At 41.1% G+C, this 72089-nt stretch overlaps 2 protein-coding genes, 1 long non-coding RNA gene, 1 other non-coding gene and 2 pseudogenes across 4 annotated transcripts; 2 read left to right on the top strand and 4 right to left on the bottom strand.

Moving 5' to 3' along the window:
- Positions 1 to 9906: 9906 nt before the first annotated feature.
- Positions 9907 to 11633, bottom strand: LOC148907886 (uncharacterized). Its single transcript, XM_089035167.1, has 2 exons — positions 11619 to 11633; positions 9907 to 11112 (listed from the first exon to the last, which is right to left on the bottom strand). The coding sequence occupies exons 1-2, from the start codon at positions 11631 to 11633 to the stop codon at positions 9907 to 9909; spliced, it is 1221 nt and encodes a 406-aa protein (XP_088891293.1).
- Positions 11634 to 43288: 31655 nt separating this feature from the next.
- Positions 43289 to 44036, top strand: LOC148907885 (uncharacterized; annotated as a pseudogene).
- A 385-nt stretch (positions 44037 to 44421) lies between these two features.
- LOC148907884 (5S ribosomal RNA) lies at positions 44422 to 44540 on the bottom strand (annotated as a pseudogene).
- A 693-nt stretch (positions 44541 to 45233) lies between these two features.
- LOC148907883 (uncharacterized) lies at positions 45234 to 48555 on the bottom strand. The gene is made up of 2 exons (XM_089035763.1): positions 47662 to 48555; positions 45234 to 46901 (listed from the first exon to the last, which is right to left on the bottom strand). The coding sequence occupies exons 1-2, from the start codon at positions 48553 to 48555 to the stop codon at positions 45579 to 45581; spliced, it is 2217 nt and encodes a 738-aa protein (XP_088891889.1). The 3' UTR covers positions 45234 to 45578.
- A 4296-nt stretch (positions 48556 to 52851) lies between these two features.
- Positions 52852 to 52970, bottom strand: LOC148907882 (5S ribosomal RNA). Its single transcript, XR_016120966.1, has one exon. It is a non-coding gene; the product is annotated as a 5S ribosomal RNA (ribosomal RNA).
- A 653-nt stretch (positions 52971 to 53623) lies between these two features.
- On the top strand, positions 53624 to 65245 carry LOC148907881 (uncharacterized). Its single transcript, XR_016120869.1, has 3 exons — positions 53624 to 53715; positions 63124 to 63273; positions 64740 to 65245. It is a non-coding gene; the product is annotated as an uncharacterized LOC148907881 (long non-coding RNA).
- Positions 65246 to 72089: the final 6844 nt, after the last annotated feature.

Raw genomic sequence — 72089 nt, 5'->3', positions numbered from 1 at the left:
TGAACTTCATTGGGGGTATTTACGGTAAAGCTGGGCCTGGGAATGTACTTGGGCACCGGAAGATAAACCTGCCAGAGGGTTTGTTTTCTTAGCCAGTTCTTAGCCGTTTCTTCTGATACCCTGGCCGCGGTCGCGAGTTTCTTAATAGCTGACGCTCCTCTCCAATAGCCTTCAGGCCCATAGTAAATCCTTTTAAGTTTGTCCTCTACGCGGCCCATTATATGAATTCCAAAACAAGATTGATCTTTCGCCCGTTGAAATCCGCCGTCTTTCGGTCCACTTTAATGGTGATGTTTATGCTTTCTACCAAATTAGACAAGTCATAGCTTAAAGAAATGGGAGTGTATTCTACTGGGTCAAATGGATTACCCTTGGGTAGAAACTTGGACATAAGAGAAGACTTTTCTCCATTGTTGTAACTATTGACCAAGTCGCAATAGACTTCGTAAGAGGATGCGACTTTCCATTTTACATCATATGTACTGCCGCTATTTATCGTGGTACTAGTAAGGCCCAGGAGTTCTACCAATGAACTGTCCTTCAAATTAGCGCTCCCACTATTTTTCTTGAATTTCATTTCATGGGGTAATCCTGTGGTAAGAGTATATCCATGCTTTGCTAGCTCCTTAGCCAGTGTTATGGGGGTGTAATGGGAATCTGGTATTTTTGGTTTGATGCCGGAAGTTCCGATGACAAAGCCATTAATTAAATTATACCAAGAATTGTACAAAGAGCAACTAACCAACCTTACCTTATGGGCTTTGATGGGGGGATTCAGATAAGTAGTAAAGTTATTCTTGTCGCTTTCCAAAAAGACGATCATTATATTAGATACGCCAAGGCTACGCCTCCCGCCAGCCCTGCGACTCCTACGAAGACCAACTCACTATCTTTTTGTTTCTTAGAAGGCTGGTAGTAATTCTTAAACTGTGGCTTTCTCATTCTAAAGTCGGGGTGTGCTTGCGCATAAAGTTTGAAGGCGTAGTCTGTATTTTCGAAGTTCTTGTCTGCCTGCATCTTGTCTTGGTAATTCTTGTCCAACCAATCCCTGTAAGCTTGTCTTTTTTCATTCCAAGCTGCCACGTCTCGCTGATATTTCTCCAGCGCTAAATCATGCCTTTTCCTCTCAGCGGCCAAATCTCCGCTGCGATCACCTCTAACTAATCTATCCAAATATTGACCACCATAATTAGCTCCAGTGAATGCTAAAGCTGCAATAACTCCACCTACGACCACGCTAGCCATTATATATTAGAAAATCACAGGGATTTTCATGAGTTACGTCGTAGGTAGGTACTTTTCCTTCTGTAGGTAATTTCTTAGCATGATAGCCCCGCATACGGCAGCGGTCATCTTAGCAAAGTTACTCAGGTTTTTGCTTGGGTCCTCAGTAAGGTCCTCCTTTAGGACTTTCTTACCTACCCAGCCAATACCGGCGATGATGGAGGTTGTGATAGCAGCTTCTTGGACGGCGTCAATTAATTTGGTTGACATTATATTACAAAGCGAGAAGGTTACTCCATTTCAGGGATTTTGCTTCTAGGCTCCTGCACGGGTGCGTGATATGTTGGCGGCTCCCACTTTACTTTTGGCTTCGTAGCCCGCCATTGTAAGTAGAGGCTGCCTGCTGCTATAGCAACTCCTAACGCGCCAATGACGTACCCAGGATTAATAAAGGATTCCTCTTCTTTCTCTTCCACCTTTTCCTCTTTTTTTGCCTTGTTCTTCCTGTTCATCTCCGCGAGCTTCTTCCCCGCGGCAACTCTGCCTGGAGATTTAGCCTTGGTAATCTTGGTATCTTCTACGGGAGCCTTTTCTGGTTGTTCTTCGGTGCCACTCATCTCATATTAAGGGACTTGAAGGACTTGACAAGTAACTTGATGACGACTTGACAATGACTTAATAATGACCTGACTAAGTACTTACGAATGACTTGACTAAGTACTTACGAATGACTTGACTAAGTACTTACGAATGACTTAACTAGGCACTTGAGGCGACTTGATCAGGTACCTCAGTAAGGGCTGCCTGGAAGACCTTTTCGACTTCTCTATCCTTCTTGAAGTCCTTCCAAGAGGCCCCAAAGGTGCCCGCAAGTTCCTTCAAGTCGACATGCTGAGCTACGTGAAGTGCCGCAGAGGCGACTGCCATTAACTTACCGCACTTCAAAGACAACCACCCACAGGTTATCTTAAGTTCTTGGGCGATGACATAGTCCTCGCTAATGTCCTTCCGTAGTTGCTCCACGTCGTCTATGGGCAGCGCAAGTCCAAGCAATTTAGTCGCAAGTCGGATAGCGGAGTCTGCTACGGCGTCCGTGGTCTTACTTGCAAGGGCGGCCTCGTACCTCTTATGGAACTTCTTAACCTCCTCTTCTGACAACTTGTTAACGTGCTCATGGGTAAGTTCCTTGCCTATCCTTTCTTTACACTTCCCCGAAGACACAAGGATGTTGAGTTGTTCGTTGAGGTTACTTTCATCTAACTGCGTGGGGACTTCATCTAAGAGCTGCTCAATATCCATATACATTAACGTCATAAGGAAACCTTAAGGAGAAGATCATCTTGGAATGTTGGTGCGTTTTTAAATGCCGCATGTATTCATGCAACTGTTCCTTACTTATCTCCCCGCCGTAGTCGCTCAAAATGGTTTCCAGATCAGACTTACTTGGAGTATAAAATACGACCAGGGAGCCTATGTTTTCCCTAAAAGGCTTGGAGACACTGGTAAGCTGCTGCGAGAGCAACCAAACGCTAATGTTGTCGTGTCTACCGCTGAAAGCGAGCTTCACTAATTCGGAAGTGCTCCTTTTTACATCATCCCCGCAGGCGATGTCATCCAATATGAGGAGTGTCTGCGTATCCTTAGGGAATTGTTTGTGCCAAAACTTAAGATGGCTGGATAACTCATTAGGATCCAGTATGTCCACAAAGAAGTCGTCATCTTTTGCCCCTATGCCCGTCCAGGTGCAGTTATTCACGTAGGTGGGGCACAATAGCACAATATAGTCGAAACGGTATCTAAAGGGTCCTAATAGCTGCTCCACGACGAATTGGGTCTTTCCGCAGCAGGTTGGTCCTACTATCAGAGCGTTACAAGGCATGTGATCTGGGTTCATATATAGATGGAGCCAGTGGAAGCAGTAAGAAGGATTGCCGCCGACGCAAAGGATAAAAAAGACACCATAGAAATGCAAAGGGAGGAGATAGACCGGTTAAAAGAGCGCGTGCAGGAATTGTACGATGAAATGTGCGGTCTGAAGCGCGCGGAAAGGTTTGGTGCGCTGATAACTATGGCAACGTGGGCTAAGGAGTCCGTTAAGGACTTCATGCGATATCCCCCGTAGAATGTTAACAATAAGGTTAAATCTTTGTTAAGGATGCCTGGAAACTATTTAAAAAGTGTCTTAGAATGTTAACAATAAGGTTAAATCTTTGTTAAGTCGCCCATAAGCTATTTCAAAAAATGCCTCAGAATGTTGACAATAAGGTTAAATCTTTGTTAAGTATATGTGGAAACTATTTAAAAAGTGTCTCAGAATGTTGACAATAAGGTTAAATCTTTGTTAAGGATGTTAAATGGAGGCTAAGATATTGTTAAGTATATATGGACTGCTTGTTGTGTAAGAAGGTGTTCAGCACCAAACAAAGACTTCAATACCACGTTCGTCGCGGCGTTTGTACAAAGAAACCCCTTAGCCGCGCTTGTAAGGATTGCGGTAAGGAATTCAGCACCGTTCAAAAGATGCAACAACATCAGGATGAACGCATTTGTGGGCTTTGTAAGGACTGTAATAAGGAATTCCACAACCCCTTCGAAATGCAGCAGCATCTGAAAAGGGGCGTCTGTAATCGAACCAGACAGTGTAGTTTCTGTAATAAGATACTTAGTAGTCGTCAACGTTTACAGACGCACCGGAGAACGCATGAAGTGAATTATAGGTTTCTCTCCCGCGCTTACGACTTGGAAGGCGTGGATTGCTACCAATGTGTGGATTTGATGTGTCGCTGCCCGCATAAAGAGGATTACTTAAGGAATCGCATAGATTACCATAAGAAGATAGTCCGTACTTTCCCCTCTTTTGAACGCGCCCAAGGCGTTCCGTGGACTAAAAGGGAGTATTGGAGGCAGGAGTGCGATCGTTGTGGTTGTGTTAGAGAAGAGGAACATGTCTTCAACTGTCTTAACAAAGATTTAACCTAAACGTCAACATTCTAAGACACTTTTGAAATAGTTTCTGGGGTGTCTTAACAAAGATTTAACCTTATTGTCAACATTCTGAGACACTCTTTGAAATAGTTTCCAGGCATCCTTAACAAAGGTTTAACCTTATTGTCAACATTCTGAGACACTCTTTGAAATAGTTTCCAGGCATCCTTAACAAAGATTTAACCTCATTGTCAACATTCTGAGACACTCTTTGAAATATATGATACGCAATAGCATTTCTTGGGGCCTTTAATAGTAAAGCAGGGTTTGTGCAAAGAGTCTCAAATCCTGATCTTATTTTTCTTGTTGTTTGTTAGGGATCAACATTTAACAAAACAACAATAAAAATAAGGACCCCTTTTAAAGGTATATGCTAGCCTACGCAGCCGCCTTCTTAGGAGGATTCCTAATCGCCCTTTCAATATATGGACTGTATTACGTGCGAACTACCAAGCGACTGCATAATCCCTGAAACCCCCGCAATTCGTGAGGAGAAAAAATACACCTGCCTTCATTGTGGCAAGGTATTCCCCGAAGGATCCTTTGTGGGGCATTGGTGCTCCGCGGATCCTAAAGCGCAGCGGACTTTAGCAGACGCGCTAGTAAGCTGAGGAACGAAGCTTAGCTATGCAGAGGACTCTCAGGCTCATACTTGACTACGTCAAATACCCACCTGCCATCCTTTTTACCATGACTCATAACGTGGGTAACATCCTGCCCTTCGATGGCGTACCTTATCCTATCGGGCGCCCAAAGGGTGTATGTTCTTTTTTTATTCTTTAAGACCAAACGCAGGCGGTCGATGTCTTCAAAGACTACGTAATTCTTTATCTCGTAAATCTCCCCCACCACCAAATCGCGCCAGTGCGTTTGTATGAACTTTAACTTGTTAAATTTATCCTTGTCCATTATACCTATGGAATATTCTCAAATGCGTTGCCAGGGTCTGCGCGCTTTTAAAGCGCTTGCAGCACCACCTACATGGCAGGCGAATTCCTTGTGCATACTCCGTGATCTCCCTGCAAATGACATCGTAGTCGTTGCCAATTATTACCTTATAGCCGTTTTCTTCATACCTCTGTAAGAGGCGGCGTTGATCCTCGGATAATACCCCGTTGCCTTTTGGAGTCTTCAGCTTGATGCAGAAGCCACGGTAATGGCTGTGCGCATTCAGGATGAGCAGGTCGGGTTGCCCTCGCTGATATCCTTTCTGCCAGCACTTTATGCGTTTACCGTCGCCGTCCTGCAGTTCGCCTAGACCAGGGGTCACGAGCATTTGGGGGTAAAACCTGCGGATGTAGTCCACCACCTTTTTATGCAGGTCAAATTCATTTTCTATTTTGAATACCAACTTGTTTGGACCGTCAAACCGCCTTTCGATCTCGTATTTACCTGTTTTTCTTAGCGTAGGGAGAACGTCGCCCAACACCCATTTCCTGAACTCCTTGGCTGCGGACTTTTCAGATCCGAATATTAACTCGTAAAGGCCCATTTCTGTTACGTAAACGGAATGCGGTTGCGCATTAAGAGTGTCGGCCAGATTGACACCCTTTATGTGCCTCAAAGTTACCTTGTTTTCCTCTGAGACGTGTGCTCTAGCTGCGTCCCTAGAGTTAACGTAGCCCAACGCCAAAGCCACCTCCTTTGCTTTGAAGTACAGTTTGTCGCCTTGCACTATGCATTGCAGTTTGGTTTCGTTGTTTTGAAATACGCGAAGCATATTATACGTAAGGAATATTTTAATTTTTCGTTCACTTCGTTCACGAAACTAGTAGGCGACGCTCTTTAGCTGATTCATTTCTACGCTCAGCTGCGCGTCCGACACCACGAAAACGTAGCAGTTTATCTTATCACCGTCGCCGGCACTGGCGTTTTTGGTGCGCTTGATCTCCAATGTTATGCCATCCTGCGTATTTACTAGACGTAAACCCTGACCATGTAGGTCTTCGTCGTTAATGGTGCGCATATGAATCCACAGCGCATACTTATCCTTAAAGAATTCCTCAGGGCTAATTTGGTCGCCAAACTTGCGCGCGGCCTCTCTGTAGACGTCTGCGGGCTTTATCCCCTGCGAGTAGACCTTGTTTGGAACGCCGTTAACGCTTACTCCTACGTTAGTAATGTTGGGGTTATGAAAGGCTTCGGAGTCGCGCTTGCCGGCCTCGTAGGGTTTGGCAAACACCAACATCAACCCCGTGAGACTTCTTCGGGGGAGGTTAATGCTTTGGTTGATAACCTCATCCGTCTTATCCCAGAAGCTTAACGTCTTATACATCACTACGTGGTCGTAAAGGAATGCCTTGCCAGAGCTGTATTCCATGCCGGCGCTACGGGCCAGCTCTTCGCTGTATACCGTTTCGTACTGTAGCTCTAAGTTGGTGATAGAATAGGGATCCACGGCTCCACTGATTGCGCTGTCCATGCCTCCTATGACATTCGTAGTGTCCGCCAAGGTTACTTCAAACTGTAACTCGGATAACTGTCTGGGGTAATACACACCATGGTTCGTAATCACTTCAAAGTCCAAAGGGATAACGTACTTGCTACCCTAGGCGGTCTTTACCCTCGTCGCGTCTGCTACTGCGGTTGCTCCACTGGAGTCCGTAGGCGCTGGGTTGGTTTCACTGCGAAGCTTACGAAGGATAACGCTTCCAATTCCCTGCTCTATCTTTTGTGCACGGTCGAAGGCTGTTAGCCACAGATCCTTATACGTGGTGTACAAATCGTACCTATTCAAATCCAAGAGGGATTCCCCTGTGAACTTGATTCTCATCTTAGAGACGAGGTTCCTACCCACATTATTGACGGTATAGCGCTTGTCCTTGGTGCTTGGTTGTATTGCTAGGTCAAACTTTAAAGCCAAGGTGCCGGGTACCAATACTAGGTTATCCGTTAGGCGGGGCACGCCTACGTACAGCGTCTCCCCCGGCTTTGCGCTAGAAGGCGTGAATGTAACCCGGTGAAAGGTGCGTTCTGCTTTCAGTCCGCCAACCTGCTTAGGTAATACGTTGGGGTTTAACTTTGAGCTTATCATATATAATGGAAGTAGAAGGAACGGATTTTGATCCCCTTACCGAAGAAGGTCAAGTAGACATTAACGACGATGAGTATGACTCTTTGCTTCCTGATGACAACGTGGATAAACGAGGCCTCTTTAGTAAGTTACTTAACAGGTATGGCAGTAGATTCCGCGATGCTATGCGCTCCTTAAGGGAAAAGTAAAAGTCCAAGAATCCATACAAGCCTATTCCGGAATATCTACAAATGGACGACCTAGTCCCTGAAGCCCCCGACGCCCAATGGCTTCAAAGAGTCCAATAACAAATGGACGAATCCATAGGCAAAGACCAGCCGGACGACTTCGATAGGCTAAGGGAGTTATTGCCCGATTGGGATCCTAAAAAAGCAATAATGGTGTTTGATGAAGATAAGGAATATGGTAAAGAAATTATCCTTGGTAGGCTTCCAAAAAGCGGCTCTAAGATTTAGTTAATTAGAGATGAGCGGGGGAATTTCTTTCCCGACCCCAAGATTCCTAAAACGTTAAGGAAAGCTATCGGAAGTCCTAACTTAGCAATACAGGAGGAAATGTCTGAGGAGCGGATAAACATTGGCAGGCAAAGATTCTTTAGCGCCCTTGCAAATCTACCACCCGAAGCAGGTGGAAAAACTGAAGATCAAAAGGTCCTACAACTCCAAAACGCAAGGGAAGAAATCAGAAACCTAACTACGGAAATAGAACGTCAAAATGAGGAAATATCCAACCTGGAGCAGGGGAAAATAACGGAAGTAGCCTCCCTTAGAAGGGAAAAGGACGCCGAAATAACAAGGCTCGTGGATAGGATCAAGGATTTAACATATGAACGCGGGGGAGACCCAAAGGAATTAACTAGGGAATTACGAGCCGTAAAAGAGGAAAGAGACGTAATGAATGGAAGATATGCGGCCCTCATGGAAAGGCTCGACGAAGCTAAGGCAGACCGAAGGGGAACGTTTCAAGCCCTTCAGGACGCCATAAGAGGCTTGGACGAAAGGGACGAGGAACTTATGGAGTCCTCCAACACCTTGCTTAGAGTCGAGCAACACAGAATGCAGTTGTTGGATGAAGTCGCCCATAAAGATGAGCAAATCCGACAATTAAGTGGCGCCGTCGAAGACTTAGAGCACCACGCCAACACACAACGGGAAATAATAGCTGAGCAAGCGCGCCCCGAAGAAGAGCGGGTAGCTGCGCAAAGGGAATTGGAGGAAACCCTGGAAAGGCTTGAGGAGGCAAGGACCAGGCTTGCTACCGCAGAGCGGCAGCGAGGGGCCGCCACCACTAAGCAAAAAATAAAAAAAGTATTGAAGGTGTTATTAAAGATTGGTGTGCCGTTGGCATTTGCGGGCGGTATTATAATAATAATAATAATAATAATGTCTTTATTAAAGAAATGATAAAATACATATCATTAACGTGATTACAATCATAAAACTAAAAAACGGATTAAAAGATACTAATTACTAAAGATTATTCTATTTACAAATGAGTTTTTAAAACGTTGAGAATTAACTCTAGGTCTAATAAAATATGATTTCCTTAAATTATATTTGGACGTTTGTATTTTAGGCGCTATGCTATGCAAAGGATGGTCACTACTAACCGATTTCTTATATAACCTTGTGTCAAATTTATTTAAAAGATCCTGGATATCATAATGGTATGTTGTATAATTTCGTTTGTAACAGCGATCTAAAAAGTTTTGTACGGTGGTAAGCTCCGGAGGTGATGCTCCATAAACACTAAGACCATAAATTACTTTTGATATAACAATTGTTGAAAATAAATAGTCAACTTCTTTTTGTATATATCCTTCCTTCCTAAGGGATCTTATAACAAATAAAGATTTGTTTATAGCTATAATGGTATCTTTTACATGAAGGTCAAATCTACTATCACTCTGGAAAGTAATACCTAAGATTTTAAGACTGCTACACTGAGGAATATTAGAAATAGGCTGAAAACTAAATTGGTCCATTCCTTTCTTAGTAAAAATTATTTCTTTGCACTTAGTAGGATTGCATGACATACTATTATTTGAGGACCATAACATGAAAGAATTAACATAACTGACTGAATTATCAGTTAGATTTCCATTAACACAGAAAACAGGAGATACAATAGTACTATCGTCTGCATGTTTGATTAACACTTCCTCATCAGGACTGGAGGAATCAAATATCTCTAAATCATTAATAAAAATACTGAATAGATATGTTCCACTAACTGTTCCTTGTAATGTCCCTCTGTTTATGTTTTTCCAAATTGTTAAATGATTGTTACATATAGTTCGCTGTTTCCGATTATATAAGAAATTTATAAACCAGTTGATTAAGTATGGGTTCAGCGGCATTTGTTTGAGTTTTTCAGAAAGTTTATGATGATTAACGTAATCAAAGGCTTTGGAAAAGTCCATACTAAAGACTCTCACAGCTTTACATGTTGTATCATCTAAGGCAGCTAAGACACGATGTTGTAATTTAATCAAAGCGTTAATACAATTTCCTCCTCTCCTGTAAGCAAATTGGTTATTATTCAGATATTCTTCAAATTTATCTCTGCAAAATTTTCTGTAAACCGCTTTTTCAAACTGTCTTGCAATGACAGGGGTAATGTTGATACCTCTGTAGTCTGCATTACTGGTAGGGATGTCTACTTTAGGTAGCGGATTGATGTTCGCTTTTTTTCCATATGTCCGGCCAAATAGATGTTTTTAATGATAGATTCCAGCATCTTGTTACCACAGGTGCAAATATATCTGCGAAATCTTTCCAGACCCAGAACGGAATTTGATCTGGCCCGGTTGCAGTTCGGTGTATGTTAGTTAAAGTTTTAAATACTTCCATAACAGATAAAGTTGGTGGTACTACCGCATGATTGCTAGTGTCATGTGATAAATTAGTTGGACCAACATAATCATCATCTGTGCAGAGATTACAGAAATACTCATTTAAGCTGTTAGTACTATCAGCGTCCAAGCAAGGTCGAGGATTTTGTTTCCTATTAGATAACATATCCACTCTCTTCCACCATGTCTTTGATCCTATCTTTCCAGAGCCAAGTTTCGTTTTGTTTTCCTTGATTAACTCAGAGATTCTGTTGTTTAAATTTTGTACGTCGCTGTTTGGACTTCTGCACATCTTTTTAGATCTTTTGTTTAGCAAGAATTTTAACAGCGGGGACATCCAGACTGGGTCTCTCGACGATAATTTTACAGATCGTAATGGAAAGCACTCGTCCATAGCTCTTTTAATGATTTCGTGTAAGGTATTAACAGCATTATTTACTTCATCTGCTTCAAGGACAGGTGACCAGTCAACGCCTTCTAAGTAGTTGTTAAAGGAAATCTTGTTATTCTCTCTATAGTCTCTGAAAAAGCACTTGAAACGTAGTGGTTTTAATTTTATTCCTGCTGGGAGAATTACACCTTTGTGATCAGTTTTAATAATAGACTTGATGGCATAACATTTCTCAAAAAGCCAAGGTTTGTTAGTAAGACAATTATCAAGCGTTGAGTCTTTGCGTGTTGGAAAGTCCACAAGAGCCGTTATATCAATTAAAGTTTGAAAGTGAACAATATCAAAACGATTAAAATCTCCTCCACATACGACCACACTTTCAGGGTTTCCATTTAGAAAGTCATCAATTAACTTAGATAGATAATTAGCTAACGATTGCTCATCGTAGTTATATTTGGGAGGATGATAAACTCCAATGATAAGCATTATGTCTTTCGATGGTAATTCAACTTTAACACTAATAACTTCAAATTGATCTGCTCTGTTGACATCGATGACTTTCAAATTATCCCTGATGCAGATTGCAACTCCACCATTGCTGGTGTATTGCTGGTGCGGTGGTTGCTATTATGGATGCAATTAGCGCCGTAGGTGCGAAGGCAAAGGCGCTGGGTAAAAAAATAGGCGGCGACCTAGCCAAGGTGGGTAAGGAAATGGGTGCAGGGCTGGCTAAGGTAACTACGGGACTTGCGGCAGGGTTAACGGCGCTGGGTAAAAAAATGGCAGCAAGCATTCCAGGCTTGCTTGGCAGCACCTTAGGTTTGGTACTAAAGACCGGCGGCAAACTGTTGAAGTTCGTGGGGAATAACATTTGGTTGTTAGTAGTAGCTATCGGCGTGGTATTCCTGAAGAAGATGCGGGGTTAGCCTTATCTGGGTACGTTACTGGTGGCTTATCGTCGTCAGACGCACGAGGCGTCCTCGACTGGGGATAAGTAAAGATAGTATTCGCGCCGCCTTGATAATGCGGAACTAGCGGCAGCACACTCATGGTGCTAATGGCCTTATGATTATAAGCGGCGTCCACCCATTCATATTGCCCATTTATTCGGAGGATGCCGGGGTATTTACCACCACTGCGGGCATCGCTGGGGCGAACTTGAAGCTTTGCATATTGACAATTAGCTATTATATGAAAAGTCACGGGCGTTAAGTCTTCTCCGCTTTGTGGGTTGGGTTCGAATGAAAAATGAGTTGGGTTCCTCTTATCATTTTTTATCCTATAAGGTGGTAATGGGGTATTAGTCTCGTCTAGAATTCTAAAGCCAGCATTACAACTGTCCCCCGTATTAATGCTAATAGTGCAAATAATCAATCCCAAGCCTCCAACCTCAACCCACAACCCAGTGTCGCGCCAACTATCACCCCCCCGTAAATTTTTTATACTCTAAGTAATGAAGAAACCAATCTTCCTTCGCATGTGGGTTCATATACTTAACACCGTAAGAGTGCTAATGGTGGCATGATTAAAAACCGCATTTCTTTGATTTTCCATACTATTTAAGCAAACGCTCCCGGTGTCATCTACGCGCATTTGCAGCTTTACTTTCCCGTGGCAGTCGGCAACCATGTGAAAAGTCCAAACGGAAAGATTCTCAACGCTCGTCGTTGGCGGCTCTACTGAAAAATGTGTAGCCTCTCTGTTGTTTGTCTTTGCGCGTATGGGTTGCAGTATGCCGTTGTCATCTAGAAACCTGAAGCCCACGTTGGCATGGCTGCTCGTACCAATGCAAATACTACAAAGGATTAACTTCTTCCCTGAGTAGTTCAAGTCTACAGACATCCCCGTGACATCAACCCAAGATGCTTGGGTGTATTTTTTCTCGCCTGTGTAAGTCGTATAAACACAATCTACTCCAGCTACGTAGGGGTTGTTCATCGCCATATATAATAGCCCAGACCAACGCCCGCGACTGCTAAGCCGGCTTTTAATAAGTTATGGTCATATTCCTCTTCTTTTTAGGCGCTCGGTATACTTTAGGTGGTTGCGTATGGTGCACTTTCTTAGGTGGTTGCGTATGGTGCACTTTCTTAGGCTGTTCAACAAAGTGCCTTCTAATAGTGTCAGAGTTCACGTCATTCACCCCAAACTTCATATCCTTAGTAGCTCGTTGAAGTTTGTTGTTGTATCCTACTACAGAACCAGTATTTATAGATAAATTACTGGGCATTACCCAACAACCCGGGGCTACTGCATAGTCCAGTCGGGCCTTAGAATTTTGTATAGCTAGTTGGTAACGCTGTACGCTCTTGCTAATGTCGCCCTCCAAGATTGAACTTTCGAATAAGATCAGGGCTTCGGCTCGCGTCTCTTCTGCGGCGCCCGTATTTCCAATTATACTTGATCGGGTATTTACTTGGGCTCCAAGGATAGAATACACGTAAGCTTCTATGCTGCGGTTCAAACGGGCAAGGCCGGCTTTGGTTAGTCCTTTACCTTCTGGGGGTATGAAGTTAAAGTATTGCTTCGTATGCTCGTCGTTGGTAATTCTAATGATCAGTGGATTAGCCCCGGCATACTTACCACCCTCGTCTTTGAACAAAGGTCCATCTCTGACTTCCTTAGTGGTTTTGGCATTTGGCTCGAAGAAGGTGCTACTGTCATAGGTTTCTTTGTGATACCCAGTGTTCCATCGTAGATTCAATGCATGAACTTCCTTATCACTTAGCTCATGTCCACCAATCCCCCAATAAGCCCAAACGTGTCCTAGACCATTGTTAGCGCCCGTAGTGCATCGGAAATCCTTCCCTACGACACCAAACTCCTTACAAAGCCGGTCGTAAGCTGGAACGTTGTATTTATTATCTCTTGGATAAAACGTGGCATCTCCCGGCAGCGCAATAACACCCATCTCATGCAGTATTCGCCTCACCGTAAAGTGAAAGTGAAACATAAATATCGAATTCTTCATCAAGTTTGCGCTTACCCCACAACCGCTGGTGGCACACCAAACCGCAAAGTTCAACTGCTGCGGCCAATAACGCATGTTAGGACCACTTAACCATTCATGAGATTCCTTAGCGGTGGTATGAACAATGGGCACGTCTTTGAAGATATCTCGCACCTTTAACGGAAAGGAATGATTGTTAGAGACCCGCATGTTCAACGTTAAGTCCAGGCTTGCGTGTTTATCGAATGACACCGCGGGTATTGGATAAGTACTGCTGCCCAGCAATAATTCCTTTGACCAACCCTTAGACGTTGGCTTAGGCGTTACCGTGGGATGCTGCACAGGTACCGTACGCGTGGAATGCTGCAGCTGATTGTCTATTTGCCCCACCAGCGTTGGCTCCAAGTCCGCATTGCTGTAAATCCTGGAGCCGTTGAAGTAAATCCCATCGGGTCTTCTTTCGAACTTACTAGGGTCTGCATGCGGAAACATCTTCCTAAAGGCCCTCCAGTTCCAGTAATCCCGGTTGTCGTGATCTGGCTGTTCCTCAATATCATTCCCAAAAGCGTCGTACATTAGTATATATAATGGATGTTATACCATCAGCACCTCAGTTGTACCCAGATGTTCCCAATTATCACACTACGGCACCAATAACGGAACCTAACGAACTAAACGCGGAGAATTTCAGGCTTAATAAAGCGAACTTAATCCTGGCTTACTTGGAAGGGCAGGCAAAACACTACGAAAAAGTCCGAAAAAAGTACGTTAGAGCCCGGAGTACGCTACATAAGATTTCGATAACTTCAGGATCCATTTCTGTTGTGTTAACGGGCTCCGGCGTTGCTACTTCGCTTACTGGACCGGGAATAATTGTTGAAGTTCCTTTGGCCGGCGTTGGGGCAGCCTGTGGTATTATTTCTGCTGTTGCTACGGGCATTATGAAACAGTTGTCAAGCAAAATATCCAAGCATGACACGACAATAGCTCTGTCAAGGGCTAAAGTAAATACAATTACCGATCTTGTCTCAAAGGCTTTGCGTGACAGAAAGATAGACGACGTAGAATTCTCGCTTATTCTGGCCGAAGAGGAAAAGTACGAGAAATTAAAGACGGACATAAGGAACAAAAAAACAGTCGTAAAAGATCTTTCCGAGGAATCTCGCAAAAAGATCTACCAAGAAGCAAAAGAAGAGCTTCAAAGAAAACTCGCTCAGTAAATATTTGCTTTGAAAAAAGCAAAACAGGGTTTTGTTTACATATCGAACGTCAGTCTGGAAATTACGCGTAATCAACGTCTTATGCCATAAGATTTATGCTAATTACTCATCCTATGCCATAAGATTTATGCTATTCGCTTATCTTATGGCATAAGACTTACTATCTTCTTGGAATCCATCCTAACAGGGGGTGGTTGGGGTCTATTTTGTAAAATATTTCGTAAATTACGTCAGGGTAATAAGGAATATCCTTGTTCAGCCGACAAAACATCCACTCGGCTTTTGTCATATCAGAAACCTCGGGAATAGACTTACCGGTAATTTCAGACAAAAGATAGGAAATAGCTTTGTAATATTTCCCTAGTTTTAATTTTTTCAATGTCTTCCGTAGACTTTGCGGGGTTGGCTCTTCTAAATGGTCTATGATTTTCTTCCTTACTTCGTTGTTTAAATATACCGGTCGATAACCTTGGATATGACTCATCCAGTCCCTAAAGTATTTTATTCTTTTGTATGGGGTCTTCTTACGACCTCCATTGGCGTAATATTGCTCTCTGGTAGCATTTGGTACGGCATTACGAATATTCTTACCACATTCGTAACACTGTGCTGACGTGTCGTCTTCTATTTGCATTTTCTTACCACAACACCAGAAACCCTTGGGCTTGGGTATGTTAACTTTGGGTCTTAGACAAATTATACAGAAGTCATTGGCGAACTCTTTACATGCATGCATATATAAGACAAATATTCCCAACTTTCGCGCAACATATAACGGGACACGGGTAATTCCCGCGGGGGACGCTAGTGCGTAAACACGGGTAATTCCCGGGCGATTCCGAATGGTGACCGCGAGTCCCCCTTACTGCTGCTGGGTGTTCCTCTTTAAGAGTACGGATGACATGATCAATAATTCGCACGACCACTGAGCTATCTTGGTTGCAGTTCTCAACGATATGGACCATTGTTTGACTTTGGAGGTTCCCTAGCTTTTTCCAAACTACGACACTTATGTGCCATGAAATTCCTCTTTTTCCGAACCAGTCGGAGTGTGACTCTCTATACTTTTGAGGAAGGAATTTCATGGCCCAGTCTTGTGTTATTAGCACTGATGTTTCGTCGAGATCCAGCAAAATATCTGTTCTGGCTTTGTCTTCTCTCACACTTCTCAACTGGTGCGCCTTCCAGGATTTTATGTCTTGAATCGCATGGCTGCAGGTAAATCGAAGACTGTCAAGCTCGTCTTGTGATACTTTCAATTAAATCAAATAGCCCTCGATGTTACTGAGAACTCCCTTTAGTTCCTAGCACTGTGCACAAAATATGCAATGATCGTGATCACATGACCCTTGCAAACAATTATCTTTGCTGTCGTTCAAAGCATGAACACTGCAGTGGTCAGCAACAGAAGGTGATTCTGTCACATGAACCTGAAAATAGCCATAATAACATTTGTATCATACGATGTGTTTTGATTTTAGTATCCCCCAGATCAAATAACGTATGGAATATATAATGGAAAACAAGTAAAAACGAGGAAACCAGAATAGTAAGAAAAATTTACGAAACTTAATTTTTTGTATGTAATCAACTGAATATGCTCAAGGTGCTGACACACGGTGCAACACTGCATGCAACATTACACGCAACAGGACTGTCGCATCGTGTGTCTACCTGAAACTTGTTGCACGCAACGTTGCATGCAAATCTGCGCAACAAATTTCATCATGTGAACATGGCTGCAACATTACCTGCAACATTTCGAAATGTCCATTCAATCAGCTTGCACCAAATTTATAACTACTGACCAAATATCTTAATATAGCAGTCTGACAAGCGATGTTGCGTTATTTTGTTGCAATGTGTGTCACCCCGATTCAAATTTGTTGCTTGCAATGTTGCACCGTGTGTAAGCACCTTAAATCTACATCGGAAAATAGATGAGAAAAATTGCATTGCATGGCTAGCTAGGTGACAATGATCAGTGTTTTTATTTATATCTATTAAAGATCATACCTTATAGTCCGACTTTAAATACTGCTTGCCTGCCTTCAAAGAATTCTCCCAACTGGTGGCAGTTTCTCTTGAAAGTTCACATTCTTTGAAGCGATCGACTACACGAAGCAAGTCATCAAACGCTTTACCACCGTCCGCAGCATAGTCAAGTCCCTGCAAGGACTTTCTCACCGTGGCAGAGCACGCAGATAAAATGCGCAACATCCCGTCGTCTAGGCCACATATCATCATTTCCAGGTAACACACTTTATCCTTTAACTTATATCCACACCCCCGTTTTACCTCGGTATGCTTGTGGTTCCCTTTATCCGCCGCTATTGCTTATTCCACAGGCAGAACCGTTGACCTGGCGCCACGTGTAGGGTGAAGCTCTTGGGCCTACGAGTCTTGAAACACGTCGAATTTCCTCGCTATCTTGCATCTTCACCCCTGACGATAGATGCATGATAGGGCGCTAGGTCTAGCACACATTCACCGACGGTTCTACCTACACGTGAGCTCATCATACAAACTTACAAGCAAATTGTTTTTCGATACATCATATCAGCACCGCGCCCCACCACACATGCCATAACCATACGCGGCGTATTTATCCTGCTCTTCGCGTTGCCCTTGAATTTACCCCTATAAATAATACATTTTCCTCATTTCCCCTTTTTTATCATCGCTGCTACCTATTCCCTACATCCCTTCCCATCTATACTATCCATACGAAACTTATTCCCTTCCTATGCCCTCATGCTCTATTGACACTCACTCACATTCCTTTATACTTACGCACAACAACCCATCCCCCTGTCCCCTTGCTTGAGTCCGAATACCTGTGTATTTCATAGTCTTCTCGGATTAAATTCTGAGATTCTATGCATTAAAAATGATGGTCACACTCTAACCATCTCTTTTCTCTTGCCCTACACTTCATACACTTCCCCTTCAACCCCTCCCCCCCTTTCCCTCCTCGAACACACATTAACCATTGCTCCCTCTTCTCCCACACTACACACAATGCCTCTTCACCCTATCCTCCCCTCCCTGAACACACACAAACCGTTTCTCATCTCTTTTCCCATACAACTACATACAATCCTCACCCAACCCCCTCCCCCCCCCCCCCTCCTTGAACGCACACCAACCGTTTCTCATCTCTTATCCCATACAACTACATATAATCCTCATCTGACCCTCCCCCCCTCCCTGAACACACACTAACCGTTTCTCATCTCTTTTCCCATACAACTACATACAATCCTCACCCAACCCCCTCCCCCCTTGAACGCACACCAACCGTTTCTCATCTCTTTTCCCATGCAACTAGTTACAATCCTCATCCAACCCCCACCACCCCTCCCCCCCTCCTCCCCCGGTAGATAACGGTTACACGCACTAACCATCTTTCATCTTTTCCCTTCTTTTCTTACACTATATACAATCCCCTCCCCTCCCCCCTCCTATGTACTTTCTTTCCAAACACAAACACAGGACACCCAACACTAAGTTACGTTATCTTCCGTACTTCTCATATTGCATTACATGCATTCCCTGCATACCTTTCCTTCCTGGATATGATCAATTCTTCTTCGAATACGACAGTATAAACACTACTTTGTAAGCCATAAAGCAAGCTTCACAAACCACTCCAGCCCACTCCAAGTAAGTCCTAAACCTTTCTCAATTTGATATCGCCCGTCCTTTCACCACTTACGTTAGCTTAATTTCTGACACACGATAATTATGTTTATTCTTTCTACACATAACACACACACACAGGCCAACGTGGTGTGTCCCAGTCGTCTCGTTACACGTAGGGTTAAGCTTTTGGCGCTAGAAGCTTTGAAACGTGTAGGTCGAATACTGACCTCTACCTTGTGTCTTAACCCCTGATGATAAATACTTGGTAGATCGAACGACTATCCCAGAGCTTTCATAGTTTTATATTGTATTCCCTACCACACCTCCGCGACGCATGAGCTCATGTTTCGTAACGTTGCCTTCACTCGAAACACTTTTATTCTTAACTCAACATACATTGTACGATATACTTTATCGTTTACTGTATCATTACTACCTATCTACGATACATATCCAAAATACTCTCATATACGTCTCGTACGCTCAACTGTTCCAATCACCCACTGCCTTAATATTTATTTATTTTATGCTATCTATTTATATCTTTTTCATCATTTTTCCTTAATCATTTTTCACATACGAACCGCCCACCCCCCCCCCCCCCCCCCCCTCCCCACCACTTCCCCCTTTGCTTGAGTCCGAATACCTGTGTCAAACATAGTGTTTGTCGGGTTTTTAATACCTGATGAATCTATGTTTTTAAATCTGATTGAAATGAAATCAATAATTATCAATAATACCATTATCAATTTTTAATGATATCCAATATAATTAACCGATTTTATCAACTTTTATCAATTAAGTAATTAACCATTGTGTCAGCATGCATTTCCAATATCATCCAGATTATCTTGATTACTGTGGCTTACAGATTCTTGCAGTGTCTGCAGAGTAAATAAAGCTGCATTAAATTCACCATAATTATGTACAGAGAAATATACCAACAGTTTTTTTGTTCTTATATAACTTAATCTCCATTCATTACATGCAGGTACAGAAATCAAAAGCAGTGCTGGTGTTCGAGAATCCTGAAACAAAAACGAGGCCCTACAAAGTAATGTAGAACTCCCTTATTCATTATCTGCTACAGTAATAATAATTATCATAATAATACTAGTAACAATAATCAAAATAATGATAATAATTATCATTACTATAATATATATAATAATATACACCTACTTGCAAGAAGGTTGCCATAAGAAAAAACAACATTCGTAGTTTATTGAGAAAGGAATAAATTAAAAGACAAAAGAAAAAGTTCAGCTTCAGTGATCTAATGTTTAGCTTCAGTGATCTAATGTTCAGCTTCAGTGATCTAATGTTCAGCTTCAGTGATCTTCTTTTATTTTTTTAATTTATTCCTAGTCCACTAAACTACAAATGTTCTTTTTTCGTATGACAATTTTCTTGCAAGTAGGTGTATATAATATATATATAATATTATTATCATTATTTTGATTATTGTTAATATTAATTGCTATTATTCATACTGCACACTCCAAATATGAAACAAAATTACATATGTAATTTACTTTTATACTGGAGCAGAACATCACAAGAATAAAAGCAGCTAGTGTTTATACTATATAGTGCCTAATTAGATGCATAGAGATGTGGTAGTCTAGTATAGTGGTTGGTGGATCAGACTCTGGGTTGACATGCAGGCCTGGGTTCAATTCCCTGACCTAGCAACTACGTTATGTCCTTCGGCAAGATGATATACTTTCACATTGCCTTACTCCTACCAGGTGCATAAATGGGTACCAGTGAGTTAGGGTAACCTACAATGCTGGGGAGTAAATTAACCTGCGATGGACAAGTATCCCATCCAGGGGGAGTAGAAATACTCTTAGTCTTAATACTAGGGAAACCAGAGTTAAGCTCCGGCCATGTGGGCCTTCATGGCCCAAGTATGATATTGCCTTGTCTAATGCACAGAAATCCTCAATTTTATTAGCAATAACTACATTGTTGATAACTGAATGTGCTTATAGTGAACAATTTCACAGATGTAATGCATGTACCTAGGCTACTTAGTACTTATTTATCAGCCTTGTCATATATGCATGAATTGCAGCTCAATATTTGGTCAAGAGGTTAGCTAGGTTTGAGCTCTGAATAAACCAAATCTTTGATCTGGTCTTAAAATTATCTTATTGAAGAGATATGTTCCTTTATTTCTCTGGCCATCTGTAAATCTGTAAAATAATTTTTTCACTAGGTAACCTGCAAGAACCACTCATGATTGAACAAACCCTGCAGACACTTGGTATTTCAGGATTTTCCCTTTGTTTACTTGTTTAATTGCAGAATTGTGTATCATGTGGGGAGAGGAATGGGGATGCAGCAAAGAAATGTAAAAGAAAGGGATGTAGGGCTGCATTCCCTTTGCCAACTTTTGATTGGGAGGCTCTGACTAAAAAAGGAAAAACTTGCACAACAGACCAACGCAAGAAGATGGAAATGAGGGTATGTAACCACTATTATGTTTTGTTCAAATACTAAATTAATGTAATTTTCTCATTTATACATGCTAAAGCTTATTCATACAGTTTACTCAATCATTAATCTATCATTTTTATCTATTAATTATTAATACGAAAAAATAAAGATTTGTTAACACAAAATTAAAAAAATATAAAGTTATATAAATATAAAATTAAAATATAATATTATAATATAAAATTATAACATTTTCATAGTTAATATCAATATATACTTAAAGTTTTGTTTATTTGTTTATTTATTTATTTGTTTATTCATTTTTTATTTTTTATTTATTTATTTGTTTATTTATTCATGTACTTATTTATTAACTTACTTAGTTAGTTACTTACGCTTACTTTTATTCATTTATGTAGTTAGTATTTTTTAAAGGCAAATGTTCTTCACTCGCAGCACAACTGGGACATTGTGATACTCAGTATCAGCAAGAGCCAGAGAGGAGACATCATGTACAGCTATGGCACACCTGGGATTGCCACTAAATACCTTGATAGCCAGTTTGGGGAAAATGCTAATAAAATATTCAAAGCCTTTGCAAAACGTAAACAAATTTATCATATAAAAAGTTGTTGAGGTTATTTTCAATTATATTTGGCAATATTTTGTTACTCAGTAAAACCCAAGTAATTTAACCCAAATAACCCCATGTAAAACACTCGCACTCAGTTTGCAAACATGCTTGCATGGCCTTATTTCACCCAACATTGGGAAAAGCAGAATGGTACCTAATTTTGTTACAAAGTCAATTGAAACTTTGATACCCAAGTAATTTTTCATTTTGTGGGATTTGGGGATATTTTCTTTCCCAGTGAATTCATGATGTACTATAATTGGGGCTGTTGGTATTTTTACAGTTGTCCCCTTTTTATGACTACCTTTTCAGTACAATTATTACTCATTAAATACTGAAAAGTATTTCAGATTTGTTCTAAAAATATTGAAACCGTTTTCATTGTTCATTCATTATGTAATCATTACCCATTGCCTTTTTTCAGAACAGAAAAGAAACACTGAGAGCAGTCCTAGTAGCCAGACACCTGGAACTACACCGTGTTTAAAGTGCTACACCATCACCACAACCATCCATATTGCCACAACCATCCATATTAACACAACCATCCAGATTACCACAAACAACCAGATTATCGTCACCACCACCACAACCATCCACATTACCACAAACAACCAGATTATCATCACCAACATCTCAACCATCCATATTACCACAACCATCCATATTACCACAACCATCCAGATTACCACAAACAACCAGATTATCGTCACCAACATCTCAACCATCCATATTACCACAACCATCCATATTACCACAACCATCCAGATTACCACAACCATCCAGATTACCACAACCATCCATATTACCACAATCATTTACTTCTGCAGCCACTTGCTCAACTAATGCAAACCCACCACCAGGTATGTTAGATAATAATCAATTATTGTGATTTATGAAAAATAACTATTGTTGGGCATAACGTTTAGATTGCACCTAATTTCCAGAAATGTCCATGATTATGAGAGCATACAGCACGCGAGGACGGTTATTCCAATGTGTTATTTTATAAAAGAAATAGAAAACTTGCTTACTGTGCTGTGTGAAGTTATAAAGCACTTGGGGTTTGACAGAACACTTGAGAACACTTCTCTCTTCTTCTTTCTTCTTCTTTTCTCCTAACCCCTTACGGGGCATGAGGCGAGGCACAGTTCTCTCCACCTTGGTCTGTCCGCTGCTGCGTTCTCGGCTTCCTGCCAACTCCTCTACCCAATCCTCTGCCTCTCCTTTTCAACTGTCCTTCTCCACGTCTCTCTTGGTCTTCCCTTCATTCGTCTACCCTCCGGTGCCCATGTCAGCGCAATCTTTGAGTCGTCTACTAACATTTCTCTCGTGTTTTGCCAATTCCCGCGTGCTTTATAACTGCACACAGTACGCGCGCGCGTTTTCTATTTCTTCATCAGATTACAAATTGGAAGCCGTACTCCATGTCACTGATCTCCATTATAAAAGTTGTTCAGAAAAAAAATGTTTAAGAAATATACAATAAATTAATAATGACAGATTTATAATTTCATATTTTTTGAAGTTTTAGTAACAATGACTTTTATTGTACTGTAAATTACGTTTTAACTACTCTAACAGTGTCCTGTGTTGTCTCTTTTTCAGAAATGGTTAACAGTGTAACAACAAACAGCAACAGTAACAGCAAAAGAGCAAATGACAACAGCAACACGACAAACAATTATGAACCAGAAAGCAAGAAAGCGAAGTTAAACGCAATCATTAACCATCCAGTTGTGGCTTATGTTCTTGATTGGAAAATCGTTGCCGTTGGAATCGTCCATAAAGATAGAAAAGTGCTCCATGGCCACTGTATTGCTGATGATTGTGTATGCGTGGAAATTACTTACGCACTCCACAAAGAAATTCCAGCACCAAACGCTTTTGGAGATCCCGAGGAGAACTCTGTATTGTCTGTTGGACTCTTTTTCGCATTTCCCAAAAAATACCTGTACGTCTACGGAAGCCAGCAGAGCGAAAGGCCGATAACATTGCAATCCTATGTTTCCTTTTTCGAGTGAAGATATTTAAGAATTATTCTCTGGGACCGAGGGAAACAGTGCTCCCGAGACTGCCAATGTTTCCCAAGGCAGAGCCCCATTGGCTGTCGATATCGAGGGAAAACAAAACACTAATTTGCCAAGGTCTCAGTCAATATATGTTCCGTTATGTACCAACTGTCAAAGAAAAATAAGGAAGCGCAATAAGGAAGTTTTTTAATCAATGTAATCAGAATTCAGTGAAAACGTTTTTCAAAATTTAACACAATTTCACTTTTGTTCGTATGAAGTATGATTCAGGATTCCACGTTATTGATTTTTATTTTCTTTGACTAAACTCTGTATTTCATTCGCAAAAAGCGCGATTTAAAACTCAATCAAATTCCGGCTTTGTTATTAACGGTCTGCAACATGTTCAAGACTTGTCCCAGCAGAGAACGTGTAATTAAAGGTGGTCTTTGACATGATATGTAACAACACACACTGAGAGATAAAGGAGGACACACTGTTGCCACTTATGATGTTATTATTGTATTTCATTGTGCGGAGATTGGTATTGTTTACTCGAGTATTTTAAGGCCTGGGTCATAGGGCCAAATCAACGAAAATACCAAAAAATAAAAATAAAAAATCATAGAAAATTAGCTATAGCATATTTTACCATGAAACTAAGGCAGTAGTTAATATTAATATTTAAGACCAGCGTCGTGATATATTTTTTGTTTTAAGCGTTTTATTTATCTAGTAGAAAATTAAAAATGGCGCGATGTCGAGAAGTACAGTTTGAGAGATCGGGAGAAAAGTATAACTCAATTAAATTCTTTGAATTTCACAGTAATTACTTTGGGATCAATAATATCTTACCATATCCAACTAGAAAGTTGAGGACTTCTACTTCGGGCGAAAATAAGGACGCTTTATGTTGTTTTTATTGCAATTTCTTGAGATTACAATAATTTTCGAACGAAATAACGGATCAATGCCAAGGTTTCGAGTTGGCCCCATAATGCCCGGGCATATAGGAAAGAATTAAGCATATAACAGGGATTTATTTCATCGAATTTCTTGTTCTCCGCAGCCGATTTTCCAGCTACGCTTTGAATAAATTATTTTAGGCGCCATTTTGAAGATTACGTAATGATTTGGAAATTTCCATTTTAGCGCGATACCTCCCAAGCAGCAGCAGGTAGGGGGACTCGCGGCCACCCCCCGGAATTACATGGGTATTCCTCGCGCTCACGTACGTGCGTCGGCCGCGGGTATTACCCGTAAGGTCGTTCTGGGTATTACCTGCGTAATACGATTCGAAAAGCTCTCTACGTGTTTTACTGGTGCCCCACATTACTAAGTTAAAATATTACCCCTAATGGAGGACAAAATATCGTTAAGTATACGATGAGTGGTAAGCTTATTTGTCCAAGATGTAGCAAGAGCTTCACAAAGTGTGGTCTGATTTCCCATCTACGCAGGAAGGATCCCTGTGAAATTGTGACAACTTGTACGACAACGCGTGAGGAATACGTAAAGGAGTTGACAAGAGAGCCCGCGGTTCCCAAGCCTGCTTTTAGACGTCGTCCTATGAAATATTGGATGCGTCCGCGTAGGGTCGTAAACGAAGGTTAAAATATTTCCTAGATATAGATGGACAACATCGCGCGCATTCAAAACAAAACTGTACGCAAGCTGCGAACCCAGGTATTGGATCGTTTGGATGCCGACTTCGCCTTCACGACATTCACAGAAGGAGACACAGAAGAAATCATGGATGAAGAAAGAGCCGAAAAGATAATAGACCTGATGCCTGAAGGTAACTACCGTTTACAGTTAACGTTTATAAAGTATTACGACGGCGACTGGGTAATAGAAAGAGGCCGTAACCCTATTCGGGCGTCTGGTAAGCAGAACCTGTTTGTCTTAAATAAGCAAACGCGCCCCGGAGCGCTGGTAGGCATCGACGCGCTGTTCTACGAGGTTGCTTACCCTGTTACGGTAGTTATCTACGGTGCGTATGAGATCAAAGAGCCAGACGTTAGGAAACTCAAGCCAATGCGACATCCCGGCAACTGCGTCGGGAAACTGCTAAGGGAATTCTTTGAAGATTCCGCCCGCGGAGGTAAGTTAACTCCGAAAAGAAAAGAAGCCATCAGGAAATGGGAAAACGCCACCTACAAAGCTGGGGCTACGATAGACAACATCAAGAAATTAGAAATTGCCTTAGGAAGGCGCATACACGTGAAAGACATCACAGACGGGTACATTTACCCTGGGACACATAAATACGGCGGCAGAGGTGCTCCTATAGTCATCTACCAGCATAACGGACACGCTTGGCGAGAACTTCGATTCCCGCGAAAGAAAGAAACCAAGGTCTACGAAACCTCCCCGTTGGTGAACTTGATTCATGAGAACTCAATATGGTTAATGGATTCGGAAGGAAGCCAGTTTATGACCCAAGACGGCACTTTGTATCGCCCGGAAATCGAACACCAGCGCATCCAAAGCGCCTGTGAAACCCTTGGGGAAGACTTCTCAGACGAGGTCCTCAGCTCTCGTAGTTTGGACTTCTTAGCCGCAAAATAAAGGAATGGGTGGAAACCGACCCCCAAAGAATTCAAAGACATAGCCAAAGCCTGCGTAGAACACGGCCACGGCGGTCTTTGGAACATGGAGTACGACGAGGAAGAATACGTGTCCTTAGACATGAAGCACTGCTATGCTGCGTCATTTAAAGGCCTGGGAGATTGTAAGGAATATTACGACCGCTACGGCCATCCAGATTCACAGTTCTTTCGTGTGTCCTTAGACGGCAGCTACGACGCGCCAGCTACGGGGTTCGTCAGATTAACGTCTTGGAAGTTGGCTAAAGACTTGCACCCCATAATTTACGCATGGTACGGGAAGCATCTACAAGAGAAAGAATAGATACCAGTGCCATTGTTAAAGTTCTTTGAAGAGCGTAAACTCCTGAAATACACAGCGCATGAAGCCATACTTTGCCATAGCGCCTTCACTAAATGGTTACCAGAGCACGACCCCACGGCCCGAATTGTCATAGGAAAGTTCACCCAGGGCGCCAAAGAAGGCGAGAAACACATGCAAAGGCGCCTAATAACAGACGAAGGTGAGTTAAGTTTCCTCATCAAGCGTGCCCATGACCAAGGAACCATGGTTTCCGTGGAGAAGTGGGACTATTTCATAGAAGCCGAGCAAAAAGAACTCAAATAGAATGCTTTATGCTACTACCAAGATCATCGACCGCAATATTACCACCTCCGCGCCAGCATGCTTGCCTACGCGCATATCAACCTTCTCGCAATGCTCCTGCGGTTTGACAAAGAAGATATCCCCCGCGTAGCCACGGATTCCTTATACGTAAAGCCTAGCGTATTGGAAAAGATGGAGGAATCCTACACTGCCGATGAACTCGCAGAAAGTGGACAATGGCGCGTTAAAGATGAGGAGATAAGAGCCTGGAGGGCACGCGTAGAATATCACGGAGAACACACCCGCGGTTCCATTACGTCGACGGAAGAGCCACTGCCCTCAGTTGCGGACCCTATTTCCTACCAACACTTCTCTTACCTTTACGGTACGGGAGGTAGCGGTAAGACGACGCGTGTGTTAGAACTCTTTCCTAAGATAAAGGTGCTAACGCCAACACATCGTTTGGAAAGAGAACTCTGCGAAATGGGCCACGACGCGCAAACTTACCACAGCTTCTTTCGCTGGAATGGCCAAAAGTGGGTGCCGGAAGCTATCCTCGACATACCTCCCGTGATACTTTGGGATGAAATCTGTACCGTGCCCTTAGAAATCCTGCAGGAGTTCGTAGACTTCCTCCGTGGAAAATGCCTAGTCGTATTTGCCGGGGATCCATGTCAACCACCTCCAATAGCCGGAGAAATGCCCCATGAATGGTTAAAAGAAATGGTAGACTATCATGAAGAAATTAACACAGACTACCGTAGCAAGGATCAAGTGAGGAAATTAAAGGCAGAATTAAGGGGCCTTAGCGACGCCGAACAATCTAAGGTGTTACGTAAGAGGGTACGAGCAAAGTCTTACGAAGACTTCCTGTATTCTTGGCATCCTGAGGATTTGGTGTTAAGCAGTAAGCGCGCAGCACAGTCGCGCATACAGAAAGACTTACTCAAAATACACCAGGAGCGGTTCCATAGTCATTTGGTGCCCGTTTGTTATAAGCCGCGTGACACCCGCATGCAAAGAAAAGATGTCTTAGCACCCGGTACCGACATCCAACTGCAGAACGCAGTAACGCACGATAAAACCTGGGTACCCATAGAAAAGGTGGAAAAAATAACCTCCCATCCAGATTGGCGCTTAGGCTATTGCATGACAGTCCACAGCGCGCAAGGACTTACCATAAAAGAAACCTTATGGATCATAGACCAGCGGCTGTGTTGGAGCAACCTTATCTACACCGCCGTAAGCCGCGTGGAGTACGCCAAGCAGTTGAAAAGAGCCTGGGGTCCGCAGCTGCGCTACGATAAGACGCCAGAGCACGTAGCCAAAGAAAACATTGCTAAGAAACTCCTTCTCTACAAGCGCCACGACGAAGAGAAGGGTCATGTCTTTGACTTATGCGTGGACGACATTTACGAGAAAGGTGCACGCTGCGCTAAGTGTAACATACCACTACTATGGACGTTTGACCCGAATGACGATCAGCAGTTCTCCGTGGATCGTATAAATAACAAACGCGGGCATTTCAGAGGCAACGTAAGACTGACATGCCTAGAGTGTAATCGGGCGCGTGGAGCAGCACTACTCTGAGTCTTTGGGGACTATGAGCAGCTCTTCCTTGACAAATCCACGACTTGGGCCATCTAGGTAATACAACACGGGTTGCCCTTCCTTGGTGACGGACTTTGAAATCTCATACGTTTCCAAAGACCAGTTAGGATCCGTGGCTCTCTTACTGCCACCTTCGAGTTCCCCCGGCTGATAGAGGTATCGGACCACTATGTCGCGGGGGAGCTTTTTTTCCTTCAGTCTGACCGCCCTTGAGCTTCTGACGTAGGACTTGTGTTCCACGTGTTTCTTCTTCATAGCATCCCTGGGTTTCATTCCCGTAGTCCTGGACGCCTCGTTATTTAAAGCCGCGACGACCTGGGGGAGTCTTTGAGTCCATTCCCTGTTGCGTTTGGAGGGATCTTCCAGCTCTTTCCAATACTGGTACCCAAAGAGACGCTCGGCCAAGGTCTTATTGAATCTTTCGACGATGCTCTGACCCCTGTGGTACTCAGCTTCGGCTCTCCTAATCTTGGTGCTGTGGTCTTTCAGGGTCTTGGTAACCACGCCCATGAACTCTGTCCCCGCATCCACTTGCAGCAGCTTGGGCCATTTCAAGACGCGCTTATAAATCCTACCTAGGGCTTCTGCGACTTCCCCAGAATCCTTGCTGGTTATGGGTTCGGCGTCCTTATATCTGCTTGCGATATCAACTACGGTCAAAGCGTACCTATAGGTCTTTTTTCTCACCTTATCGTGCGGCAAGAAAAGCAAATCCGCCTGATGAACTTCATTGGGGGCATTTACGGTGAAGCTGGGCCTGGGAATGTACTTGGGCACGGGAAGATAAACCTGCCAGAGGGTTTGTTTTCTTAGCCAGTTCTTAACCGTTTCTTCTGATACCCTGGCCGCGGTCGCGAGTTTCTTGATGGCCGACGCTCCTTTCCAATAGCCTTCAGGCCCATAGTAAATCCTTTTGAGTTTGTCCTCAGTTCGACCCATTATATGAATTCCAAAACAAGATTGATCTTGCGTCCGTTAAAATCCACCGTCTTTCCGTCCACTTTAATGGTGATGTTTATGCTTTCTACCAAATTAGACAAGTCATAGCTTAAAGAAATGGGAGTGTATTCTACTGGGTCAAATGGATTACCTTGGGGCAGAAACTTGGACATAAGAGAAGACTTTTCTCCATTGTTGTAACTATGGACCAAGTCGCAATAGACTTCATAAGAGGATGCGACTTTCCATTGCACAGGTATGGCTGTGTCGGTAATTGTCTTGCCTGAGGCACATAATAAAGATCCCAATGGGTCAAACTTTCCAAAAGTTACTGAATAGTTTGGCATATTATGTTTGAGGGTCATTTCGTGCGGTAATCCCGTGGTGAGAGTATAACCGCGCTTGGCGAGCTCCTTGGCAAGGGTGATTGGCGTGTAATGTCCATCGGGCAGCATTTCACCTTGCTATTTGTTAGGCGCCTTAAGAACGGTGACCAAGGCATTGACAAAATTATACCAAGAATTGTACAAAGAGCAACTTATGAGTCGAACCTTATGGGCTTTGATGGGGGGATTCAGATAAATGGTAAAGTTATTCTTATTGCTTTCCAAAAAGACGATCATTATATTAGATACGCCAAAGCTACGCCTCCTGCCAGCCCTGCGACTCCTACAAATACCAGCTCGCTATCTTTTTGTTTCTTAGAAGGCTGATAGTAATTCTTAAACTGAGGCTTTCTCAACCCCGTCGATGCCGCGGGGTGTGCTTGCGCATAGAGCTTAAAGGCGTAGTCTGTATTTTCGAAGTTGTTATCCGTCTGCACTTTATCTTGGTAGTTCTTGTCCAACCAATCCCTGTAAGCTTGTCTTTTTTCATTCCAAGCCGCCACGTCCATTTGGTATTTCTCCAGCGCTAAGTCGTGTCTCTTCCTTTCGGCTTCGAGACTACTTCCGCCAGTTACCGCTTTTTCTATGTACTTACCTGCGTAACTGGCGCCAGTAAATGCTAAAGCAGCAATTAATGCACTTCCTATCGCAGCCATCTATACATTAGGGATGTACTTTTCCTTCCGTAGGTAATCCTTTACCATGATAGCACCGCCAACGGCAGCGGTCATCTTAGCAAAATTAGCGAAGCTCTTGCTTGGGTCTTCAGTAAAGTCTTCTTTGAGCACTTTCTTACCTACCCAACCAATACCCGCAACGATGGAAGTAATAATAGCTGCTTATTCAACAGTTTTCAATAACGCGGTCGACATTATATTACAGAGCGAGAAGGTTATTACTCCATCACGGGTATTTTGCTTCTCTTAGGGGGCTCCTGCGTCACATGCACGGGTTCTAATTCTACCTTTGGCTTTGCTGCCTTCCATTGTAAGTAAAGGCTACCTGCTGCTATGATGACTCCTAACGCGCCAATGACGTACCCAGGATTAATAAAGGATTCCTCTTCTTCCTCTTCTACCTTTTCCTCCTTCTTTGCTTTGTTCTTTTTATTCGTCTCCGCGAGCTTCTTTCCGGCAGCGACTCTGCCTGGAGATTTAGCCTTGGTAATCTTTTGCTCGGGTTCCTCCACCTTTGATTCAGCTTCACTCATTTATATCTAAGGACTTGAAGGACTTGATAAGTAACTTAATAGGACTTGACTAAGTACTTAAGGACGACTTGACTAAGTACTTGAGGCGACCTGGGTAATTCCTGAGGACGACTTGACTAAGTACTTGAGGCGACTTGATCAGGTACCTCAGCAAGTGATGCCTTAAACACCTTTTCGACTTCTCTGTCCTTCTTGAAGTCCTTCCAAGACGTCGTAAGTTCCTTCAAGTTGACATGCTGAGCTACGTGAAGTGCCGCAGAGGCGACTGCCATTAACTTACCGCACTTCAAAGACAACCACCCACAGGTTATCTTAAGTTCTTGGGCGATGACATAGTCCTCGCTAATGTCCTTCCGTAGTTGCTCCACGTCGTCTATGGGCAGCGCAAGTCCAAGCAACTTAGTCGCAAGTCGGATAGCAGAGTCTGCTACGGCGTCCGTGGTTTTACTTGCAAGGGCGGCCTCGTACCTCTTATGGAACTTCTTAACCTCCTCTTCCGACAACTTATTAACCTGTTCATGGGTAAGTTCCTTGCCTATCATTTCTTTGCACTTCCCAGATGACACCAGGATGTTAAGTTGTTCCTTAAGGTTACTTTCATCTAACTGTGTGGGGACTTCATCTATCAGCTGCTCAATCTCCATATATATCTACGCTCGAAGCTCGCGCAGCGAGATTTGGACATCATACGGAAACCTCAAAGAGAAGATCATCGTGGAATGTTGGTGCGTCTTTAGATGCCGCATGTATTTGTGCAGTCTTTCCTTGGATATCTCACCGCCGTAGTCGCTTAAGATGGTTTCCAGATCAGACTTGCTCGGAGTATAAAATACTACGAGAGATCCTATGTTTTCCCTGAAGGGCTTAGAGACACTGGTAAGCTGCTGCGAGAGCAACCAAACGCTAATATTGTCGTGTCTGCCGCTAAAGGCGAGTTTAACGAGCTCTGACGTGCGTCTTTTTACGTCGTCCCCGCAGGCAATGTCATCCAGTATGAGGAGGGTTTGCGTATTTTTGGGGAATTGTTTGTGCCAGAACTTAAGATGTCCAGATAACTCGTTAGGGTCTAAGATATCTACGAAGAAGTCGTCATCTTTCACTCCTATGCCCGTCCAGGTGCGGTTATTCACGTAGGTGGGGCAGAGCAGCACGATGTAGTCGAAGCGGTATCTAAAGGGTCCTAATAGCTGCTCTACCACGAACTGGGACTTTCCGCAGCCGGTGGGTCCTACTATCAGAGCGTTACAAGGAATATGGTTCGGATCCATTGTATATATGGAGCCAGTGGAAGCAGTAGAAAAGATGGTTAACATCGCCAAAAGGAAGTCAGACCTGGAGAAGACGGTCGAAATGCAAAGGGAGGAGATAGACCGGCTGAATGAACGCGTAAAGGAGCTTTATGAGGAAATGTGTGGTCTAAAGCGCGCAGAACGGTTTGGCGCGCTGATAACGATGGCAACGTGGACAAAGGAGTCAGTCGTGGACTTCATGCGCTACCCAATCTAATGTTAAGAGCTCCTAGAAACCCCCTCAGAATGTTAAATGGAGGTTAAGATATTGTTAAGACTTTGTTAAGGAAGGTCGGAAACTATCTCAAAAGATGCCTCAGAATGTTAAGATATGGTTAAGACTTTGTTAAGGAAGGTCGGAAACTATCTCAAAAGATGCCTCAGAATGTTAAATGGAGGTTAAAATATTGTTAAGTATATCTGGACTGCTTGAAATGTAAGAAGGTATTTAGTACCAAACAAAGACTGCAATACCATGTTTGGCATGGAGTTTGCACAAAGGAGCCAATCAGTAAGGCCTGCAATGACTGTAACAGGGAGTTCAGTACCTTACAGAAACTACAGCAGCATGTTAAGAAGGGCGTTTGCCGTAGGACAACAGAATGTAGTTACTGTGCTAAGGTTCTTAGTAGCCGCCAACGTCTTCAGACACATAAGAAAAGACACGAAAGGACATACCGATACCTTTCAGAGAAGTACGATCTGGAAGGAGTGGATTGTTACCAATGCGGCGATCTGATGAGTCGTTGTGAACATAAGGATGATTACCTAAGGAATCGAATAGACTACTTTAGGAAGATAAGCAGGACATTACCCCGCTTTGATACCTTAGAAGGTGTCCCATGGACTAACAGGGAATATTGGAGGCAGCAGTGTGCGACCTGTGGATGCGTAAGAGAGGAGGAACACATATTCAACTGTCTCTTAACAAAGCCTTAACCCCTACGCAACATTCTGAGGCATCTTTTGAGATAGTTTCCGACCTTCCTTAACAAGAATTTAACCACACCTTAACATTCTGAGGGGGTTTCTGACAAGGATATATGATAGCCTACGCAGCAGCATTTCTTGGAGGATTCCTAATCGCCCTTTCAATATATGGACTGTATTACATGTGAACCCCCTGCAGACTGCATCGTTAAAAAAGAGTCGCCGAGTACTGCCGACGACCCTACTTTAAATACGCCTAACTACATAGAGGCGAAGGAAGGACGCACTTTGCGACGTCAAACGCCCAGCGACCATCCTTCTTCCCATACGACCTCAGATGCGTAAACTCCTGCCCCTCTATCACGTATCGGACGCGATCCGGCGCCCACAGCCTGTACGTAACACCCTCATGCGCCAATAACAACCGTAGCCTGTCAATATCTTCAAAGGCTACATAATTTTTTATTTCATACGTAACGCCCTCCTTTAAGTCTCTCCAGTGTATCTGCCTTACAGCCTCAAACTCCATATATTCTATGAAACATTTTAAGATGCGTCTTTAGAGTGTCCGAGTTTTTAAAGCGCTTACAGCACCACCTACATGGTAAACGCATTCCTCGTGCATACTCCGTGATGGCTCTGCAGATGTCGTCGTAATCGTTGCTGATCATTACTTTATAACCATTTCTTTCGTATTCGTGCAACAGGCGACGTTGGTCCTCAGATAATACCCCATTGCCTTTAGGGGTCTTCAGCTCTACGCAGAAGCCGTTATATCGCACGTGTGCATTAAGAATTAACAAGTCGGGTTGCCCCCGTTGATATCCTTTCTGCCAGCACTTTATGCGTTTACTGCCGGAGTCCTGCAGTTCACCTAGACCAGGGGTCACAAGCATTTGGGGTTAAAACCTGCGGATGTAGTCCACTACCTTTTTATGCAGGTCGAATTCATTTTCGATCTTAAATACCAACTTGTTAGGACTGTTAAAACGCCGCTCTATTTCATACTTGCCTGTCTTCCTTAATGCTGGCAAGACCTCTTCAAGCACCCAATCTTGGAACTCCTCTGCCTTTGACATCTTTGAACTGAATATCAATTGATACAACCCAGATTCGGTTACGTACAGGGAATCTGGGTGTAAGTTGGAAGGGAGGTGAATCGCCTCCCTTCTAAGTTCATTAAGCCTTTTCTTGTATTTATCGCGAACGTGTACCTTAATAGCATCCTTAGGGTCTGCGTATTCCAACGCCAAAGCCACCTCCTTCGCTTTAAAGTATAAAGTTTCGCCTTGCACTATGCATTGCAGTTTGGTGTTTTCTTTGCAGAAGTTGCGCAACATGGTATATTAGACAAATATTTTAATATGCAACGCTCTCTTTAGCTGATTCATTTCTACGCTTAGCTGCGCGTCAGACACCACGAAGACGTAGCAGTTTATCTTAGTCGAATCGCTGGCATGTTTGGTGCGTTTAATTTCCAAAGTAATGCCGTCTTGGGTGTTTACCAGCCGCAGACCCTGACCGTGCATAGATTCATCGTTGGTAGTGCGCATGTCAATCCATAACGCATACTTATCCGTGAAGAACTCTTTTGGGGCAATTTGGTCACCAAACTTGCGCGCGACTTCCCGGTACATATCCGCGGGCTTTATCCCTTGGGAGTAGACCTTGTTAGGCACTCCGTTAATACTAACACCTACGTTGGTAATGTTAGGATTAAAGAATACCTCAGAGTCACGCAATCCTGCGGTGTATGTCTTTGCGAACAGCAACATTAACCCTGTAAGGCTGCGCCTGGGAAGGTTAATGCTTTGGTTGATAACCTCTTCGACGTCGTTCGTAAAGCTGAACGTCTTGTACATTACTACGTGATCGTAAAGAAAAGCCTTCCCTGCACTGTATTCCATGCCAGCGCTACGAGCCAGCTCTTCGCTGTGTACCGTTTCGTACTGCAGCTCCAAGTTAGTAACGGAGTATGGGTGGACGGCTGCTGAACTTACGTCTTTTCCCTGCAGGATGTTCGTAGTATCTGCTAGGGTCACTTCGAACTGCAGTTCACTTAGCTGCCTTGGGTAGTATGCACCGTGGTTCGTGATAACTTCGAAGTCCAACGGGATAACATATTTAGTACCGTAGGCCGCCTTTATTTCGTCTTCTCCCGAGGCGCCAGAGGCTGCGCTTCTTACCTTACGTATGGCTGCGCTTGCTATTCCTTGTTCTATCCTTTGCGCGCGGTCGAAGGCCGTCAACCATAAGTCTTTGTACGTGGTGTACAGATCGTACCTGTTCAAGTCCAAAAGGGATTCCCCGGCGAACTTGATTCTCATCTTAGAGACGAGGTTTCTGCCTGCGTTATTGACGGCATAACGCGCGTCTGCGGTATCTGGCTGTATTACTAGGTCAAACCTTAACGCCAGCGTGCCGGGTACTAAGACTAGGTTATCCGTTAGACGGGGCACGCCTACGTACAAGGTTTCTCCTGGCTTTGCGCTGCTGGGTGTAAAGGTGACCCGGTGAAAGGTGCGTTCTGCCTTTAGTCCGCCAACCTGCTTAGGTAATACGTTGGGGTTTAACTTTGAGCTTATCATATATAATGGAGGTAGACGAAACTACTGACTTCGGCCCCACCACTGAGGAAGGCCAGGCTGACATTAACGACGGTGACGAAAAACCGCTGCTTCCCACCCAACAACCTGACGATTCCCTAAGGAATAGAATTGCAAAGGCCCTAAGACATCCCAAAGCACGCGAGTACGTAATTACGCGCGAGCACATAGAGCTAGAGGACTTAGGTACCATAAACTCGGCCATGCAGCGGCTAAAAGATATGCATTCCAACTTTGACTCAGACGAAGTAAGGCTTACCGAGCGTGGCAGCAGAGTCCTTATAAGCGTCCAAGACCTGAGATTTCCTGACAAAAACTGCTGGACGAAACCGCAACCCCTCTTTGATGAGAATGGTGACGTTAGGGGCGACGTCTCAAGATTAAAAGGCTTTCAGCAGGCTACTAGGAGCATGTTGGGTAGGCTGGAGGCGTTAAACGAAAGGGTCGCGTTAGACAAACGCGCCGAAGGCCTGCAAGAAACGTTGGAAGAAACAAAAGCAGAATACGATAGGAAAGCCCAAGTACTCGCCGACATACACAACATAGAACTTGAGGATAAAGACGATCGAATACTCGAATTAGAAAATGAATTAAGTCACATTAGGCGTCAAAAAAACCAAATCGAGGAGAACCTTGGACGCACCTTAGCAGAGTTGGACATGAGCAAGGAAGAAGCTAAGAACTTAAAGGGTAACTTAGTTAACTCTTTGGAGGAACGGCGGCAGTTGGTTGCCGAAATCAACACTAAGGAAGAACAAATCCGGCAAAGAGATCAGGCTATTGAAGACCTGGAGGGGCAAATAGAGCGGCAGCGAGAAGTAGTTGCGGATCAGACTCGTCCCGAAGAGGAAAGGGAGGCTGCCCAAAGGGAATCAGAAACCCTTCAGGTACACCTTGCGGAATTACAGGCGCAAAAGGAAAACCTAGAAAAGGAGTTGGGGCTTACCACCAAGGAAAAGGTAAAAAGAGCTCTGGTGAAGTATGGTATTCCGCTGGCGTTTGCGGTCGCTATTTCAAGCGTAGTAGGCGTGATCCTTTCCGCGCTTAAGGCTACAGGCGCGGGCGTAAAGAAATTAGGCAATGGGCTGACGGACTTGGGAAAAAAGATGGCAGCCGGTCTTCCTGGGCTGCTGGGTTCGGTTGTTTCCTTGGCACTTAGGGCCGGCGGCGAACTGTTGAAGTTCGTGGGCAACAACATTTGGATCTTGGTTGTCGCTATTGGAGTGGTACTCCTGAAGAAGATGAAGGGTTAATCTTATCCTTGTGTATTACTGGGGGCTTATCGTCGTCGGGCATCCGGGGCATCCTCGGCTGGGGATAAGTAAAGATAGTATTCGCACCGCCTTGATAATGCGGAACTAGCGGCAGCACACTCATGGTGCTAATGGGCTTATGATTCCAAACAGCATCCGTCGGAGGATCTTTTGTCGGGGCGGCATTTATCCGAAGGTAGGCAACGTCGTTGGGGAGAACTTGTAACTTCGCATATTGGCAATTGGCTATCATGTGAAAAGTTACCGGCGTTAAGTCTTCTGTGCTTAACGGTGGGGGCTCCGACGAGAAATGAGCTGGGTTCCTATTATTATCTTTTTTTCTGTAGGGTAGTAATGGGTGGTCATTCTCATCAACGATCCTAAACCCGACATTACACGAATACCCCGTCGAAATGCAAATGGTACACATGATCAATCCCAGGCCCCCAACCTTCACCCACAGCCCGGTGTCATGCCAATGCTGTTCTAAGTAGTCCTTCTCCTCCAAAAAATGTAGAAACCAATCTTCCTTCGCGTGCGGGTTCATATATTTCAGGGAATAAATTCCCTTCTAAAGACTAAGCACCGTAAGAGTGCTGATGGTTGCGTGGTTATAGGCTGTATCCCTTTGATTTTCTATGCTATTTACGCAAACGCTCCCACTATCATCTACGCGTATTTGCAGCTTTACCTTTCCATGGCAATCGGCGACCATGTGGAAAGTCCAAACGGAAAGATTCTCGGCGCTCTGGGGGTTGGGCTCTACGGAGAAATGCGCAGGCTCCCTGTTGTTCGTCTTCGCGCGCATAGGCTGCAGTATGCCATTGTCATCCAGGAACCTAAAGCCCACGTTGGCGTGACTACTCGTGCCAATGCAAATGCTGCATATTATCAGCTTCTTTCCAGAGTAGTTCAAGTCTACAGACATTCCGGTGACATCAACCCAAGATGCCTGGGTGTATTTTTTCTCGCCTGTGTAAGTCGTATAGACACAATCTACTCCAGCTACGTAGGGGTTGTTCATCGCCATATATAATAACTCAGACCAATGCTTGCAGCTGTTAAGCCGGCTTTTAGTAAGTTATGGTCATATTCCTCAGGTATCGTAGGCAAAACCTTCTTTGATGGTTTCTTAACTACGGGTAGCTTCGTTTCGTGTGACTTTTTTGGCTCCTCTACGAAGTGAGGAATGCCCTTGGTAGTATCAGAGTTCACGTCACTCACCCCAAACTTCATATCCTTAGTAGCTCGCTGAAGTTTGTTGTTATAACCCACGACGGAATTGGCGTTGATAACCAAATTACTTGGCATTAACCAACAACCAGGACTCAAGGCATAATCTAGCCGCACTTTAGATTGCTGCACCGCTAATTGATACCTTTGAACTGATTTAGAGATCTCATTCTCGATAACAGCGCTTTCGAAGAGGACAAGGAATACTTGTTGTGTTTCCTGTGACGCACCACTGGCATCTACGATGGGGCTGCGAGTGCTAACCTGTGCTCCTAGAATGCAGTAAACGAAGGCTTCAATGCTGCGGTTAATCCTTGCGAGATTCTTTAAACCAATGCCCTTTGCGGCAAAGAAAGGCGCCCAAGGATACTTCTCTTTGCTCTGAATGAAGTAGATTAGATTTCCCTTCGTCCCGCTGCCTCCTAAGTCTGAGAATTCGTAAGAGCTAGGATATCCCATGCCCGGCGTTTCTATGCTGGCACCAACATACGAAGCATAGGTGTAAGTTTCTCCTAAACCATGGGCGGCACCCTCTTTGTTGCGAAAATCAGGGTTGGTAAGCTTAAACTCATTCCTTAATCGCTCCCATGCGACTTTATCATATTTATTATCCTTTGGGTTAAAGACAGTGTCACCAGGAAGCGGCGCTCCTAACTCAAACAATATCCTACGAATAGTAAAAGCAGAATGAAACCTTAGGAAAGGAATATGGAACATATCCGCGGCTATACCGCATCCTTTAGTAGCAGCCCAGACAGCAAAGTTTAACTGCTGCGGCCAATACCGCATGTTGGGACCTGATAACCATTCTCTGGATTCTTTCCCTGAGTTATGTTTCATGGCAGTTTCACTAAAGATGTCTCTGACTTTTGTCTTGAAAGTCGTAGGACCCACGGGAATCTCCAAAGAGGTAACCATCTTAGCAAAGTCATCCGCTCCACCTTTGTTGTCGTAAAATGGGTAATTCTGGGTTGTCGGTAATAAATTCTCTGGAAAATTAGGTTGCCTTTCTCCATGCTTAACGGTCGCCTTTGGCTCCAAGTCCGCATTGCTGTACATCCTGGAGCCGTTGAAGTAAATACCATCTGGCCTTCTTTCGAACTTACTAGGGTCTGCATGCGGAAACATCTTCCTAAAGGCCCTCCAATTCCAGTAGTCCCTGTTGTCATGATGTGGCTGCTCCTCAATATCATTCCCAAAAGCGTCGTACATTAGTATATATAATGGATGTTATACCATCAGCACCTCAGTTGTACCCAGATGTTCCTAACGAACTAAACGCTGAAAACTTCAGGCTCAATAAAGCAAATTTAATCCTGCCTTACTTGGAAGGGCAAACACAACACTACGAAAAAGTCCGAAAAAAGTACGTCAGAGCCCGGAGTACGCTACATAAGATTGCGATAACTTCAGGATCCATTTCTGTTGTGTTGACGAGCTCCGGCGTTGCTACTTCGCTTACTGGACCGGGAATAATTGTTGGAGTTCCTTTGGCCGGCGTTGGGGCAGCCTGTGGTATTATTTCTGCTGTTGCTACGGGCATTATGAAACAGTTGTCAAGCAAAATATCCAAGTATGACACGACAATAGCTCTCTCAAGGGCTAAAGTAAATACAATTACCGATCTTGTCTCAAAGGCTTTGCGTGACAGAAAGATAGACGACGTAGAATTCTCGCTTATTCTGGCCGAAGAGGAAAAGTACGAGAAATTAAAGACGGACATAAGGAACAAAAAAACAGTCGTAAAAGATCTTTCCGAGGAATCTCGCAAAAAGATCTACCAAGAAGCGAAAGAAGAGCTTCAAAGAAAACTCGCTCAGTAAATATTTACTTTGAAAAAAGCGAGACAGGATTCTATTCACATATTGAACGCCGGCTGTCTGGGTCATATGCAAATTAATTTCACAAATTTATTTCACAAATGTGAAACGTTTTCACAAATGTGAATGAAAATTGTGAAGGTTTTGATTGGCTGAAAACATATGACGTAATCTTCCACTATCTTCTTGGAATCCATCCTAGCAGGGGGTGGTTGGGGTCAATTTGGTAAAATATTTCATAGATTACGTCAGGGTAATAAGGAATATCCTTATCCAGACGACAAAACATCCACTCGGCTTTTGTCATATCAGAAACCTCAGGAATAGACTTACCGGTAATTTCAGACAAAAGATAGGGAATAGCTTTGTAATATTTCCCTAGCTTTCATTTTTTCAATGTCTTCCGTAGACTTTGTGGGGTTGGCTCTTCTAAGTGGTCTATGATTTTCTTCCTTACTTCGTTGTTTAAATATACCGGTCGATAACCTTGGATATGACTAATCCAGTCCCTAAAGTATTTTATTCTCTTATGAGGTGTTTTCTTACGACCTCCATTAGCGTAATATTGCTCTCTGGTAGCATTTGGTACGGCATTACGAATATTCTTACCACACTCGTAACACTGTGCTGAAGTATCTTCTTCTATTTGCATTTTCTTACCACAACAAATATACTTATTTGGCTTAGTAGGTACAAACTTGGGTTTCAAGCACTTTACACAGAAATCATAAGCAAACTCTTTACATTCATGCATCGTATATAAGACAAATATTTTAACTTAGTAATGTGGGGCACCAGTAAAACCCGTAGAGAGCTTTTCGAATCGAATTACGCAGGTAATACCCAGAACGACCTTACGGGTAATACCCGCGGCCGACGCACGTACGTGAGCGCGGGGAATACCCATGTAATTCCGGGGGGTGGCCGCGAGTCCCCCTACCTGCTGCTCAAGCTGAGTACAGCGGCTACTATTCTTATTGTAGAATAATTTAACCAATCAGAAGGCAGAAAATACGAAGAGGAACAAGATGGCGGACGAAGGGTTTGAAAACAACAAAGATTTTAGTTTTATTTTTTCTACTTTTATAAGAGCAAATCTCAAAAATGATCCTACTTGATAAAATCATTATACCTTTCTTTCGTAGCAGGTTTAAGTTTGAATCGATTTTTATAGTTCCATTTGCGTGGAAGCTACATTTCATAAACAGCTATCGAATCGTATTCCTGAAAATCCTTATAATTTTGTACGAGACTGGAGAATAAAGTTTGTTCTGCTGAAGTTTAATGACTGATTATTGAAATATGAGTCTTTACGAGTAAAATACTTTGCATTTTGGCGCAAAATTATAGCTTTACCTAGATAAAGATCACTTTCAGCCACGCTCAGTAGCAAGTTCTATTTACAATATCTAAAAGCAAAGTTTTGCAAATGCGTCGTACTTTTCTCGATCCCAAGACCTGTGGCTTTGGTAAAATTGGGGCAGTTTTTGCCGGGAGACAAACCAAGCTTCGTATTAAAAGGAAGCCAAACGAAAGTACTGCGAAGTTTGGCGCTCGAATTCTAGAAGAACGATACAAATTTTTAAGGAGATTTTTCTTTCTTCTGATGATGAGGACTTCAGAATGCCCTCCAGCGAGTTTAACAAAAAACATGCATCGTTAAGCGTCTACATTACCAAGTGGATCAAATGTGGAAGAAAAAGGGCAGATATGAATGAATGCTTTGATAAATTTTCCCCACAAAATTGGGCTAATTTATCAAATGCTAGGAAACGAGAGCATACTCTGTTCGATTGCAATGGATGCCATCAAAATTATGGAAAAGCCCAAGCACTATTTCCAGTGAAATCAATGCTACTAAAAAACAAGGCTTAAGGTAATCCATTCACAATTGCAAAGTATCTACCAAGAAAAATACCAAGAGCTCCAAGTAAAGCTGAAGTCAAAGAGACGGCAAGAGAACTTTTTAAAGAAATAAATCCAGCATTTGAAAGTTTTTGTGGGGTGTCCTTTAGTGAAGCCTTGTCTCAAATACCAGAATCCAATCTAAAAATAAAAGAGACAGCAAATGAAAAAAAGGCCGACCGCAGAAATATGTTAAGAAAAAACAAAGAAAATATTGAAGCTGAATGGAAAGCATCATCTGTAGAAAGGTAAATTTTGATTGCAAGCCCTTGTGAAAAAACAACCCCACTGCCGACTCCTGTGCCAGCAGCGTCATCTGCACCTGGTGCATCGGTTCCATTGGTTAGTGGTGTAACCCAACATCCTCCCAACACCTCACGTTTTGTGCTGGGCCTATGGGCACAGTACATTTGTTTTTGGTGAGTTAGGTATGATCGGAATTTAGTATTACGAACGTGAGACCTATATAGAAGATGCCATTGGTGGACCTCGTCATGATTGACATTGGTGAAACACGAGGTGAAAATGCACGTCGAGATCTGTCAGATCGGGACACGGAGGAGTTGAAAGAGGTTGAACATATGTGTATTTCGTGGTAAGAGTGCCTTAATCCAACTTACTTTAAACTTAATTTGGTAATATTCTAAGCAGATAATTAGAAACTGGAGCTAAATTAGAAACTTAAAGTGCGATTTTTGTTTTTTGATACAACTCGAATTAGTTAAGTAAACAAAAGATCATAAATGGATAGGCCAGGAATTTCTACTGCGTCATTGATCTAAAAAAAGTACTCGCACGAGGTATATGTTATTGTATTAACTAACGTAATGATTTTCGTTTTGGTTAGCTAAACGTATCTATTTCTAGTCGAATATTTTTATGAAAAAAGGGGTCTTCATGCTGAAACCTTCAATGAGTGAGTGGACGAGGAATTTACTGCGTCATAATTTACATAAAAGAGTACTTACACGAGTTTGATATTAGTTTATTTATAGATCCTTTCACGGTTTCCGACGCCATATTGTTTGGGGGGCAAATTTACTAAGAAGCGTAGGGAAAGAGATACGTTTTTCGCAATATTTCCGTTCTGAGGTTACCCTGCGAGCAGGGTCTCCTTTACCTTTCCCCGAGAGAGAGAAAGGAAAGAGTCTTCTTTCCTTTTCCTCACTCGGGGAAGGTAAATTTTCGAGACCAAACTTTTTATGTACATGGAGAATCCTCTGTTCAATAATTTGTGTGGTGTTTTTGAGCCGATGGAGCCACTATAACACTGGCTCTCAGAGAGACGGAGGCTTGCTTTGGGGTTTGCGACCAAGACTCGTTTATGCTGGTTAAATTTGGCCGTAAAAATCTTGCCTCGACGAAAAACGTCTCTCTTCTATCAGCATTACAAAATATTCTATTTTAGTCAAACCGAATCCACGGACCTTCTTCTGTCTTACAATGACTAAATTCCATATAGTCTTCTACTCTATTCAAAGTATCCAATGTGCCCACCACATTTGACACGTTTTCCCATGTCAAAACTTGTTGAAGTTGCTGCCACTGGCGCCAGTGATGTGCCATCTTCAGTGAATGCTGCCCACAGCCAAATAACAAGTGAGCTACCTATGGCTACTCAAAATCCTGGTTCGCTGCCAACTTCATTATTTCGTTCTGCTGACCTATCCATTGATGCCCGGGTATCAGATAAGCTAAAGTCCAAGATCTGGCTCAATGAATACTTGATCTTGGTAGTCTTCTAGTTAACCCAGTGCTAGAGAGCAAATTTCATATCACAATACAGAATCCCAATGATGGGCAATTGCCTTCATTGTGTCTCGAATCTTCTCTCAAACCGAAGCGCATCAATACAATCGAGGTCTGGAATAGTGCATTTAGGGTTTTTGTGGGTATCTATACTCAGAAATGCCCTCTTGAAGCTCCAGCTTTAATGAAATATAGCGAGTTGATCCACGACTTGGTAGCGAGGGGTCAAAATTGGAAATATTACGATGAAAATTTTCGATTCTTGCGACAGCAAAGCCCAACTATGTATTCTTGGGGACATAAGCATTTGGAATTGTGGCTTCGTGCTCAGTCCACCCCTAATGTGAAGGAGACGTCCCCACGCACATCCTTTTTGTCCCTAAGGGCTTTTGCTACAAATTCCATAAGGGATTGGAATGCTCTTTCAAGCATAGTTGTTTTAAGTGTGAAGGCAGCCATAGAGCCATGAATTGCAATTTTCGACCCCAAAGTGATAAACGATTTCCCAAAAGCTAGTCCTTACGCTGCCAAGTCATCTTCCAAAGCCAGTAAGAATTGATAAATTAATAAGCTTGCTTGACGGGTATACCACTTCACTTCTCTCTTACATTTATTCTGACTTTACAAAATTGCAAAATTCAAAGTTTCACTTCGGTGATCGGACGAGAACCGGTTTTTTCTCGGTGGTATGGTCGTAGACAGAAGAAATTGCACAACTTATGCTACTTGATGCTGCTTCACGATTTCAGCGACTACAAGCTTTTCTAGAACGGAAGAAAATACCACTAATAAAAAGAAAAAGAAAACAAGAAAGCCAATGAATAGAGTAGTAAAAATTAAAAGTGGAACGAATAAAGTGAAATAAAGTAATTGAAAAGTCAAGGGGAATAAAATGAAAAGAAGTCTACAGCACCAGTTATTCCCAGGTGGTCACCCATCCAAGTACTACGCTTGCCCTACCGAGTGTCACTTCGGTTATCGGACGAGAACCGGTTTTTTCTCGGTGGTATGGCCGTAGACAGAAGAATAGAGTAGTAAAAATTAAAAGTTGAACGAATAAAGTGAAATGAAGCAATGGAAAAGTCAAGGGGACAAAAAAACAAACAGAAAACAACAACAGCGATGAATAGAGTAGTAAAAATTAAAAGTTGAACGAATAACGTGAAATGATGCAATCCAAAAGTCAAGGGGAATAAAATGAAAAGAAGTCTACAGCACCAGTTATTCCCAGGGACACTGGTGAAAAACGCACTGCGCATGCGTTGGGAGAAAAAAAACAAAATGGCGGACAGTCGAAGAGTGTGAACATATAAAAACGAAGACATTCGACTTTTAATCACTTTTTTGTGGCTTCAATGGAAATAACAATTGATCACATCTAAAGGTAGGTTTTATTTTAACCAACAGGGCTATTTTATAAATATTCGTTTTGGAATTTTACAGATATTTTTGGATTTCTTTACATAGAATCCGACCATGTGATTATCTGCAAACACATCTTTTTTTCTGGATTTCATATAAAAACTGTTAAAATTTGTAAGATTTTAATTACCAGTCAATTTAATTTCAGGCGTCTTAAAGCCATGTTAAATAATTTTAGTAAATGCAAGACTTTACTTTGAACCCCTATCTTAAGAAAACGAATTTGCAGATGTGAATACATGTATAAGCTTATAAATATCTATAACAATAAAACTTGCTAAAACATGAAAGAAACCGTTTATAAAAAATAAGCTTACACAATGAACTTCATGTGAGAAGCATAGGAATTTGAATTCTGGAGATCTGCCATTCTCAAAATAAGCAAAAACAAAAAAACTATAGCCAGTTTCAGAAGTTTATGTCTGAAATTATGAACCAAAACTGGAATGTTGAAAAATTTGAGGTTTTAGAGTGTTACAGTACTAAAAATCTACTGTACTACTACAGAGTATAAAGTGGGTTACTTTGATCGAATGGATAAAATCCACTCTTCCAACGACTGGACCCAGAACACTTAAAATAGTATTCAAATTTATGCTTCTCATATGATGCTGATTGCATTTTACATCCGTACATCTACTGAAAGTGTATCATGGTCAGTGTACAAAGGTTGAAGTTTGTGGCTAAGTGTGTGCATCTCATCCATTGTAATAGGCTGGAAATGTCATTGATGGGGCAAGATGCAATCAAAGCTCCATGTGGGTGGTGAATGTGGCTGTCCAGAAGAATGATATTGTTTTGTAGTCCTTTGACAAAAGTAAAAGTATTAGCACGGAATGTCACTATTGCAGAACTTGAACCAGTACTGGATTTCATCATGGACCTTAAATAGTACTCCAGGTTACTTGTTGCTGGATCAGTTATGACAGCTGTAAAATTAACTGGCAGTTCTTGACCCAGTTGAAATTTGCTAAGCTGTGAAACAAGAAGCCTTGAGGCCATTTCCACTTGTAGATGCACAGGTGCATGCTGGAATATATCATCATGGACTTTGTTTCCTTCTAGAATGGAAGACCTAAGTAGTGGTACCCATGCACTTGAAATGCCATTAGGAAACAATTGTAGAACTGGCTTTGTAGTGTGATATTTGTTTGCCATGAGAAGTGCAATAAGGGTACAAGCAGTGCTACCATGCCTACCATTGATTGTGGATTGGGAAATCTGATGAGGAAAGAACCAGTAATGTGTAGAAGAAAGGCATTTGTACAGAATCGCACTTTGCTGATTGTACATGTGTGGTTGAGGAACTGGTGTTGTTTGTGGTCCTGGTGTCCCTGATGCAGAAACTGGATTATGGTGATTGGTGCTGTGTGGTGGTTGAGGAACTGGTGTTGTTTGTGGTCCTGGTGTCCCTGATGCAGAAACTGGATTATGGTGAATGGTGCTGGTTGGTGGTTCAGAAACCAGTCTTGTTTCATTCATCGGTTGTGGTACATTTGCTATATCCTGGACACATCTTTCCATTTGTTGATCCCAATCCAATGAATTGTAGAAGGCTGCAGGTCTTACATGTAATTGGTTATTTTCTGCTTCATCAATGCTTTGTGGTGTGCAACTTCTGTGCTTTGACTTTGTTGGCTCCAGAAGCGAAGAATTGAATTTTGCAGATAGCTCCTCAATTTTCTCCTGTAATTTGTCATGACATATGGGGCAGTTGGAAGTAACATCTAAACAGACATCATGAAAAGTGTGAAAACAGTTCAAACGACGGAAAGTGCCACTTCCTTTACAGCTTTGAAGATCACATTTGCTGTCAGGACAAGGATCAGTATTGGGATATTTCTCTTCGAAACTGTAACCCAGAGGCATACATGTACTACTGACATTTGTATCAAATGTTGGAAACCAGAATTTAATGTCTCCTTTTGGTTTGCCATGTTTATCAAGATCTCTTGGTATCTGTGAAACAGGTAAGATCATAATTAAAATAAATGTCTTCAAGAGTTGCAGTTGTCTAAAAATAGGAAAAATTTTGTATGACTGTCTATGATTGCAATATGATTGGGTTTTGTGCATGTTTTTCAATTTTTAAGATTTTGAATTGTAAATGTAATTGAAAAAGAGACAAAGTCACATATTAATAAAAAAGTCTTGCTAACTCTGTACATCTGTACTAAAGGGTTATTAAACTTGCTTGCTTGGTCTGCACAGAGAAATATCAGACCAAGGTCTTGAACGTATGGGCCCAAGGTTGCGGGCCGTGCAGAAAAAAACAAGGTCTGATATTTCTCTGTACAGACCAAGCAAGCAAGTTTAATAATTTTTTTACTATATGACTTTGTAATTTTTTCTATAAATGAAAAATGAAGTCGTGTTTACAAACTACATGTAGGGTGTGCTAGAATCTAGAATTCAACAGTTCAGAGAATACATGTGCAACCATGCGAGGTAGATCCGGATAATAAGAAATATTCCCAAAGATTCCGACCATATGTAGGCAAATTGGCAAAATACAGACTGGGCTCGAGCCAATCAAATTACAGGAAATTATAGCTGTCAGTCATATAATGAAGAGAAATATCAGACCTTGGGCTATTCTGCACAAACCTTGCTGTGCTTATTTTATAATGTCAACACTTTGGTCTGATATTTCTGCAGTCAGACCTCATGCTCGGTTAAAAAGGTTCATGTTTAGTCAATAACAATCCTTCATTATTACCTTTGCACTTTTTCCAACGTTTTGAGCAACAGATGTAAACAAGTTGATCAGATATTCAGCACTCATCCCAGCTATAGTTGTCCAGTCCCTTTTGTGATTTCCCTTTGACGTATTCTTCACAAAATGTTTTTGGAATGAAATTTGAAAATTTTGAGCATTTATGCATTTTGCTACATTTTGAATAAACTCAGCAGAAGACCATGGTGTGATTTTGTTTCGAAGTTCAGAGTGAAATATTTCGACTTTCTTTTCTGTAAAAAGTGATAGCCAATTCTTTTTTGTTTCAAAATATTGTGGAAGTTTTTTCCTTTGGTGTTCAATGTCACTGAGCATTGACAGGGTTGACTTGTTATAATGTCTTCGTTTCCAAATGATAAACAGGATGGCAATCCTTACCATCACAGTAAGGTACTGTTCTAAATTACCACTTCGAAAGATAGCAAAGTACTGAAAGAATCCCAAAGGTACTACTTCTTCCAGAAGAAATAATACAAGTACATACTGAGGGTCTTTACACATGGTAAATTTGGCCATTATTCTGTCACGCACCATAAGCCATCCAAGTGGCACTGAACTTATGAGCAGGGAACATTGATGTGGCTTAGGTTTTTGTAGGAGTGGTTTTGAAAATAAATGTTGATGCAATTTATCAAACAAAAAGTTATATTGTACGACCATCTGTTCTTGTAGATTTAAACTAACATGAAATGGACCTTGTTCAGGGATGAGGGAAGTTAGGATAGTGTTATGGCTGTTAGCTTGAGCTATTAGCTTCTTGATATAGAGCCATGTTGGCCAATCACCAGGTGTTGGTACTAGGTTTTTTTTCATGTATTCTCTTAATTCTGGAGCAACTCTTAGAATGTGATTCAATGCTTTTTTATAGTCTTCCATACTTTTTAGTGTTTGTTCTCTTTCATCAATAAGTAGACAAGACTGCAGGGTTTGTAAATCGCTTTGGGCATGGCTGGAATAAATGCTAATACGGAAATAATACCAAATGTCAAATCTCAAAAATATTAATATCAATTATTATAATTTAGTCAATCACTGGATATGAGCAAGCGCACGGTCTGATTGGCTACTCTACTAAGTACTAGGCTATCAGCTTGTATACTATGAGTAGAGAAACACACTTTCTAATGAAAAATGATAACGGAACATTTAATTTTTTCATGATCCAGTGATTGACTGTATAATAAAACAATTATTCCACTCTCATCATAAATGGCTGCCGAGTTGGCTATCAGCTCTTGCACGACTCGACTTAATAATTGTTAAATGTTATTTATGGTCATCTGATTGCATTACATGTACGAAGACATACCCTAATTCTTTAACTTGACTTTCAACTGATTCAGGTGTTATTGATTTGTATTTTTCAGGAAGACCCTCCAGAAAGGTGCAACTGCAGTCTAGGAACTTGTCAACTAATTTCACCACATCATCATGGCTTATTCCCCCACGACAATCTTTAGTCACTTGTTTTACTTTGATTTTAACTGTTCTGTGGATGCTTAAACTGTCTTGTGGTCTAGGAATCGAAGCAACAGTTGGCATGTCTAATAAACTGGTCATCATGTCGATTGATGTAGATTTCTTGAGGTCTAATGGTTGTTTTGGGGAGCTGATCACATGGAAGTCATCAATCATGTTAATTACCAGACAAGATTTCTGTTGATGTGAATGTATGAAAATAAGAATTATGTTGATTGCATAAACTTCTTGTTTATAATAACAAAATGAAACAAGGTTTGAAAATTCTCCACAATACAGACCATGCACGCTAGTTGAATATGATTATTTTATGCACTTGTGCATGTGTGCAGTCAATAAACTGATTAATTAATAAACAGTCAAATAATACAGTACTGTAAATATATAAAGTTGTTTTGGTACTCACATCAATTGCAGTTGTAATTTGTGATTTTAAAAGCGATCCATGACCATTCACCATTTTCTTTCTTTCAGCATCTATAGATCTTCTGTGAATAGAGTCACCCATTATGTAACCAGCTGACTGGTCAGTCCTTGATAAACCGTGATTAGAAAGAAAAAGTCCACTATCTCTTTGTAAATGGGATGTTTTCTGTGACCTATATGGAAAACACAAACATCTTTTTATTGATTTGACTTAAGCATTAAAAAACAGTTTTCCGCGTATTGTACTCTGATAAAAACACGCGGGATGTGAAGAGAACACTTGAGAAGAATATAACTCACCTAAAGTATGCAAGGGTATGCAGTAAAACAACGGTCCTTTGTTCTAGTATCTCTTTCCTGGTACCAGTATTTTGTATTCTATTGTCATCTCTAGATATGGAGTGAAGAAGCATATCATAAAGACCAGGAGAAGTCTTTTCAGCAAATGCCCTCATAAGTTTAGGATTGTACAGGTCTGGTCCCATGGTCTGATAGTGGTTGTACAAGGCACACTGGAATTTAGCCACAAGGTTTTCAAACGTCATGCCTGAAAACATAAATTTTGTTTGTGTGTGAACATTAATTTGTAAAATTAATATATAGTGCTCCCACTAATACTTCCTGTAATATAAATGTTTTCTTTAGATATAAACATGCAGCTTTATGTGAGTGTTTGTGTCAAGGGCAAAGATGTGGTTGTTAAAAATAGTTGTAATGTACTTAGAGTATAGTACTAGAGTTACTACATCATATTGTGAGGTCATTAAACCTGTGTAATAGATATTACACTAACACTCTGTTCCATTGTTTTCTTTTGAGTCTGTTTGACTGTTATAATAATACTTTTACAAGCAATTTCTATTTCATGGATTAAATGCCCTCAACATGTTATTTAATGCTAAATATATTGCTTTAATGTTTATTGCTCTGGAGATTATTTGCAACTAAAACCTGTGATGAAATTTATTTATGTATGCTGCATAACAGAATTGAAATACCATCATTACCTTTCATTGTCTCAGACTTTTCCAGTTTTCCAGTTTCTTTCCAAACACCAGATTCAACGAGTACCTGACCATTCTTATAATAATTTTAAATTCTGTTAGACAGATAATCTGAGTGGAGACGGTACTCCCACTGCAGGTGTATGTGAATCTTTGTCTCGACCCCAAGACCATAATAATAAATAATAATAATAAGAAAAACACGGTAAAAAAAATAATAGTATGCTATATGTAAATGTATAAAGTATAGGGATATATGGTTTATCCCCAGCAAGCTGTAACAAGTTTTCGAAACTGTAAAATAAAAGAAACAAGGTGGAAACAATATATCGTTGAAACACTATTACTAAATTGTACAGAATAGTATTACCTGAACAATATAATTAGCATAAAACAGTATAACTTAGTATTACTAATATTTCACATATATATTGTTTGCACTTTATTGTAAAAAGGAGAAAAATGATACAATAAAGCTGTTGTTAGAGACTTGTTCTAATTTATTTATTTACTTACATAATTCATATATTTAATTATATGTTAATTTTTTATTTATTTTTATTTATTAATATTAGAGAGGTTTTCATAAACTTGTGAAATTCATACTCATTTATTTAGTGCTATTCCGCTTAAAGTCTTTTGTTTTCTATTGTTCAATACCTGCTATTAGATAGTAAATAGTATTAGTTGTTTCACGGGTTTTTAAAAACCACTAATTTTTAAAATTATTTTTTGCTTTATTTTATTAGAGTGCTCACACTAAATCCGTGAAACAAATACTAATTTTTAGCACTAAATAGTGATAATTAAACAATAGAAAATAAAGGATTCTGCATGAAGTAGTACTAATTAGTACTATTTAATGTTCACGGTTTTAGTGCATGCACTCTATTATTTTTTTTAAAACTTAAATAATAATAATATGATAATTGTTAATCACTGAGATTTCAGTTTATCCACATAAAAACTACTACCTTTTTCGTTTTGATTTCTGGTGGAGAGGGTGTTTTTTTTTCTAGATACATGTTTTCATTCTACAGAAAAAAAATGAATTTCAATTTTAAACTGAATCATCCATGCATTTTAAAACTCGTTTTTATTCATTTTTATTTACCTGATGGTTTATATTATTGTCATATTGTAGTCTCCTTCGTGTTTTGACATAGTTGTTATCGATGATTTGGTCGGAAACCTATCAATGAAATTTTTTACCATTGTTTATTGTTCATATTTTGACTGTCGATGGTTTAAAATTGTTTCGTAAGCTTACCCTTTTTCTCAATGTCTTCGTAGTCGGCGTTTCATCTTTCGCCGTTAACATTGCGTCCGCATTTTGTTGACATTTGTTGCACCATCTTGTGCCAGGTTTATATCCATTTTTCTTTTCACCAGCTATGTCCAAAATTCTAAACATTCGTGTTGGAATTGGATGTTTGTGTAGTGTTTTGCTGTGTCCCCACGTCGAAGGACAGGAGCACCGTCGATCGCTTTTCATAACTTTGTTTTTATGAAAAATACATATGTTTTCTCCTTCACTTACACCAGCAGCACGAGCAAGATTGATGTTACATGGACTGACACGACCATAGCATTGCTTTCTTCTAGTTTGCGTCGAAAAAACGCATTTTTTATCACCAACCGAGCCTACATTGTTGACAAATTGAGACAATGCCAAAATGCAAATTAGCCATGTTGGATGTCGTCGTCGGGCCGCGAGTGGCGGCATTTTCAAATGATTATTTTTGCTTTGTATAAACAAAAGTTTTTTTTGTATAAATCAGCAGTGTATCGCAATCGAAATTATCTTGCTATTGCGAAAAGGACAACTTTAAGTTTTCAGTATTTTTCTTAAGTTTTGCGATTTTGTAAAATAATCAAAACACCGGCATCAAAAAATATAAGTTGCCCTTAGTTACGCTACGCCATCTCCGAGCGTGCGCAGTGCGTTTTTCACCAGTATCATTCCCAGGTGGTCACCCATCCAAGTACTACGCTGGCCCTACCGAGTTTCACTTCGGTGATCGGACTAGAACCGGCTTTTTCTCGATGGTATGGCCGTAGACAGAAGAGATTGCACAACTTATGCTACTTTATGCTGCATCACGATTTCAGCGGCTGCAAACTTTTCTAGTACGGATGAAAACAACACTAAAAAAACAAACAGAAAACTAGAACAGCAGTGAGTAGAGTAGTAAAAATTAAAAGTTGAACGAATAACGTGAAATGAAGTAATTGAAAAGTCAAGGGGAATAAAATGAAAAGAAGTCTACAGCACCAGTTATTCCCAGGTGGTCACCCATCCAAGTACTACGCTGGCCCTACCGAGTTTCACTTCGGTGATCGGACGAGAACCGGTTTTTTCTCTGTGGTATGGCCTTAGACGGAATTAACTTCAAAACTTGAGGTACTTTATGTGTTTATGCTGGATGACGAAATAAGCGCGAACAATCTTTTCTAGAACAGAAGAAAATAACACTACAAAACAAACAGAAAACAAGAACAGCAATGAATGGAGTAGAAAAGTAAAACTTGAAACGAATATAGTGAACTAAAGCAATTGAAAAGAGAATGGGAATAAAATGAAAAAAAAAAAAGTCTATGAAGGTTTTCTGCATGTTGTCCGGTGATCCTCCTTTCGCAAGAATCAACATGTGAGCTTAGCGTTGTGTGGAGAAAATAATAAATGATGTGGTATTTCGTGTGAGCGAAAAATGTCCCGAAATTGTGGTAAAGCGGTAAAATGACCAGTAAAAATAATCCTTTTGAAGAAAATTTGAAGGAAATTATTTAGTTTTTAAAAATAGCTTAGTTTCTCATAAGGATAAAATAAATATAGCTGTATAATTGTTGTATTGTGTTGGGAAAAAGATAACTGGAATCGTTTGTTTGAAATATTTTAATTTCACTGGGAAAAGGGTTAAAAAGTTACGCGAAGTTTCTTTGAACAATGAATTAATCCCCTCCCCTCCCCTGTGGTGTTGGTTTGTGTTGAAATGTAAACGAGGCAGGCACGTGGTATCAGAGGAGCAGTCGACGAGAAAAGTTGGTGTGTGAATATTTTCTGACTAAAAATGCTCCTTTTCTTCCTCAAATATGGATCTTTATGGGTTCATACTGCATTCTAAAGGTAAATTACCTATCATATTAACCACTTATTGTTTAATTCACTTATTTAGAGCGATATTTTAGAGTTGAATTGACCGTAAAGAGTTCGGTTGCTTGTCGCCATGTTTTGGCGGGATTCATTCTCAACAATTTAGCTTCAAGTTGAACGATTTATTGCTTGAAAAAACTTAAATATCCCAAATGAATTATGCTTTAATGCTTTATTAGAGATTTTGCGATGTTTGCCGGTAAATTGTCTATATTTTGTACGATGTATTGAATTTTACGGGCTCATCAAACAGACTGTTCATTGAGGTTTCATTTAGCGGAATCCAAGGTAAAAACTGCAAAATAATGATTGTTTTAAGCTCAGCGATCTATGATATTATTTGGAAAACCTTGAAGTATTAAGCTACGTCCATACTATGCCGGATAAATTTGAATCCGAATTTCTATTTCGTCCACACTAGTCCGAGCGAGTCCAGAACAATTCTTCACCGAAAACGAATTTTTTCGAATACGGTCTCCAGAGTGGAACAATTTGAAAACGCCGGCTAGTCGTATTAGTGTGGACGGAAATTTTTTTTTCGGTTTCGGTGTGAAAATTCGGATTCAAATTTATCCGGCATAGTGTGGACGAGGCCAGAGGAGGATACACTAGTATCCCAAGTTACTTTGCGAGTTTCGTTTTCCAATATGGCGTCGCTTTCTACTCGTGTGTAGCGGTGTGCGACTTGCACTTTCCGTAGCAGCTGTTACGTGACCTGTACGAGGTAAAACCTCATGAACTTGTATTGTTTATTAATAATACTCTTAATCTACATACATATTTGTTTGGATTTACGCCAATTGTAAGAGTTATATCGCTCGAGTTCACTTTGTCACGCGGTGTCATACCTGATGTCATATTGGATTTTATATGGTACATCAAGTAAATGCTGCTTTTCATATATTTGAGTATTTTAAGTTTAAGCAACAATTATGTGTAATTCAGATATTTAGGAAAAGCAAAACCTTGAAATGACCAAAAGTGGCCCATGATTTATAGTCTTTTGGACAGTCACAATTGAAGTATGTTTACGAGAATCTATCACAAACGCCACTCGTAAAAGGTGTGATATTTTTAGCCCATTTCATACAAAACAAAAATATTTAATAAACCTTACTTACTCCTATACTAAATGTTGAAGTAAGGCGAATAAGAGCTGGGCTACGGACGTTATTGAACAAGTAATCAATCGAAGAGTTGTCACTCGTTGTTGTTGGAACAAGAGCGACACGTCTCTCTCTCAATTTCTCCAAAAAACTGACGTGAACGAGTCTAAAACGACTTGTACTCCTTCAAGGCCTTGTACACAAACAGAAAAATCATCTTTTGAAACACAATGAACATACAATAATGAAATATCTTGAAAAGCATTTGCCGAGTCTGAACACCGCCATCTTGTTGTGCACACTAAGCCGGTCAAACCAAAGTGATGACGTCCCGAAAAAGTGATAATATAGTATCAAACACAATGCATTCTGGGATACTAGTGGAACCTCCTCTGGGACGAGGCCTTATTCTCCAAAGTTTGATGCAAGAGAGCACATGTGTAATCAAGTAACACGCTTGAACTCTTCTGAATAAAATTATTAGCGGGTTACCTGTGGTATACCGCTCATAAAATACATTTGTTTTTTTTGTCGTCTTCTGCTTGACAAAATTTCAAGGTTGTGCAATAATACCAAGATATGGATTTAAATGACGTGTTCATAGATTGATAGGTGTACAGGACATTACCCAGTAGACCTTTGTGGGCTTCTGCTATAGGAAGCATATGGCAGTTGTCAATCAAAGTTACTATGTTATAAGGAGGGGGCGGAGTTAGCTTATCACCTGACAGAATTAATCTCTAGGCATGCTCCGTTTTGCTGACTGCTGTAATTCAAGACTGAGCTGAATTAGAAATTCAAATTTATTTGGAATTCCTTGTAAATTAAAAGGTGGCAAGGATTTTCAAGAATTCTAATTGTAATGGCTCATTGTGTAATGGCTCATTGTGACAAACTACACATTAATTTATTTCAACTTTTGAAAGCAGTATTCTCTGTATCCGAAGATCATTGCTAATACTTAATGCCTTTTTGTTCGTTACATAAACGAGGCTCATTCTGATTTCGTTCAGGAGTTTTGTACTATATTTGTGCAGTTTCTTCAAGCCGATTCTGAAGTTATATTAATACATTTTTGCTCTCAAGACTACTACAAATAAACATGAAATTCTAAATACCAAGTTAGAATTCCCAAGACTACTTTGCAAAGTGCCAAAGCGCGTGATGCCAGACAAGACTTGTTCACTTAGGGACCGGTCATTATTTATCTAGGGAAAGGGGGGGGGGGGGGGGGGGGGGGGGGGTGGAGGTTGGGAGATTTTTTTTGTGAAAGATGATTTTTTCAAAGTCCCCTCCCATCGGGACGAGGGTTGATATTCCAGTGGATCCACTGGATCGGCCTGACAGGACACTTCATTTCGCTATTCGGTGGCAGTAATGGCCACAGGATACCCACATTTTAATTCATAGTGCTAACATGAACCGGTATATGTAGACAAACCTAGAAAATTTGAAGTAGAAAAAAAATTTTAAAGGGGGGTTATGCAGCCGGAACAAGTGGAACGACCCATTGCACTTGCTGAAGTGGAGGGGAGCCATCATATAGAGACTTAGAAAATTCTAAGTTTAAAAAAAAATTTTAAAGTAGGGTTATGCAACAGGAACGAGTGGAGCGAGTGAAGAAGAATGAAAAAATTCATTATTCAATAATGTAATAAAACTTAATTAATTGAATTAAAACATAAATTCGTAATCTGATTATCAAGCTAGATTTTAAATAGAGTTCTTTTTAAGACTTTTCTTGATGAAGATTCCTTGATACTTTTATTTAATTTGTTCCACTCTTTTGCGCAGCGGACACTTATGGTGTGCCCTCCCTCTGTTTCTTTCTTGTATATTGGACATCGGGCATTTATTTTACAGTAGCATGTTCATCTTTTATGGACTTCAGAGTTCATTCCAAAGAGATCACTGATGTAAGGAGTACAGGTCCCGTTAATCTTATCGTACACAATGGTGCATCTGTTGATGTAAGATTCTTGGCAAAAAGGCAGCCATCTTAGCTCGTTAAACAAGTCAATAGAACGGGAAGATTTATCTACATTCAAGATAATTCTTGCCGCTCTTTTTTGTTGCATAACCCTATTAATAGAGCTACTGTTACATGATGACCAAAGAGTAGAGCAATACATGATAGCAGGTTTGATGATCGTGTTGTAATATGTTTCTTTCTGTGGTTTTTAAGTAGGGACTGATGTGTCGAAAAAGTCCAATTTTCTTTGAAAGATTATTACGTAGATTATCAACATTGGGAACCAAAACAAAGATATTTGCACTGTGCCAAAGACTGAATATTCAAGAGTATCCAAGAGTGACATATTCCTTCAGTACTTCACGTATTCTTGGGTATTCAAAAAGCATGATCATACTTGAAGTATGCCTTTAGTATACAAGTTGAATACTCACACATATCTAACGTTTCGAGTACGGCAAGAGTATACGTATTAGTATACTCAACATTTAGTATTCTTGAGTATGCAACTCGCACACACTATAAGTATTTCTGTAGTATTCAGATTGAAAACGTACGTACAACTTTACGTCTTGGTATCACTGGAGTTTGCGTACTAGCATACTCAACATTAAATATTCTTGAGTATGCCAGTCACATACATCAGAAGTGTTTCGGTAGTATTCAGATTGTATACTTGTGATGGCACATATCGTTTAAATATACAGGTATACGTGCAACATTTGTAACTTCTTGAATACTAACGAAGATAAATGTAAACCAGTGTGTGATTAACACAATTTTTGTATCGAATATTCAATTCAAATACTATTGACTACGAAACGTGATGTTGTACTGTACTGTGCTGTTGTAACGGCCATAATGTTAACCAACAATTACTATAGACAAACATTTCCTTCATTTTATTCACAAAAGCACACAAACCTTAAACCCCTTTGCACTTGATAGAGTGGTTTTCATAAACCCGTGAAACATACACTAGCGTTTTACGCTCAAAGTCTTCTGGGTTTTTTTATTGTTTAAGGCACGGCATGAAAACCACTCTAAGTGTTTCAATTATAAAATTTATATCATAAAATTGTTTCCACTATGTTTTAACTGTTAAATTAACTTGCTAAGCTTTTGGCCAGATTGCATGTGGCAACTATTTGTACATGAGCGACTAAAATTAATGAAAGATGGCTAAATATGGCCGAAAGCTTGTTATCTGGCTGATTTTATAACTGATATGCATCACAGAATATCAGAATACACTTAATTTCGTCCTCGATTATATCTTTTTGAACTGAAAATAATCTGTTAATTTGGTAATTAATTTAATTTATGTAACAAAAGTTTCTCAAGCCAGAGGCATTTTCAATGGCTACTTCATCATTCTCCTTTTGACAAACAATGTTTACTGTGCATTGCAGTTTTCATTTACTTAATAGTGCACATTCATAAATACTGCTGCCACTCCACTCTACACCTCAGTTTCAAGATCTCACCATGAAAGTGGTCACTCACTGAGTCTGTAAAATGTTCAAGATCTTTCAACATTTATTACGGCACCATTAAATTAATCAAGAACCATAAACTTAAAATTGAATTTGGGAACACTATATGTATGAGGCCAGACACGTTTCCAAAAGGTGTTCAAAGGGGTAATCTCATTTGCTTATGTTAGCAAGCCAGAGGCATTTCATCATTCTCCTTTTGACAAACAAGGCTTACTGTGCATTGCAGTTTTCATTTACTTAATAGTGCACATTCATAAATGCTGCTGCCACTCCACTCTACACCTCAGTTTCAAGATCTCACCATGAAAGTGGTCACTCACTGAGTCTGTAAAATGTTCAAGATCTTTCAACATTTATTACTGCACCATTAAATTAATCAAGAACCATAAACTTAAAATTGAATTTGGGAACACTATATGTATGAGGCCAGACAGGTTTCCAAAAGGTGTTCAAAGGGGTAATCTCGTTTGCTTATGTTAGCAAGCCAGAGGCATTTCATCATTCTCCTTTTGACAAACAAGGCTTACTGTGCATTGCAGTTTTCATTTACTTAATAGTGCACATTCATAAATGCTGCTGCCACTCCACTCTACACCTCAGTTTCAAGATCTCACCATGAAAGTGGTCACTCACTGAGTCTGTAAAATGTTCAAGATCTTTCAACATTTATTACGGCACCATTAAATTAATCAAGAACCATAAACTTAATGGTTAATCAATAAGTAGAGATAATAAGATAATGAGTAGTTTGAAATGTCTGATGAACTCTCTCTGGAATTACATCTATCAAATTTTCAAATTATTAAAAATCAAGTGTAGCTATTTTTTAGTCATAATATAATATTACGATTGACCCAATGAGACACCAGAATAACCAAAATTCTCACAGAGCAGCCTTCTACAAGCTATTATGCTGTCTTAGGGTCTATACTAAAAGTAATTTCCTTTTACAAGCAAGTTATTGAGTACTTCAATTGACTAGATGAGACACTGTAAGTATGTCTTACGTAAGGGTAGATTCAAAGTCCCATGAAGCTTTTCAAGGAAACGAAAACAAATTGCAATTAATTGGACATTCTTGCTAATCTTAATCCAGTGGATTCTTTCTCAATTTGTCCAGCTTGTGCTTATTGCGAAAATATTTCATCATTGACAAATAAAGATAGTCTCTTTCATATGGTAAACATGAACAGTACCGCAAACTCAACCCACAAGTACACCTTGGTCTCTCTTGTTTTTTTTTTGGGTGCTGCTGATTACGAACTGTCTCAAAAAGGTCATCTGAAAGTTGTTCTCTCCCTTCATTTTCTTGCAAATGCTGATGGTTACCAACCTCATGGGAGTCATCACTTATCACTTTAGTTTCTGCAGCCTTCAAATGCTTTGAGATTTTTTTCTTCTTAAGTGCTTCAATATTCTTTTCCTTTCTCTTCTTTTTATAACGTCTTCTGGCTTCCTTCGAATGTCTTCCCATCCTATTACAACAATGGACATGTATGACTTGCTTCACGTGACTGGAATTAGACCATGCATGTTTGCAACAGCAATATAAATATAGATGTAGTTCAACACATAATGGATTTCGTAAGTTCTTATTATAATGCGAATACCAAAATAATTCGACTAATTGTGCTTATAATCAATATACTTCAGCATAACTTTGGGAAATCCAAATAACAAAGCTGCTGTAAAAAAGGTGGGAAAATGGCTGACATCAATACCACTGATTCACTACAGAATGCACCAAATACCAAAAACAAAATACTTTCAATTCATTCTATCGTACCTTAGCGTCGTGTATTCTTAGTTTTTAATGTAAATTGTCCTCAAATACACTTGTAGGATGACCATACAATTCTTTAGCTCAAGCTAACAATTCAGCAGATATGGCGGCGTATGAGTATCGATCAAAGGTCAGCGGTAATTACCACAGGGTTCCCAATTATTTTATGTAAACATCACAGGAAGCCCAATTTAAAAGAATAGTCCATCTATTTCTATCTTATTTGTTCCCCCCTCAGTTACCAGTGGTTCATATATGTATAAACTTTACTTTGATTCAGAGTAAATAGCTCCTCTCACTAATAAGCCTACCTCTATTGATTGAAGGATCTGTAAATCCTCCTCTCCTCTTTACAAAAAATATAACACTGGCAAGACTTCAAGAGTTTAAGAAGGCAAGGGTGGAGTAAGTTGCAGTTTCCCACCTCTTACTGCTATGGTCTCAGGTGTACATTTTCTCCCTTGCCCAAAAATATAGTACTTTTATTTAGAATTTCAAGAAAATATTTTAACCAGTCATTATTACAGCTATAGAGAGTATTTTGGGAAAGTTTCAACCAAATTAAAATTTGGACAATTTTTTGTGCTAGTCCCCCTTTAACCCATGAATCAAAGTACATACAAATTAAATTGTAATAGTCAGATATACACAATAAAAAACAATAGAATCAGAGTGTGACAAAATGCAAAATGAAAACGTGTATTTCACTGGTGAATGAAAACCACTCTATATGAATAAAATGGACAATATAAATTAGTAATCATCATCATAAGGTTGTCATCCCAAGCCATGCCCTAACCAGGTCCACGCGCTGTAAATCAAGGTGAGGCATGTGTGCCCAGAGATTAGCCTGAAGACTTTAGATGACAAACAAGTTTAATAAAATCTCAAAAATTCTCAAAACTCTTAGGTACTTCAAAAAATGTGAACACTCTATACTAAATAGTGCATTCCAAAACTAAAATAGCATTGTGGGTCTTTATAATCATTAAAATACATACATTGATTTGCTTTTGATATGTACTGTAGACAGCTAGTAATATTTGGATGGAGTTAAACAAAAATAAAGTAAAATCACATTTCTCAAAGGGGCACTTGGATGAAAATGTTCCATTTCTTAAAACGACTTGGCAGTTGGTTAAACTTATTTATATGGCCCCAACAGTAGCCAAGACACATATTTTCGTCAGTCAAACGTTACAGATAAAAATTATCAACTATTTTCAGCATCAAAGTTGTAAGTAAATGAGGTCATTTACTCAACCCTACTGTTCTTTCAGTTTTTAAATCAAAGTTTCTCAACTGCAAGTGGTTCTGAAGCAAAAAATGGGGTGTCATCCAAGTGCCCCATTAACCTTTTGACATTATTACGATACATGCAATTTGGTCCTGCAGTGCTCAGTGTTAAACATCACTTATAGTACATGTATATCAGACAGCCATAATGCTTTAAACCAAAGTTTGCTGAATTGTGACAAAGTTTCATCAGCTATTTTTGGTATAAACTGTACTTTAGCCTAGGAATATTAGGGCCAATACCTTATTGGTACGTGGTAGAGACCCTAATCAAAAGTCACTAAGCAACATGTCTAAAAGTTGTTTGAAAGAAATAAAAAATTCAACTGGCTAAGACACTGTATAATGACCAGCCGTTATTCTAAGCCTTGAAATGTTCTAGCAAAATCTTCCAATAAGAGGTATTATCACTTGTACCTTTTCTAAGCCATGTCTGAATTTAATTTTATACTTAACATTAATAAACTGACCAGAAATGTGTGTGATTGGAACAAAACACACAGATTCCAAATCCGTGGACCAAACTTCTAATGGTGCAGGATACCAATTTCTTTCAGGATGTGGTTTCCATACCATGACTTCAGCCATTATGTTTGTGACTTTCTTTTTCTTGCCATCTTTCAAGATAATGGCATCATTCGTCAAGAATCTCTTAACTTGAGCAGGTCTTAACTCACTGTCCAAGGACTTTACAAATACTCCTGTATTGACTGAGCTCATTATGATTCTGTGGTTAAGCTTTATTCTTGAAAATGTCTCGGAGATTCTCAGTACATCATCAACAACATAATCTGGATACATGAGTTGATAAACTTCAGCAAGGCAGGCAGCATCAGTATTATCAATACCAACTCTCTTGATAGGAGAAAAGCGCACAATGTGATTTTCCATCTTGTCCTGCCTTTGTTTCTCATTTGGAATGGATACTTCACCAACAGTACCAGCAACCGGTGTCACAAGCAGTTCACCAAAACATTTGTACTCCTCTGGCCATTCCAATTGTTGTATCTGGCTGGTCCGTAGAAATTTCCTCATCAGCTGGATTTCTAAGAATAGAAATGACACCAAGAACAAAAATCAAGAATAAAAAAATAACAAAAACAAAAAGAAAAAAAACAACACTTGCAGTGAAGGGGTAGGGTCAACCCATTTAAAGCCCTAATTTTTCCATAATCCTTTGGTCAAAGCCTGTGTTTTGCTCCTGTTCCATCTTAGTACCATTTTTTGAAATTGATTTTGTTTGTGATTTCTAGTCCCAGCAAATGAAATCCTATTTTTCCAATGCCTTATGGCCCAAGCATGTACATAGCACAGGGGCCATAAAAAGTTGAAAAAAAAGAGGATCCATATAAGTCATTGTATGGACCAATAAAAGGGTTAGTAAGATATTTATCATATGGCAAGGCCAGGAGAGACTTGATATTTGGTTTGCATAGGTATCAGAAGCAAAATATTATTGGGGGCACTGTGAAATTATTTTTACGAAAAGCATAACAGCTGGTTATAAACCCAACTGGTTATAAGTCCATAATCATGATTATTGGGGGGCCTGCCCCCCTCCCCTTGTTCTGCCGCCCCTGCCTCGTACTGTAAGTTATGGACTCCAATATTGACCAATCATAGCACACGAAAATACCTTGCCATATAATAATAACTATTATCGGACGTACCACGAAACACGTAAAATAATTACTCTCTCTCCTTTGCTTCCTTATATGGGCGTAGGAATCCTACAATATTCCTACGGTGACGTCATTTTCCTACCAATTATTTGCCTGACTAGACTGGATGTACTGATCGGAGATGCAAATAATTAATAAGTGTTCTCTCCGTAGTTTTACATTTATTAGAGATCGATTCTGGATCATTTCAGATGTGAGTAGATTGAAGTCTTTATTTCATACTGTTTGAAAGCTGTTTTAACAATCATGAAAATACGACGGCTGAAATCTCTTCAGAAAAGAATTGAGTCGTTCAATATTCAGTTAAACCATTAGATGTCAGCAGGGAAGGACAGCATATCAACAAATACGCTATGCCCGGCAGTCGAACGTTTTTAATAAAATCAAGGCAGATAAGCCATCCAGTCAAAGGAAATCCTAACAACTTCCTTCTAGTTTCCAAAAGCTCTCTGATGAAATTACAAAGTCGAAGATTCGAGGTTTCTTCGTCGCTCAACAACATACGAACGACGTGACAATTAGATATTTTTGATCTCCGTGTCCGGCAGTCGATTTAAAATATATATATATACGGCAGATAAGCTAACCAGTCCAAGAAAAAACAGATAACTACGTTCTTGTTTTCAAAAGCTCTCTGATGTATTCTTTTAATTCGCACTGCCGAACACGGAGTTTTTGTCGAGATGTTGTGCGGCAGTCTACTAAGATCCAAAATGTCCAAGTGTCACGTCGTTCTTATATTATGAAAGAGTCGAGTGTACCTAAATTATTAATCGGGACTCGAGCCAGGACTCGAGCTGGGACTCTACCCGGACTTGTATCAACGATAATTATTTCTTCTTTTTTTTTTTTTTTTTTTTTACTTTCTTCCTTCCTTAATTCACATCTTTCTCTTCTAAATTTATCGAAATTAAAGATGGCACGTCCTTTTTCATCAGAGATCTTGTTAGGATTTCCTTTGACTTTCAATTGCCTTCGGCTCTTGGTTGTAATTCTGATACAGTAAAAACCAAGTGGGTTAAGAATACTTATCCTGAATTTGGGGTTTTTAAGTACCATGTAAATAAGAACCTGAAATATTAAAACGTGTTCTTAAAAAACAAAAATCACTATTAAATGCCTCCTCATCAGTACAGTACTCATGTATACACTGATGGGGGGAGAGTTTATGTTACAGTGTTACCAGTATAGCAGACTTCAAGCCTGACCTGACAATATTTATTTTTCTACTGTTTTGATACAGTTATTATTGCAGTCAAGAATTTTTTAATAGCATTTTTGAACTTACACATTGATATCATCTACATGTATTGGTAGTCTAGCTATATATAGTAATACTGTTATACATTTTAGAAACCTTTATTTTAAGAACACCTTAATAACACCTTCATGCTGATTTTCAGTAAACACCCGTTAAATAAGAACAAAATCAGCCTCAACTCCAAAAATGAGTGTTCTTTTATGCGGGTTTTTACTGTACAACACGTCCGCTGCCATGTTGTAAACAATACATGTTATCTTGAAATTGAGGTACAGTAGTCAAAAACAGAATAGAATTTTGCTTTCATATATTTATATTCCAGGTATTTTGATGTAAGTATTATACAGCTGACAATAAAATGAAATTTTTACAATAATATAGATCAATTTTTTTTACAGTTTTTTAGGGTCAGAATAATCATTCCAGGCTATTCCAGATGGAGTACCAGCCTATGACAGTGCACCCCTGCATCTGCCCAATGTGCAGCAAGGCAGTAGTGCATTTGTCATCTGTTGGTCATTTCGTTGGTCATCAATGTGAAGCAGTTGGAGAATGCAAGGACATACTTCCATCCCCGAGTCTGAGCTAACAACACTAACACCATCAGTCCCATCCCCCAAAGTAAAACTTCTATTCATTCATCCTTCAGAGACAACAGTGTATGAAGAAGTTCTCCAACAATCAGCACATTGACTATTCTTCCCACTCTCACAGTCACTTTCACACCATTACAGTTGACTTTTTCATTTGGCAATCTTTGCTAATTGATGCACATCTCTATGGGGAAAATTCTGGAACCACACACCCCTGCATCACACACACAACAATAAATGAGGCATCCTTCACGCTATTGCAACAGCCATCCTTCATACCAGCACCCAACAATCAGAATAACATTACTGTCATTCTAAGTAGTATAGGGAATGGGGGTTCCAGCGCAATCTCAACACGGGCAAGACCCGTGTCAAAAATCCACCTACGGACAATCCCCACTCCAAGTGTGGTTGGGGGCAACAGCGCAAATATGTTAGTCTATATATGGAGTGCGAAGATTGTAAAGAGTTTGTTTATGATTTCTGTGTAAAGTGCTTGAAACCCAAGTTTGTACCTACTAAGCCAAATAAGTATATTTGTTGTGGTAAGAAAATGCAAATAGAAGAAGATACTTCAGCACAGTGTTACGAGTGTGGTAAGAATATTCGTAATGCCGTACCAAATGCTACCAGAGAGCAATATTACGCTAATGGAGGTCGTAAGAAAACACCTCATAAGAGAATAAAATACTTTAGGGACTGGATTAGTCATATCCAAGGTTATCGACCGGTATATTTAAACAACGAAGTAAGGAAGAAAATCATAGACCACTTAGAAGAGCCAACCCCACAAAGTCTACGGAAGACATTGAAAAAATGAAAGCTAGGGAAATATTACAAAGCTATTCCCTATCTTTTGTCTGAAATTACCGGTAAGTCTATTCCCGAGGTTTCTGATATGACAAAAGCCGAGTGGATGTTTTGTCGGCTGGATAAGGATATTCCTTATTATCCTGACGTAATTTACGAAATATTTTATGAAATAGACCCCAGCCACCCCCTGTTAGGATGGATTCCGAGGCGACAATAACATATTACGCGTAATTCATACGATGAATTTATATTACGCGTAATAATTTGCCAAATAAGGTTATGCAAATAATTTATATTACGCGTAATAATTCGCTAAATGATTCATATTACGCGTAATAATTCGCCAAATAATTCGTATTACGCGTAATAATTCACTGAATTTATATTACGCGTAATAATTCACTGAATTTATATTACGCGTAATTTCTAGACTGACGTTCAATATGTAAATAGAATCCCGTCACGCTCTTTTCAAAGCAGATGTTTACTGAGCAAGCTTTCTTTGAAGCTCTTCTTTTGCCTCCTGGTAGATCTTTTTGCGAGATTCCTCGGAAAGGTCTTTTACGACTGTTTTTTTATTCCTTATGTCCGACTTTAGTTTCTCGTACTTTTCCTCTTCAGCTAAGATAAGCGAGAATTCTACGTCGTCTATCTTTCTGTCACGCAAAGCCTTTGAGACGAGGTCAGTGATAGTATTTACTTTAGCCCTTGACAGAGCTATTGTCGTGTCATGCTTGGATATTTTGCTTGACAACTGTTTCATAATACCCGTAGCAAAAGCCGAAATGATACCACAGGTTGCCCCAACGCCGGCCAAAGGAACTCCAACGATTATTCCCGGTCCAGTAAGCGAAGTAGCAACGCCGGAGCCCGTTAACACAACAGATATGGATCCTGAAGTTATCGCAATCTTATGTAGCGTACTCCGGGCTCTGACGTATTTCTTCCTGACCTCCTCATAGTGTTTTGTCTGCCCTTCCAAGTAAGCGAGGATTAGATTTGCCTTATTCAAGCGGAAGTTCTCGGCGTTTAATTCGTTAGACCCCTCCCTAGGTAAATCAGGATAAAGCGGAGGTGCTGATGGTATAACATCCATTATATACTAATGTACGACGCTTTTGGAAATGACATAGAGGAGCAACCACATAACAGCCACTGGAATTGGGAAGCATTTAAGAAATTGTATCCCAAAGCAGTAACCTCGAAGTTTGAAAGCAGATCTGACGGGATTTACTTCAAAGAGTATAATGACTTAGTTTACAGCAATAAGGATTTGGAAGAGGGATTGGAAAAATTACACCCAAAAACACCCGTTCATAAGCCCGTTTATAAAGCACCTAATTTTCCAAGGAATCTATTATTAACCACGGAAGATTACCCATTTTACGATGCTGAAGGTGGTGTAAACAACTTCGAAAAATTGGTAACGCATCTAGAGATTTTAGTGGGTAAGCAATCATTTAACGTAGTAGTAAGGAATATCTTTAAAGAGACGATGTTGAAGCATACGTCAGGTAAAGAGGCCAGGGAATGGTTAGCAGGACCCAACATGCGGTATTGGTCACAGCAGTTAAACTTTGCTATTTGGGCTGCCACTAAAGGTTGTGGTGTTGCCGCGGACATGTTCCACATTTCATTTATGCGGTTTCACGTTGCCTTTACGGTAAGGAGGTTGTTGAAGGAGCTTAACGTACCCCTACCGGGAGATAAGGCATTTAATCCAATGAATAACCGATATGACGCCGCAGCCCTGGAAAGGTTAATTAATGAGTTCAAACCACAGCAAAGAGACTTTCGTTACAAAGAGGGTAAGACGCATGGGCTGGGTATAGTTTACGTTTGGGGTGCCAATGGTGAGAAGCCGGCTGACTACGGACATCAGGAATACCCAAGTAATGAGTTAGAGTTCGGTGATATGGGCGGCGATAAGGGTAATAATTCATTAATTACTAGAATTCAAACAAACTACCCCGGCACTTGGGATCCGTTCGTGTTAATGAAAGGAAAAGGTTTAAGGAACCTAGCCAGGATTAACCGTAGCATTGAAGCATTCGTGTACTGCATCCTGGGAGCGCAGGTAAATACCCGCAACCCCATTGTTGGATCCCAAGGCGCTTCACAGGAAACGCAACAAGAATTCCTAACTTTATTTGAGTCTGCAATAATAGAGAACAACATATCCAAGTCGGTGCAGAGATATCAATTAGCGGTGCAGCAGTCTAAAGTGCGACTGGATTACGCTTTGTCGCCTGGTTGTTGGTTAATGCCAAGTAATTTAGTTATTAACACCAATTCCGTTGTGGGTTATAACAACAAGCTGCAGCGAGCTACTAAGGATATGAAGTTTGGGGTGAACGACGTGAACTCTGACACTCTTAGGAACATTCCTCACTTCGTAGAGAAGCCAAAAAAGTCACACGAAGCGAAGCTACCCGTAGTTAAGAAACCATCGAAGAAGGCCCATGTTATGCCTACGATACGTGAGGAATATGACCATAACTTACTAAAAGCCGGCTTAGCAGCCGCGGGTGTTGGTCTGAGTTATTATATATGGCGATGAACAACCCCTACGTAGCTGGAGTAGATTGTGTCTATACGACTTACACAGGTGAGAAAAAATACACCCAAGCATCTTGGGTTGACGTCACCGGCCTATCCGTAGACCTGAACTATTCAGGAAAGAAGTTAATATTATGCAGCATTTGCATTGGCGCGAGCAGTCATGCAAACGTCGGCTTTAGGTTCCTGGATGATAATGGCATACTGCAGCCTATGCGCGCGAAGACAAACAACAGGGAGCCTGTACATTTTTCCGTAGAGCCCAACCCAGCCAGCGTCGAAAATCTCTCGGTTTGGACTTTCCACATGGTTGCTGATTGCCATGGGAAGGTAACGCTGCAAATACGCGTAGATGACACCGGGAGTGTTTGCGTGAATAGCATAGAGGATCAAAGAGATCGACCTTATAATCACGCTACCATTAGCACTCTTACGGTGCTTAGTCTCTAGAAGCAAACTATGTTCGCTGAAATATATGAACCCACATGTAAAGGAAGATTGGTTTCTTTATTACTTAGAGGAGAAGGAGTACGTAAATGATGAATGGTTTGACACTGATCTTTGGGTGAAGGTTGGAGGCGTGGGATTACTTGTGTGTACTATTAGCATTAATACGGGGAATTCATGTAATGCTGGGTTTAGGATCGTTGATGAGAGTAACCGACCATTACTACCCTACAGAAAAAAAGATAATAATAGGAACCCAGCTCATTTCTCGTCGGAGCCCCCTCCAAGAAGCGGAGAAGATCAAAGGCCGGCGACTTTTCATATGATAGCCAATTGCCAATATGCAAAGCTGCAAATTCGTCCCAGCGATGAAGCTAAGATCATAGCAGCTCGTGGTTCCATAGGAATAAATGCTGTGGGGCCCCCTCCACCGGATGCTATTTGGAATCATAAGCCCATTAGCACTATGACGGCTATACCGCTAGTACCGAATTACCAAGGCGGCGCGAATACCATCTTTACTTATGCCCAGTCGAGGGCGCCTCGGACGCCCGACGACGATAAGCCACCAGTAATACACGAGGATAAGATTAACCCTTCATCTTCTTCAGGAGGACCACCCCAATAGCGACGACCAAGATCCAGATGTTGTTGCCCACGAACTTCAACAGTTCGCCGCCGGCTTTAAGTGCCAAGGAAACAACCGAACCCAGCAGCCCAGGAAGACCGGCTGCCATCTTTTTTCCCAAGTCCGTCAGCCCCTTACCTAATTTCTTTACGCCCGCGCCTGTAGCCTTAAGCGCGGATAGGATGACTCCTACTACGCTTGAAATAGCGACCGCAAACGCCAGCGGAATACCATACTTCAAAAGGGCTCTTTTTATTTTTTCCTTGGTAGTAAGCCCCAGCTCCTTTTCCAGGTTTTCCTTTTGAGCCTGTAATTCCGCAAGGCGTATTTCAAGGGCCTCCACCTCCTTTTGAGCTGCTTCCCTCTCCTCTTCGGGGCGAGTTTGGTCATCGATTATTTCCTGCTGCCGCTCTATTTGCCCCTCCAGGTCTTTAATAGCCTGATCTCTTTGCCGAAGTTGCTCCTCTTTAGCGTTGATTTCAGCAACCAACTGCCGCCGCTCCTCTAAAGACCTAGTTATGGTGGTCCGTAAGTCCTTAGCTTCCTCATTATTAATATCTAGGTCTTGCAGGGCAAGATTGAGGGCTTGTCTGGCTTGGTCTCTTTCGTTTAAAGCCGCTTCAGCTTCTCGCTTGAATTGCAGTATGACTTCGTTCTTGCCCTTGATTTCTTTCTTTTGAGCATCGGTTAGCTGCCGTATTCGTTTTTCATACTCTGTTTCCCTTTCCTTCAACGTTTCTTGCAGTTCGATAGCGCGTCTTTCTAGCGCAATCCTTTCATTCAATGCTTCCATACCTTCTAACATGCTTCGGGTGGCCTCTTGAAAGCCCCTTAATCTTGCCACGTTAACCTTGACCGAGCCATTTTCGTCAAAAAGGAGCTGTGGGTTCGTCCAGCGGTCTTTGTCGGGATATCTTAGGTCTCTGACGCTTATGAGGACTTTGTTTCCTTTTTCTGTGAGTCTTATCGCGTCAGTGTCAATGTGGGGATGACGCATCCTTAACTCTCGCGTTGCCCACTCTACGGTTTCCCGCGCGGCTGCCTCAGGCTGCTCTATGTTTTGAAGCTCCAAGTACTCAGGGACGGGGCTGCCGTGGTTTTTTGATTGCCACATGCGATTCAAGGCGGCCTTGAAGCTTTTCCATCTATTACCATACTTGTTTTCTAGAGCCATATCGTAGATTAGGGGGTCGGTTTCCGCGCCTTTAGTCCATGCGTCGTATTCTTCGTCGTTAATGTCGACTTGACCTTCTTCGGTGGTGGGGTCAAAATCCGTTCCTTCTACTTCCATTATATATGATAAGCTCAAAGTTAAACCCCAACGTATTACCTAAGCAGGTTGGCGGACTGAAAGCAGAACGCACCTTTCACCGTGTCACCTTTACCCCCAGCAGCGCTAAGCCAGGGGAAACCCTGTACGTAGGCGTGCCCCGCCTAACGGATAACCTAGTGTTGGTTCCTGGCACCCTGGCGCTAAGGTTTGACCTAGCAATACAACCAAACACTGCGGACGTGCGTTACGTCGTCAATAACGTGGGTAGAAACCTCGTTTCCAAAATACGCGTAAAGTTCGCCGGGGAATCCTTGCTGGACTTGAACAGGTATGATTTGTATAGCACGTACAAAGACTTATGGTTGACTGCATTTGACCGCGCGCAAAGGATAGAGCAGGGAATCGCCAGTGATGCCATACGCAAGGTAAGAAGCGCAACCTCTGGCGCCTCAGGAGAAGACGAAATAAAGACGGCTTATGGTACTAAGCATGTAGTTCCATTAGATTTCGAAGTTATCACGAACCACGGCGCATACTACTCAAGGCAGCTAAGCGAACTACAGTTCGAAGTAACCCTAGCAGACACTACGAACATCCTACAGGGAAAGGACGTAAGTTCAGCAGCCGTCCACCCATACTCCGTTACTAACTTAGAGCTGCAGTATGAAACGGTATACAGCGAAGACTTAGCACGTAGCGCCGGTATGGAATACAGCTCCGGGAAGGCTTTCCTTTACGATCACGTCGTGATGTATAAGACGTTCAGCTTTACGAATAACGTCGAAGAGGTCATCAACCAAAGCATTAACCTTCCCAGGCGCAGCCTTACAGGGATAATGTTGCTGTTCGCAAAGACATACACAGCAGGATTGCGCGACTCTGAGGCATTCTTTAATCCTAACATTACCAACGTAGGTGTTAGCATCAACGGAGTACCTAATAAGGTCTACTCACAAGGGATAAAGCCCGCGGATATGTACCGGGAAGTCGCACGTAAGTTTGGCGACCAAATTGGTCCAAAGGAATTCTTTAAGGATAAGTATGCGCTGTGTATTGACATGCGCACCATTAACGACGAAGACCTACATGGTCAGGGATTACGGCTGGTAAATACCCAGGACGGCATTACGTTGGAAATCAAGCGCACCAAACATGCCAGCGACACTACTAAGATTAATGCATACATTTTCGTAGTCTCAGACGCGCAACTAAGCGTGGAAATGAACCAGCTAAAGAGCGTTGCGTACTGAAAAATTCATTACGTATAGCATGCTCCGCGTATTTGAAAACAACGAAACTAAACTGCAATGCATAGTGCAAAGCAACAAGCTGTACTTTAAGGCGAAAGAGGTAGCAAAGGCATTAGGTTACGCAGACACCAAAGATGCTATTAAAGTTCACGTGCGGGATAAGCATAAGAAGAGGCTTAGCGAAT

Source organism: Actinia tenebrosa, unplaced genomic scaffold, assembly GCF_029948245.1.
Source record: "Actinia tenebrosa isolate PJP-AT-01 unplaced genomic scaffold, QUT_ActTen_1.0 PGA_scaffold3__52_contigs__length_22856419, whole genome shotgun sequence".
Classification (NCBI taxonomy): domain Eukaryota; kingdom Metazoa; phylum Cnidaria; class Anthozoa; order Actiniaria; family Actiniidae; genus Actinia; species Actinia tenebrosa.
The sequence above is the reverse complement of the archived record's forward strand: the minus strand, read 5'-3'. Positions and strand labels throughout refer to the sequence as shown.

Excerpts from the sequence above, each read along its gene's own strand:
- LOC148907883 (XM_089035763.1), bottom strand. The coding sequence starts at position 48,555 with ATGGAAGACTATAAAAAAGCATTGAATCACATTCTAAGAGTTGCTCCA. Across the intron at positions 46,902-47,661 it reads ACGTTGGAAAAAGTGCAAAG|ATACCAAGAGATCTTGATAA; the intron begins GTAATAATGAAG and ends CCTGTTTCACAG.